A 72,089-nucleotide genomic window follows, 5' to 3' on the forward strand; every position below is an offset into this window, starting at 1 on the left:
TCTCAATATATTTTATAAAAATAAAAACATCTTATATTTGATTAGTCTTGTTTTAGCAAGGATACTCCTCCCGAATTATGTGTCGGCCTCACGTCAATCCCAGTATGCCTGATAGCTTGAACCGAACCGAGAATATCCTCGTGAACTCGGACCCGAGTGTGGTACCTGCAAAAAGGACTCCGACGTTCAAGTCAATAAAGGAATCACTTAAATAAAAGCGTGCGTATAATCGGGATGTTGTTTGATAGTATGTTACTTGTGGGAATGAATTTGCTCTCCCCTCTATCGTCGATACCGTGCCCGATTTATAGCCTAGTTAATGTGGAATTAGTCGTTGGTTTCATTCGAGATCTTCGTGGTCGATCTCGTGGCGAGATTGTAGTCTGTTATGATGGAGCCGGTTTTATGATAAGTCGTGCCGAGGTATAACTCAGTTTTGTCCGAGATCACAGGGGTATAGTACAAGTCTCTATTTATTAAAAACATCTAATATTATAAGTTTTTAATCTGCAAAATAAAATAATAAATAATAAATTAACACTAATTCAGTAATTATAGATATTATATGTTTAAAATTATAAATGTTATATATATAAAATTATATATGCTAAATTAAAAAATTTTAAAAACTTCTACCATACAACTTATATTTTACATAAAACTATTAGAACATAAAAAATAGAAAATAAAATATAAACAAAAATTAAGAAATAAATTTTTAAAAGTGACTATTAACTTATTATATTAAAATCAATAAATAAGCATACATATGAGATAATAATTTGAAATATATAATAAGAGAAGAAGAAGATTACGATTTGGTGTTTTGTTGATGGTTGAATGATGATGTGTTTGGCATGAAATTGAGACTGAGATTATGCAGAAAACCAAGATTTTGGCCTGGTGTGCGTGCGCAAAAGGTGGTGGGTACGCCCCACTTAAAACGAGTGTTGCAGCTCATGCGTATACACAAGGGGTGATGCATATGCACAAGAGAGAATGTGCAAGTTGTTCGTGCGCACGGGGGTAATGCGTATGCACGAGTGGGAAATGTTTTCTGATTGGTGCGTATGATACGGAATTTACAAACAATATTTGTAGAACTACCGGCAAGTGCACCAGGTCGTATCAAGTAATAGACTCACGATGAATGAGGTCGATCCCACGAGGATTAAAGGATTAAGCAAACAATAACTAATTGATTATTCTAGTTAGATGATCATAATTGAGTGATAAGCAAACAAGAAATGTAAATGACTTAAAGAAAAAGTAAATGGAAGCAATAAGATGACAAGAAAGTAAATGACGAAAAAGTAAAGTACTAGAAATTAAAGTGCAAGAAAGTAAATAACAAGAATGAAAAATAAAAAGAACATTGGGATCAAGAGATATTGCATTCTCAGGATCAATAGTTCTCATCTCCACTTCAATCATACAATCATTGATCTCTTGGCAAATCATAAGTGATTGAATTTCAATTTCTTGGAAATTCAATCTCTCGTAACTTGAGCAATTGCCAATTTCTTGATCTAATTATTCATGAGAAGAGATGAAGATTGGTCTCTGATTTAGAGTCACACAATTTCATAAATCAAGTTTTGGGATGATTATATGTCACGTATCAATCCCAAACCCAATTTTATAACCATTATGAGAAAGAACTTCAAGCATAATTCTATTATTCCTTTTCCAAAGTTCACATAGAATTTATTAGATTCAATTCCTCTTCTGATAGAATTTGAATCATTAAAATGAAGGTCGAAGATCTTTCTAAAGAAACAAAAAAAGAAGAAGAATGAAAACAAATTAATCCATTAAATTGCAACAGAGCTCTCTTTTCCAATTGAAGAGAATTAGACATTCATAACTACAAAGAAACTACAAAATGTATAAAAAAAGAAGGTGAAAGAGAGTAAGAGAGAATGAGAGTGGAAGGAATGTCTGAAGACTCCCCTCCCAGGGGTGTGTCTAACAAAATGAATCTAAGGTCCTATTTATAGCTATCCGAAATTACAAATGCAAATGAAATTTAATTCAAATTACATCAAATATAAATTTTATAACTACTTCTAGATGATTATTTTGGACTTGATTGCTTGTTAATAGGTCTTTGAACTTTGATTTATTGTGAATTGTGGCTTGTAAGTAGGCTGGAGTGGACTTGGTTGAAGGTTAGAGGCTGCAGGGGAAAGCTGGCGTGTGGTTCAAGTGCCACTTGATTGGCACGCCCATTCTGGATAAAAATTGCTTCCTGTAATTGTGGCCCAGTGTGCTACTTCTCTCCCATGCCACTCTACATGCCAGCACCAAAATGGTGCCCCTGGGAGTACAAATTCGAAGTCGTGTAAAATCTTCACACTGGTTACGCGCTGCTAAACACACACATTTTGCAATGCTGAAAGATGGGATCATTCGCGGTCCCAAACTGAATACCCAATATAAACTATTATATATTGTTGAAAAAATCTCTATAAGTCACCTTTCTAACGCCACTAGAAGCGTGTCATTTGGATCTCTATAGCTCAAGTTATGCTCTTTCGAAGGTGAAGAGGTTAGTCTGTCAAAATGGTCCGATATGCCACTTCCCAGACACGCCACTCCATACACCCAGATTGCAAGAAATTAAGGCACGAGGGAGTGTGGAATGAGACACGCTGGCCACACGCCAGTACACACTCCCATTTTGGCCGTTTGGGATAGTGGCCCAGCGTGCCACTTCGCAGGCACGTCATAGTACATGCCAGGTTTACAATGCTGAAAGAATAATGATTTTCACCCTCAGCTTCAGCTTCTACTATAAAGTGTTATATATAGTTAGAAATTCTGGATGTATACTTTTCAATGCCGCTAGAGGCGCATCATTTTGACCTTTATATCTCAAGTTATATTCCTTTGAAAGTAAAGAGGTCAGGCTGGCATGTGACATGCTGATGCTATTCTCATGTTGCCGTTTCGGGGTTAATCGCAACCTCAAATCCGGTGTCCACTATGAAGTGTTATATATGATTGTAAATCTCTGAAATTTTACTTTCTAATAACACTAGAATCATCTCATTTGGAGTTTTGTAGCTTAAATTATCCTTATTAGAGTGGGGAGAGGTCAATCTGTCCAACAAAGTGTGGCCCAGTGTGCCACTTCCCTTGCAGTCCATAGTGCATGCACAAGCGCACACACACACACACGCCACATACACGCCACTCCACACGCCCTTGGCACGCTTTAGGGCCACGCTTTCAAAAGCGTGGCCTAAGGCTCTAAAGTGTATCCTAAGCTTTAAAGCGTGCCCAAAACTTTCTCTTTTTTTCTTTTGAGCTTGTTTTGTATTTTTTGCTTCTTTTTGTCTTATTTTCTATAAAATTTATCAAATCAAAAGGATCAAAGCAATTTCCAACTTAAGCACCAAAAATACTCCATAATTAAGCATTACGAATTGATTTCTTATGAAAAAGCATAGAAAACACAACATGATGCGCATGCATCACAACACCAAACTTAAGCTTTGCTTGTCCTCAAGAAAATAAAGAATCATGCAATACAATTTGACAATCCAAGGTGACAAGAGTAGCAATTTAATGTTCATGGTTGGCTAGTTTACTATGTATTCAACAATCACAAAAGAAATTCAAATGATTGATGTTTTTATCTAACTCACTTTATGAAATATTTTCTTTATATTCCTTCGCTGAAACAAGCTTTTCATCTTTTTCTTAGCTTAGCTTCTTGGGTGCCTTGCACCATTTGTTTTTAGCTTTGACTTAAAATTCTTTATTTTTCAAGTATTACCACTTGATACATAAGCACCACATGCATTTAACTAGAGAAATCTTTAAGCTCATATGTTTCTTTACTTTAATCTCTAATCATTGATGCACAGAGCTTTGAGCTTTGAGAGAGTGATTTGTACTTGAGCCTAGCCTTGACTCTAAGTATTTATTTTCAAGCTTTTTGCTTGATACATAAACACCACAAGTACTTGACTAATGATTTGTCATTGGTACTCAGAGCCTTCAGCTTTATCATTATTTCCCTTTTTCTTACTTGATCATTACTTGGTTTCTTCTTCAAGGTTTTTCAAAATTTCAAAAATTTCACAAAATATTCCAGATGAAAACTTCAATTATTCATGCTATCCTTCCAATACTCATATGCACATGCTAGCTTCTTCTTTAATTACCTTGTTTGTTTATAATCATAATTGTAAACCCCGAGAAATTAATAAATAATTATCCAATAAATTAATTATTATTAATAAAATTAGTAAAATCAATTGTTATAATTTAGAGGAGTAGAAATATTAAAAATACGAATTTTGACACTAATTTTAAATATTTTGACCTAAAAATAGACTAATACTGAACCGGTTAAACCGGGCCCAAACCGAACCCAAGGCTCAACCTGTTCACTCCTTTATAAGTGGCTTCAACTACTTCTCCCTCAATGAAAGGGAAATTCACGTCGTTGAAGGGAGAAGAGAGAAATCGATGTAAAAGAAAAACCTAATGCCTCCGAAAATTCAATCGCCCATAACATTCAATCTGGAGCTCCGATTGACGAGCCGTCAGCACCACGTGTTTATCTCAGAATTTTCTTTAATTCTATTAAAAAAATGGTAAAAAAATTAGCATTTCTCTCCCAGTTCTCCCTCTCCTCAATTTCGTGATTTTAAGGTTTGGGTATTGAGGAATTGAATGATATTGATGGTTTAGGCAAACTATAGAAGCAAGAATCACTGGGTTTTGTCTAATAGATTTGTGGGTAAGGTAAGAAACTATTGAACCCTTGTGAAATATTGAATTAGTGAATCCTATGATGATTATAGTGATATTGTGTGAAATGGATTGTGTTTTGGTTGATTTGAAGTTCAATTGGGCAGTTTGGAAAGAAATCCTGATAATTAGGCTTGAGGAATTGATGTTTAGAAGCATGGAGCTTGTGAAAGGAGAGGTTTTTGTGGTGTTCCAAGTTTAGGGAGGAATCGGCCAACGTATGATTTTGGTTTCTCGTAGTTAATGTTTAATGTCACGTGAAAACTTAGGCTAGAAGACATTCGGATAGGAATGAACTAAACGAATTATTTATGGATTATGTATATGGTATAAGATGTGTGGTCTGGTTGTATTAATGATTTGCTATTAGAGTTGGTTGGTTATGGAAAAAGATTTAATATTAGTATTTGTTTGATTTTAAAATAAGTTGATACTGGAAATGATTTGAATGACTGAGAGGTGTTTGGTTTGGTGGTTGGGACACTTGAAGGGTGGCAGAAATTTGAGTTTTAGAGGAGATACTACCGAAATTTCTATAAGAATTGAAGTTTTGGTTTGAAATGTTATTTTAAAAAGAAAAATATTATTATGTGGCTTGTATATTTGAGACTATTTGTAGACCCTCTGTCACAAGATTTGACTGGATACTTTAACTCCCTGGGTTCCCCCATGGGCATGCATACATATATAAATTTTAAATATTATATTGAGCTTGGAGTTTGACTCTATGGATATTATTTTTGAGCTTGGGAATGCGCACACAGAGGGACTATCCAATGGTTAACTACCAGGACATGTCGGCTTGGAAATATAACCAACAGATGAGACTCATCAGCCACAAGACAGGCATACATCATATGTATTTGTATGTTTTGCTTGAGTATGCATTGTTTTGGTTTGCTTAATTGCTTAATTCTGCTTATCTGTTACTTGTTCTACTTGCTGTAATTGTACCTCTATTTATGTTTTCTTTATTTGAATTGTATGTGTATGCTTCTGAGAGACCCTCTCTTGGCGGAAGAGTGAACAGAAGTTGTTCCACCGGTAATTCAGAGGATTGGAGGAGACAAAAAGTGAAGTGCTAAGTTAAAGTTAGATTTAGAACTTGAATACCTTAGATAACTTACTTAATTTCTAGTTTTGTTGGGTCTCTAAGATGAAATCTGAGTGTCGAAGTTCTAGGAATGCCTCTGGCTTGCCTGGGACCTTTTATATTAACTATGTGGGCACCTTTACCATGCTGAGAACCTCCGGTTCTCATTCCATATATATTCTGTTATTTTTCAGATGTAAGTCGAGAGTCAAGTCGCTGAGCATCTGGAGTTTCCTGTGCAAGCGAAATGTGGTTATTTTGGGATGTTGTATTTTGTATTTATGCTATGTATATATGTATATAGATTCTCCTTTGTATATATTTTATGTTTGTCCCTTCTAGAGGTTGACTTGGAGAAACAGGTGTTTATTCTGTAGTTTGAGTTATATTTTGGGTTGTATAAATATATATAATTATATACTCTGGCCGGTCTTAGCTTCGTAGGTCAAGTCTGGAGCTTGATATCTGTGTTTTGGAACTCTGATCTATATATTATGTTTTTAGCCTTCTTTTGATCTTAGCTATCCGTTTTACAATTATCCACGCGAGTGTGAAATAATTTACTATTTTTGCTTTTGTTTAGCTTATTCCTCAAGGTTCCTATATATAATTTCTTTCAACTATATTTATATAAGTCTTTTATTTTAGAGCTTGTAATATTTTGCCACCTCTGCTTTATGATTTAAGCGTAAGGCTCTGTGTGATAGGGTATTACATTATGGTATCAGAGCCGTTCATTCCTGTATAGCCTGAGGGACGGACTGACTATGCTTCTGAGCATACTCTGGGTGTGTGTATATGCTAATTAGGATATCTAATTGATATATGTGGCATATTTGTTTATGAGAATGCATTTGGGACTTTGAAACATTAGACTTGAGATATTGAGACAGATCGCCTTAATATCACTTATTTGGTGTGAACAAGAACCAAATGATGACTCGTGGACGCAGACATGGTTGAGGTAGAGGCCAAAATATTAATGCGGAACCTGAAACCATTATGAATAATCCCGTGAACTTTATGAATGATTTGGAAAACATGGCGGCTACTATGCAGGTAACACCTGAGGCCATTGGTCAGCAAGTTAATAACGAAAACTAGGTAACGGCGGAAATGGGCTAATGACTTTAGCAACTTTTCTAAAGATAAACCCACCAACTTTTAGAGGAACCACAAATCCCACAGAGGCTGATAAGTGGTTTTAGGCAATGAAACGAGCTTTGCGAGTACAACAAGTGCCTGAAGATCAGTGTGTTGAGTTTGCTACTTATCAGCTGATGGGTAAAGCTCAGTATTGGTGGCAGGGGACCCGACGCCTTCTGCAGCGAGATAATGTTGCAATCCATTGGGATGTATTCCAATCCAAATTTTAAAAGAAATATTTCCCAAACTCAGTAAGGACGGCAAAGGAGCTTGAGTTTCTACAGCTGAAGTAGGGTCCTATATCAGTAGCAGAGTAAACCAATTAATTTGAGAAATTTTGTTGGTTCTCTAGGATTTATCAAGGTGCTACGGGGGATTTTAAAGAATGAAAATGCATAAAATATGAAGGTGGTCTGTGGAGTGACATTCTAAGTACAGTGGGTTCGATGGAGATCAGAGTTTTCTCTGAAGTGGTAAACAAAAGCCGAGTTGCTAAGAATTGTGCAAGAAAGGCCATGTCAAACAAGGACGATCACTTAGCTTTTGTTAAGAGAGATCAGAGGAGGAACTTCGCACCTAGAGGACAGAATTTTGAGCGAGGAGGCTATGTTCCATAGCTACATCAAGGCCATAACACCTTCTGGAGATTCAACAGTAACAACTAGGGAAGAGGCAAAGGAAAAGAAGATTCAGAATCCTCCCAATAACTTGACATGTAGGAGATGCAGGATGGTGCACGGAATTGTGATCACACTTTTTCAAACCCCGATACAACTAACTAGCAAGTGCACTGGGTCGTCCAAGTAATAAAACCTTACACGAGTAAGGGCCGATCCCACGGAGATTGCCGGCTTAAAGCAAGCTATAGTCATCCTGTGAATCTTAGTCAGGTGAATTCAATTAGTTATAAGTTTTGATAATTGAAAGATAAATAAAATGCAAATTAAAATAAAGATACTTATGTAATTCATTGGTGGAAATTTCAGATAAGAGTTTGGAGATGCTTTGTTGCTTCTGAACCTCTGCTTTCTGATGCGATAATTTATAGCACACAAACTAACCGGCAAGTGCACCGGGTCGTACCAAGTAATACCTTACGTGAGTAAGGGTCGATCCCACGAGGATTGATGGATTAAGCAACAGTTATTGAGTGATAAGCTTAGTTAGGCAAGCAGAAAAGGGTTTTGAGATATTCAAAAGGTTTAAATTCAAACTCAAAATATAAAAAGGATAGACAAATAAATAAGTTGAGAATAAAATATGGAGAAAATTGTTAAGGCTTCAGAGTTATCTATTTTTCCCGATTAACTTTTCTTACTAACTATTTTAATCATGTAGGATTTAATTCATGGCAAACTATATGTGACTAGACTCTAATTCCTTAGACCTTCCTAGTCTCCTCTAAAATTCATTAACTGCCAATTCCTTGGTCAATTAATTCTAATTAGAAGGTGATGATCAAATTTCAGTTTATATGCCACAAGAATCCTAATTATCCAAAATTAAGGGGATTATATGTCACGTATCCCATTAAATACAAAAAATTAGAAATTCAGGATAATATGATTTCAAGCTATTGTTCAAGTAAAGAGCTTTTTCAAGTTTTACAAGAACTCAATTAGAACATGGGTCATACTTCTGTTCCACCCAAATTCATAAAATAAAAAATGAAAACAATTATTGAAATATAAATCAAAACATGGATTAAATTAGAAAGATCAAATGAATTAATCCATACAAATAGACAGAGCTCCTAACCTTAACAATGGAGGATTAGTTGCTCATGGAATGTGGAATGTAAATTTGTATAGAATTCCGTAATGGAATCCCCCTAATGGAATCTCCTCCATAGAAGAGAAGTCTCCCCTTTTTATAACTAATCCTAATTAACTTAAAATCTAATTTTTAAAATTAAAATAATATCTTTTCCTATTTTAAAATCAAATTTGAATTTAAATCAGAATTAACTAACTACTTCGCGACTTATAACGTGGGGACCATTTGCCTTCACTGGATCTGTGCCATACTTGGGTGCTAAAATGGGGCCCAGAAATCATCCCCCAATGGTTTCTGCGCTATCGCGTACGCGTCGATGATCTTCTTCGCAAGTCACGCGGACGCATCGGTCACGCGCACGCGTCAGGCACGCGTGCGCGTCGCTCCTCGCAGCCATCTCCTTTGATTCTTGTGTTGCAGAAACTCCATCAAATCTAGTTGAATGCTACCTAAAATAAAAAGTGTTGCACAAAACTCAAAATAGCATCCATAATGGCTAAAATATAATTAATTCTTGATTAAACTCAACAAATTAGATGCAAATTCACTAGGAAAAGATAGAAAAGATGCTCACGCATCACAACACCAAACTTAAACTGTTGCTTGTCCTCAAGCAACCAAAGCTAATATACGCTTAGGATGTGAATTTGCATGAGAATGAGAGTTCGATAAAGCTCATGTCTCTTCTTATAGTGGGGTTTACAACTGCAATCCTGAATAGTTTTGGTATTTCACTTTATTCTTTGAAGATCAGAATTGGAATCCATAGGAACTCAAAATTCAGAAGTGTTATTGATTCTCCTAGTTCAGTATGTTGATTCTTGAACATAGATACTTTATGAGTCTTGGCCGTGACCCTAAGCATTTTGTTTTCTAGTATTACCACCGGATACATAAATGCCACAGACACATAACTGGGTGAACCTTTTTAGATTGTGACTCAGCTTTGCTAGAGTCCCCAGTTAGAGGTGCCCAGAGTTCTTAAGCATACTCTTTTTGCTTTGGATCACGACTTTAACCGCTTAGTCTCAAGCTTTTCACTTGACACCTTCACGCCACAAGCACATGATTAAGGACAGCTTGATTTAGCCGCTTAGGCCAGGATTTTATTCCTTTGGGCCCTCCTATCTATTAATGCTCAAAGCCTTGGATCCTTTTTACCCTTTGCCTTTTACTTTAAAGGGTTATTGGCTTTTTCTGTTTGCTTTTTCTTTATTTTTTTCGCAAGCTTTGTGTTTTTCACTGCTTTTTCTTGCTTCAAGAATCAATTTTATGATTTTTCAGATTATCAATAACATTTCTCTTTTTTCATCATTCTTTCAAGAGCCAACAATTTTAACATTCATAAACTTCACTATAAAAAATATGGACTGTTCATGTCATGCATTCAGAATTACAGAAAATACCACCACATTTAAGTAAATAAGACTACTCTTAAATTTAACTCAATTTCTCATGCAATACATCACTTATGTATTTTTTATTTGAATTCTAATTTAGTGAGTAATACATGAGACATCTTTTCAGAATTAAAGCATTTAAGGGAAAACTAAACTAGACCTAGGATTTTCACTAATAAAGGATCATTCAACAGACAAAGCAAAATAGCTGAAAACTGAAACATAACATAGAAAAAGAGGGGAGGAATAAAAAAATTGAAAGGAACTCAACCACCTTAGTTATCCTAGTGGTCGTTTTATTCTTTAGGTTATGCTCATCCGTGAAGATGATTCGCCTCCCTTTTGGTGCCATAGGAATAAACAGAAAAGCTTTAAGCGAAGCGTCAACACTAAACTTAAATGTTTGCTTGTCCTCAAGCAAAGAAAATCTGAAAACAAAAACAGATGATAAGATGAAAGAAGAATAAAAGGATAAAGGAACAAGAGAGAATTAGGATTGGGAAAGAGAGAAAGAAAATTAAAACTGGGCGGCAATAGTGTAATTGTGCGGCGCAGGTGACGCGTACGCGTGCAGCACACGTACGCGTGGGTCGCAAAATTTTCTTAAGGACGTGTAAGCGTCAGGCACGAGTACGCATGCCCTGGGGTTTGTGCAATTCACACGAAACCAGCCGCGCACACGCATAACTCTCTGTTCGCGTGGCTAAGGAACCAATATTGGCATACGATGCGTTTGCGTCATGCACGCGCACGCGTGGATGGTCGTTTAGTCAAATGATGCGCACGCGTCAGGGACGCATACGCGTGGTCAATTTTGTGCGTCTAGCACACTTTCAGCCCCAAACCAGCACAAGTCTCTGTCCAAACACATATTTACGCCGTTTTTCTTGGTCACACGTTTGCGTCAGTGACGCGCACGCGTGGAGTGCCAAAATCACCAATGACGCGCACGCGTGGGCTTATTTGTGCGAAAGGCATTATTCCTGTGCCACTCCTGTGCATCTCTCTGTTATATTTTATTTTTCATGCACATGCATATGACGCGGACGCGTCAGTGACGCTTGCGCATCATGTGCTCCTCTTTTTTTTTATCCGGTTCCTGTTCTAAAATAGCTGCATGATCAGAAAATTAGTAAGAATTCAATAAAAATCAAATAAGTAAGAAAACTACTATTACAAAAAATAACTAAGAATGAAAAGGAATGATCATACCACAGTGTGTTGTCTCCCACCAAGCACTTTTAGTTAAAGTCCTTAAGTTGGACATGTGGTGAGCTCCTTGTCATGGTGGCTTATGCTTGTATTGATCCAGGAATCTCCACCAATGTATGTAATTCCAATGGCTACCGGGATCCCAAACTAGGCGCATAACACCTTTGAGCAAGTTGAAGCAAGTGACAAGGCCCCAAGAGTGTTGATTGTGGGAATGAATTCCAGGGTCCCAAACCTTGCTTTTACACCCGTCTTCTTGTGGATCACCATTGTTCCCACCGAGTGGCAAGTGATCTGAATTCTCACAGAGACATCCGAATAACCTTCTAAACCCATTCAAGTGAGCTCTACACCAATCCTTGCACTTCAATTTGGAGCATGCAACCATATTGAATCTTGCTTGACATCTCTTGCCACTAACCATCTTGCTCTTACTCTTAATGCCACAAAGAGCTCTAAGTTGATCATCCGTCTCTAGTAGCCCATATTCAAGTGGGAAAGCAAAGGTTAAGGATAGGAATTTTACCCACTTAAATGTTGTATTGGATGATGATGGATTTGGAAGAGGTCTTGCAAGCTCCACTCCCTTGTGCTCTCCATTGAATTCTTCTACCTCTTTGCAAGCTTCCTTAATTTCAACCTCTTCCTCTTGGTAGCTTTCTTCTAATTCAATCTCTTCTTCATTGCTTACCAAGGGAATTGGAGGTTGTGCATCTTCCTCTTCTTTCATATGTGAGGGTGGAAAGTTCTCTAATTCACTGGAGTATAAATTCCTTTGATTGGTTTCCTCACTTTCTTCTATAGGATCTTGCATTGTATCTCTTGGAAAGGAATTTGCTTGTTCCCCTTCCTAGTTCTTGATCATCGTCTGCACATAATTCTCTACATTTTTTACACTCGTCTTTATATCATGTAAGAATTCTTTCATGAGGAGCTCAAGATCTGATGGTATTTAAGATGAATAAGGAGATTGTGGCTCTTGATATGAATAAGAAGGAGATGATGGTTCTTGATATGAATAGGGAGATGGTGGCTCTTGGTATGGGTAGAAAGATGATGGTTCTTGATATGAATATTGAGATGGTGGTTCTTGATATGAATATGGAGGTGGTGGCTCTTGATAGTTGGAACATGGAGCATTGAAGTCTCTTTGGTTTTAACCTTGCCAACCAAAATTTGGATAGCTCCTCCATCCACCATAATATGAATCACTACTCGGGTGTGAGTAGTAATCCATGTGATCTCTCTCCATTATTTTTCCTTAGCACAAAACACAAAACAAAATTAAACGCACCATGTGGTAAACAGGAAAGCAAAGAAGACTGAACATAATTTTTTCTTCTTTTTTTGAAAATATTATTTTTATTTTTATTTTTATTTTTTGTTTTTTTTAGAGAAAAATTACTACGGGGACACCAAACTTAATTTCAAAAATTAAGAGGAAAAAAATGTTAAATAAAATAAATCAATATATATATATTTCAAAATTTTTTTAAAAATAGATTTTAATAAAATTAAAAATAAAACGCCTAATCTAAGCAATCAAACAACTAATAGTTGTTAATCATAGTCAATCCCCAACAACGGCGCCAAAAACTTGATGCGGTATTTTATAGCCCACAAACTAACCGGCAAGTGCACCGGGTCGTACCAAGTAATACCTTACGTGAGTAAAGGTCGATCCCACGAGGATTGATGGATTAAACAACAGTTATTGAGTGATCAGCTTAGTTAGGCAAGCAGAAAAGTGTTTTGAGATATTCAAAAGGTTTAACTTCGAACTCAGAATATAGAAAGGATAGACAAATAAATAAGTTGGGAATAAAATATGGAGAAAACTGTTAAGGCTTTAGAGTTATCTATTTTTCCGTATTAACTTTTCTTACTAACTATTTTAATCATGTAGGATTTAATTTATGGCAAACTATATGTGACTAGACCCAAATTCCTTAGACCTTCCTAGTCTCCTCTAAAATTCATTAACTTCCAATTCCTTGGTCAATTAATTCCAATTAGAAGGTGATGATCAAATTTCAGTTTATATGCCACAAGAATCCTAATTATCAAAATTAAGGGAATTATATGTCACGTATCCCGTTAAATACAAACAATTAGAAATTCAGGATAATATGTTTTCAAGCTATTGTTCAAGTAAAGAGCTTTTCCAAGTTTTACAAGAACTCAATTAGAACATAGGTCATACTTCCGTTCCACCCAAATTCATAAAATAAAGAACGAAAACAATTATTGAAATATAAATCAAAACATGGATTAAATTAGAAAGATCAAACGAATTAATCCATACAAATAGACAGAGCTCCTAACCTTAACAATGGAGGATTAGTTGCTCATGGAACCTGGAATATAAATTTGTATAGAATTCCATAATGGAATCCCCCTAATGGAATCTCCTCCATATAAGAGAAGTCTCCCCTTTTTATAACTAATCCTAATTAATTTAAAATCTAATTTTTAAAATTAAAATAATATCTTTTCCTATTTTAAAATCAAATTTGAATTTAAATCAGAATTAACTAACTACTCCGCCTCTTATAACGTGGGGACCACTTGCCTTCACTGGTTCTGTACCTAACTTGGGTGCTAAAATGGGGCCCAGAAATCATCCCCCTGCGGTTTCTGCATTTTCTGCACGTGGCGCATGTCACGCGTACGCGTCAGTCACGCGTACGCATCGATGATCTTCTTCGCAAGTCACGCGGACGCATGGGTCACGCCCACGCGTCGTTGAGAATATCTTTAAATCACACGTACACGTCAGTCACGCGCACGCGTCGCTGTAGAAAGCTCCAATTCACGCGCACGCGTCAGGCACGCATGCGCGTCGCTCCTCGCAACCATCTCCTTTGATTCTTGTGCTGCAAAAACTCCATCAAATCTAGCCGAATGCTACCTAAAATAAACAGTATTGCACAAAACTCAAAATAGCATCCATAGTGGCTAAAATATAATTAATTCTTAATTTAACTCAACAAATTAGATGCAAATTCACTAGGAAAAGATAGAAAAGATGCTCACGCATCACAACACCAAACTTAAACTGTTGCTTGTCCTCAAGCAACTAAAACTAATATAAGCTTAGGATGTGAATTTGCATGAGAATGAGAGTTTGATTAAGCTCATGTCTCTTCTTATAGTGGGGTTTACAACTGCAATCCTGAATAGTTTTGGCATTTCACTTTATCCTTTAAAGTTCAGAATGATTGGAATCCATAGGAACTCAAAATTCAGAAGTGTTATTGATTCTCCTAGTTCAGTATGTTGATCCTTGAACATAGATACTTTATGAGTCTTGGCCGTGACCCTAAGCATTTTGTTTTCTAGTATTACCACCGGATACATAAATGCCACAGACACATAACTGGGTGAACCTTTTTAGATTGTGACTCAGCTTTGCTAGAGTCCCCAGTTAGAGGTGCCCAGAGTTCTTAAGCATACTCTTTTTGCTTTGGATCACGACTTTAACCGCTTAGTCTCAAGCTTTTCACTTGACACCTTCACGCCACAAGCACATGGTTAAGGACAGCTTGATTTAGCCGCTTAGGCCAGGATTTTATTTTTTTGGGCCCTCCTATCCATTAATGCTCAAAGCCTTGGATCCTTTTTACCCTTTGCCTTTTACTTTAAAGGGTTATTAGCTTTTTCTGCTTGCTTTTTCTTTCTTTTTTTGCAAGCTTTGTGTTTTTCACTGCTTTTTCTTGCTTCAAGAATCATTTTTATGATTTTACAGATTATCAATAACATTTCTCTTTTTTCATCATTCTTTCAAGAGCCAACAATTTTAACATTCATAAACTTCACTATAAAATATATGCACTGTTCATGTCATGCATTCAGAATTACAGAAAATACCACCACATTTAAGTAAACAAGATTACTCTTTAATTTAACTCAATTTCTCATGCAATACATCATTTCTGTACTTTTTTATTTGAATTCCAGTTTAGTGAGTAATACATGAGACATCTTTTCAGAAATAAAGCATTTAAGGGAAAACTAAACTAGACCTAGGATTCTCACTAATAAAGGATCTTGCAACAGACAAAGCGAAATAGCCGAAACCAGAACATAACATAGAAAAAGAAGGGAGGAATAAAAAAAATGAAAGGAACTCAACCACCTTAGTTATCCTAGTGGTCATTTTATTCTTCAGGTTGTGCTCCTCCGTGAAGATGATTCGCCTCCTTTTTGGTGCCACAGGAATAAACAGAAAAGCTTTAAGCGAAGCGTCAACACCAAACTTAAATGTTTGCTTGTCCTCAAGCAAAGAAAATCTGAAAACAAAAACAAATGATAAGATGAAAGAAGAATAAAAGGATAAAGGAACAAGAGAGAATTAGGATTGGGAGAGAGAAAAAGAAAATTAAAACTGGGCGGCAAACTAGTGTAATTGTGCGGTGCTGGCGACGCGTACGCGTGCAGCACGCGTACGCGTGGGTCGCGAAATTTTCTTAAGGACGCGTAAGTGTTAGGCACGCGTACGCGTGCCCTGGGTTTTGTGCAATTCGCGCGAAACCAGCCGCGCGCACGCAATTGGTTATGCGTTTTGGTAATTGAAAGATAAATTAAACGCAAATTAAAATAAAGATTCTTATGTAATTCATTGGTGGGAATTTCAGATAAGCGTTTGGAGATGCTTTGTTGCTTCTGAACATCTGCTTTCCTATTGTCTTCATCCAATCATGCGTGCTCCCTTCCATGGCAAGCTGTATGTTGGTGGATCACCATTTTCAATGGCTACCATCCATCCTCTCAGTGAAAATGTTCCAGCTACGGTTTCTGTATAGCTAATCAACTATCAGATTTCTCGTCTCGGATGAAAAATACAAGGCACAGCTACCACACGGCTAATCATCTGTCGGTTCTCACTTGTGTCAGAATAGGATCTCTATCCTTTTGCATACTGTCATTGTGCCCAACATTTGTGAGTTTGAAGCTCATCACAGTCATCCCATCCCAGATCCTACTCGAAATATCACAGACAAGGTTTAGACTTTTCGGATCTCAGAAATGCTGCCAATTGCTTCTAGCCTATACCATGAAGGTTCTAATCTCACGGATTCGAATACTCTGTTGTCAGGAGAGGCAAGTCAAATCCGTGGATCAGAGACCCAAGAGACTATACTTCGGCTGTCGTCCAATGACTATGTTGAACACCATGTAGACTGCTTGTGGTTGTCAGGCATGCAGATCTTGGCTAAGCGAGTAACGAAGATAGTGGGTGATTGTCACGGGTCACCCCCTTCATTCTGACTAACTGAATTAAGTGCGAGAGTATATCTTGGAAAAGAAGTAAGTGTGAATTGAAAGAGAAACAATAGTACTTGCATTAATTCATGATGAACAGCAGAGCTCCGCACCTTAATCTATGAGGTGTAGAAACTCCACCGTTGGAAAATACATAAGAGAAAAAGGTCTAAGCACGGCCGAATGGCCAGCCTCGCCAAATGTGCAAAATTTCCTAAAATTCTCAAAAAAGGATTCTGAATACAATAGGAAAAAGTGCTATTTATACTAAACTAGTCACTAGGGATTATAGAAAATAAGTAACTAAGTGCAGATAGTGCAGAAATCCACTTCTATGGCCCACTTGGTGTGTGATTGGGTTGAGCATTGAGCTTTACACGTGCATAGGCTTTTTCTGGAGTTAAACATCAGCTTGGATGCCAGTTTGGGCGTTTAACTCCCGTTCTGGTGCCAGTTCCGGCGTTTTACGCTAGAAAAGGGTCACTGGTGGACGTTTTAATGCCAGTTTAGGCCATCAAATCTCGGGCAAAGTATTAACTATTATACATTGCTGGAAATCCCAAGATCTTAGCTTTCCATCCCAATTGAGAACGCACCAATTGGACTTTTGTAGCTCCAGAAAAACGCGTTTGCGTGTAGGGAGGTCAGAATCCAACAGCATCTGCAGTCCTTTCTCAACCTCTGAATCAGATTTTTGCTCAGGTCCCTCAATTTCAACCAGAAAATACCTGAAATTATAGAAAAATACACAAACTCATAGTAAAGTCCAGAATTGTGATTTTTGCATAAAAACTAATAAAAATATAATAAAAAATGAATAAAACATGCTAAAAACTATGTAAAAACAATGCCAAAAAGCGTATAAATTATCCGCTCATCACAACACCAAACTTAAATTGTTGCTTGTTCCCAAGCAACTAAAAACAAAATAGGATAAAAGGAAGAGAAAATACAATAAATTTCAAAATATCAATGAAGCTTAGTTCCAATTAGATGAGCGGGACTAGTAGCTTTTTGCTTCTGAACAGTTTTGGCATCTCACTTTATCCTTTGAAGTTCAAAATGATTGGCATCCATAAGAACTCAAAATTCAGATAGTGTTCTTGATTCTCCTAGTTTAGTATGTTGATTCTTGAACACAGCTACTTTATGAGTCTTGGCCGTGACCCTTAGCATTTTGTTTTCCAGTATTACCACCGGATACATAAATGCTACGGACACATAACTGGGTGAACCTTTTCAGATTGTGACTCAGCTTTGCTAGAGTCCCCAGTTAGAGGTGCCCATAGTTCTTAAGCACACTCTTTTTGCTTTGGATTACGACTTTTACCACTCAGTCTCAAGCTTTTCACTTGGACCTTCATGACACAAGTATATGGTTAGGGACAGCTTGATTTAGCCGCTTAGGCCACGATTTTATTCCCTTGGGCCCTCCTATCCACTAATGCTCAAAGCCTTGAATCCTCTTTACCCTTGCCTTTTAGTTTAAAGGGTTACTGGCTTTTTTCTTGCCTTTTCTTTTTCTTTATTTTTTTGCCATTTTTTTGCAAGCTTTGTGTTTTTCACTGCTTTTTCTTGCTTCAAGAATCAATTTTATGATTTTTTAGATTATCAATAACATTTCTCTTTTTTCATTATTCTTTCAAGAGCCAACAATTTTAACATTCATAAACTTCACTATCAAAAAATATGCACTATTCAAGCATTCATTCAGAAAATAAAAAGTATTGCCACCACATCAAAATAATTAAACTATTTTCAAGATAGAATTTGAAATTCATGTACTTCTTGTTCTTTTGAAAATAGAATCATTTTTCATTTAAGAAAGGTGAAGGATTCATGGAACATTAATAGCTTTAAGACATAGACTCTAAACACTAATGATCATGTAATAAAGACACAAAAATAGACAAAACATAAAGCAAATGAAATAAAAAACAGAAAAATAAGAACAAGGAAATTAAAGAACGGGTCCACCTTAGTGACGGCGGCTAGTTCTTCCTCTTTAAGATCCTATGGAGTGCTTTAGCTCCTCAATATCTCTTCCTTACCTTTGTTGCTCCTCCCTCATGGCTCTATGATCTTCTCTGATTTCATGAAGGATGATGGAGTGCTCTTGGTGCTCCACTCTTAGTTGCTCCATGTTGGAACTTAATTCTTCTAAAGAGGTATTGAGTTGCTCCCAATAGTTGTGTGGAGGGAAGTGCATCCCTTGAGACATCTCAGGGATTTCTTGATGAGAGACTTTCTCATGCTCTTGTTGAGGTCCATGAGTGGGCTCTCTTGTTTGCTCCATCTTCTTTCTAGTGATGGGCTTTTGAGATGAATCTCTCCATCTCTCATGACTCAGAGTTGGAAGCAACTGCCTTCCCTTTTCTCTTCCAAGAGGTTTCTCCGGCCTTAGGTGCCATTAATGGTTATGAAAAAAACAAAAAGCAGAGCTTTTTTCCCACACCAAAATTAAAAGGTTTGCTCGTCCTCGAGCAAAAGAAGAAAGAAGGGATTAGAGGAAGAAGAGATGGAGGAGATGGAGGTGTGTGAATGGTTTGGCCAAGGGGGGTTTTAGGTGGTTATGATGTGTGAAAATGAAGGAGTGATGAGGGGCTTATATAGGAGTGGAGTAGAGAGGGAATTCTTGTAATAAGGGTTGGCTTTTAGGTGGGTTTTATAATGGTTTTGGAGGAGAAATAGAGGTGATTGGTGGAGGTTATTTTGGGGAAGAGTGTTATGGAAAGGTGTGAAAAGGAAAGAGAGTGACTTGGGGTAGGTGGGGATCCTGTGGGATCCACAGATCCTGAGATGTCAAGGATTTCTCATCCCTGTACCTTTCTGGCGTTTAAACGCCCTCTGTGTGCCATTTCTGGCGTTTAACGCTAGCTCTGCTACCCATTCTGGCGTTAAACGCTAGGGTGATGCCCCTTTCTGGCGTTTAACGCCAGCCAGACACCAGGCACCCCTTTTTCTGGCGTTAAACGCCAGTCTGTCTGCCAAGTCTGGCATTTAACTCCCAGAATGCTGCCAGATTAGGCGTTAAACGCCCATTTTGCTATCCTTACTAGCGTTTAAACGCTAGTAAGCCTGTCCTCCAGGTGTGCTATTTTTGATTCCGCTTTAATTCTTCAGCTATTTTTGTGACTCCACATGATCATCAACCTAAAGAAAATAAAAACTAACAATGGAAAATAAAATGAAAAAGTAATTAACATAGATAAATGAGATTAGGTTGCCTCCTAATAAGCGCTTCTTTAATGTCAATAGCTTGAAAGTAAGCTCCTACAGAGTTTCACAAGTACTCAGAGCATGATTGTGGCCTCCCAACACCAAACTTAGAGTTTGAATGTGGGGGCTCTGCTTGACTCTGTATGGAGAGAATTGGTTGAAGCTTTTCATGCTTCTTCTCCATGTTTACAGAGGAAGATCCTTGAGCCTTAAATACAAGGTAGTCCTCATTCAATTGAAGGACTAACTCTCCTCTGTCCACATCAATCACAGCCCTTGCTGTGGCTAGGAAGGGTCTTCCAAGGATGATGGATTCATCCTCATCCTTCACAGTTTCTAGGATTATGAAGTCAGTAGGGATGTAAATGCCTTCAACCTTTACTAAGACGCCCTCTACAAGTCCATAAGCCTGTTTCATTGATTTGTCTGCCATCTCTAGTGAGATTCTTACAGCTTGTACCTCAAAGATCCCTAGTTTCTCCATTACAGAGAGTGGCATGAGGTTTATACCTGACCCCAGATCACACAGAGCCTTCTCAAAGGTCATAGTGCCTATGGTACAAGGTATTAAGAATCTTCCGGGATCTGGTTTCTTCTGAGATAATTTCTACTGAACCAAGGCATTCAGTTCACTGATGAGTAATGGAGATTCATCCTCCCAAGTCTCATTACCAAATAACTTGGCATTCAGCTTCATGGTTGCTCCTAGGTATTGAGCAACTTTCTCTTCAATAATATCTTCATCTTTTTCAGAGGAAGAATACTTATCAGAGCTCATGAATGGTAATAGGAAGTTTAGTGGAATCTCTATGGTCTCTATATGAGTCTCAGATTCCTTTGGTTCCCCATTAGGGAACTTCTTAGTGGTCAGTGGACGTCCATTGAGGTCTTCCTCACTGGAAATCATTGCCTCTTCCTCCTCTATAGGTTCGGCCATTTTTGTTATATTGATGGCCTTGAACTCTCTCTTTGGATTCTCTTCTATATTGCTTGGGAGAGTACTAGGAGGAGTTTCAGTAACTCTTTTACTCAGCTGACTCACTTGTGTCTCCAAATTTCTGATGGAGGACCTTGTTTCAGTCATGAAACTGAGAGTGGCCTTAGATAGATCAGAGACTATGGTTGCTAAGCCAGAGAGGCTCTGCTCAGAATTCTCTATCTGTTGCTGATAAGATGATGGAAAAGGCTTGCTATTGCCAAACCTATTTCTCCCACCATTATTGTTATTGAAGCCTTGCTGAGGCTTCTATTGGTCCTTCCATGAGAAATTTGGATGATTTCTCCATGAAGGATTATAGGTATTTCCATAGGATTCTCCTATGTAATTCAACTCTTCCATTGCAGGATTCTTAGGGTCATAAGCTTCTCCTTCAGAGGAGGCATCTTTAGTACTACCGGATGCAGCTTGCAATCCAGTTAGATTCTAAGAAATCATATTGACTTGCTGAGTCATTATTTTGTTCTGAGCCAATATGGCATTCAGAGTATCAATCTCAAGAACTCCTTTCTTCTGAGTCATCCCATTATTCACAGGATTTCTTTCAGAAGTGTACATGAACTGGTTATTTGCAACCACCTCAATGAGTTCCTGAGCTTCTGTAGGGGTTCTCTTCAGATGAAGAGATCCACCAGAAGAGTGGTCCAATGATATCTTGGACAATTCAGACAAACCATCATAGAATATATCCAAGATGCTCCATTCTGAAAGCATGTCAGAAGGACACCTTCTGATCAATTGCTTGTATCTTTCCCAAGCTTCATAGAGGGATTCACCTTCTTTCTGTCTGAAGGTTTGGACGTTCACTCTAAGCTTGCTCAGCTTTTGAGGTGGAAAGAATTTGGCCAAGAAAGCATTGACCAACTTGTCCCAAGAGTTCAGGCTTTCTTTAGGTTGTGAGTCCAACCATATCCTAGCTCTGTCTCTTACAATAAAGGGAAAAGCATAAGTCTGTAGACCTCGGAATCAACCCCATTGGTCTTAACAGTATCACAGATCTGCAAGAATTCAGCTAAGAACGGATGAGGATCTTCCGATGGAAGTCCATGAAACTTGCAATTTTGCTGCATTAGAGAAACTAATTGAGGCTTAAGCTCAAAGTTGTTTGCTCCAATGGCAGGAATTGAGATGCTTCTTCCATAGAAGTTGGATGTTGGTGCAGTATAGTCACCAAGCATCTTCTTTGCATCTCTAGCATTGTTGTTGGGTTCGGCTGCCATTTCTGCTTCTTTTTCAAAATTTTCTGTAAAGTCCTCTCTGGAGTGTTGTGCTTTAGCTTCTCTTAGCTTCCTCTTCAGAGACCTTTCAGGTTCAGGATTAGCTTCAACAAGAATGTCTTTTCAGGTCCTCCCTGGCTAGCATTAAATGCCAGAAATTCTGTTACTGGGCTTTTTTTCTGAATGCCCAGGATGCTGCTGTTTCTGGCATTAAACGCCCAGAATGCTGCACATTCTGGCGTTTAACGCCCAGAATGATACTTTTAATAGCGTTTAACACCCAAAGTGCCTCTTTACTGGCGTTTTAATGCCTAGAATGATACCTTTACTGGCGTTAAACGCCCATAATGATAGCCATTCTGGCGTTTAACGGCCAAAGTGCCTCTTTACTGGCATTTTAATGCCAGTGAGCTCTTTTTATCTGTGATTCCTCTTCTTTATGTTCTGAACCTTCATTTCTCTGTATTATTTATGGAAAAGATATATATATATATATATATACATATATATATATATATAATTTTTGAAATTTTGACTTGACTAACAAGAAACAACTAAATTTTAAAAATTTTTGACCAAGTCAACTCAAAATTTCGAAAATTATGAGAAGAAAAAGGAAAAGATATTTTTTTGACTTTTGAATTTTTAATGAAGAGAGAGAAAAACAACAAAATGAAACAAAACATAAAATTTTAAGATAAAAACAAGTAGTGCATGCAAGAACACTTTGAATGTGAAGATGAACACCAAGAACACTTCGAAGATCATGATGAACATCAAGAACATATTTTTGAAAATTTTTAAGAAAAGAAAGACATGCAAGACACCAAACTTAAAAACTTTGGTACTAGGGACACTAACAATTCAAAAATGCACCAGAAAAACAAGAAAAGACACAAAACAAGAAAAATTAAAGATCAAACAATGAAAATCATCAAGAACAACTTAAAGATCAAAGAAGAACACAATGCATGAATTTTTGAAAATCTAAGAAAAATTAAAATCATGCAGTTGACACCAAACTTAAAATTTGACACTAGACTCAAACAAGAAACACAAAAATTTTTTGGTTTTATGATTTTATTAATTTTTTTGCATTATTTTATTTTATTTTATTTATTTTTTTAAAACCTTTTTGAAAAGAAAATAAAGGTTGAAACAAGAAAGAAGGTTACCTAATCTAAGCAACAAGATGAACCGTCAGTTGTTCAAACTCGAACAATCCCTGGCAACGGCGCCAAAAACTTGGTGCATGGAATTGTGATCACACTTTTCCCAACTCCGGTACAACTAACCAGTAAGTGCACTGGGTCGTCCAAGTAATAAACCTTAGGCGAGTAAGGGTCGATCCCACGGAGATTGCCGGCTTGAAGTAAGCTATAGTCATCCTGTAAATCTTAGTTAGGCGGATTCAATTAGTTATGAGTTTTGATAATTGAAAGAGAAATAAAATGCAAATTAAAATAAAGATTCTTATCTAATTCATTGGTGGGAATTTCAGATAAGCATTTGGAGATGCTCTGTTGTTTCTGAACCTCTGCTTTCCTATTGTCTTCATCCAATCATGCGTGCTCCCTTCCATGGCAAGCTGTATGTTAGTGGATCACTGTTGTCAATGGCTACCATCCGTTCTCTCAGTGAAAATGGTCCAGCTACAGTTTTTGTACGACTAATAAACTGTTAGATTTCTCATCTCGGATGAAAAATACCAGGCACAGCTACCGCACGGCTAATCATCTGTCCGTTCTCACTTGTGTCGGAATAGGATCTTTCTATCCTTTTGCACACTGTCACTGCGCCTAACATTCGAGAGTTTGAAGCTTGTCACAATCATCCTATCCCAGATCCTACTCGGAATACCACAGACAAGGTTTAGACTTTCCAGATCTCAGGAATGCTGCGAATTGCTTCTAGCCTATACCACGAAGGTTCTAATCTCACGGATTCGAATGCTCTGTTTTCAGGAGAGGCAAGTCAAATTCGTGGATCAGAGACCCAAGAGACTATACTTCGGCTGTCATCCAATGACTATGTTGAACATCATGTTGACCGCTTGTGGTTGTCAGGCACGCAAATCTTGGCTAAGCGAGTAACGAAGATAGTGGGTGATTGTCACGGGTCACCCCTTCATTTTGACTTAACTAAATTAAGTGCAAGAGTATATCTTGGAGAAGAAGTAAGCGTGAATTGAAAGAGAAATAATAGTACTTGCATTAATTCATGAAGAACAGCAAAACTCCGCACCTTAATCTATGAGGTGTAGAAACTCCACCGTTGGAAAATACATAAGAGAAAAAGGTCTAGGCATGGCCGAATGGCCAGCCTCCCCAAATGTGCAAAATGGCCTAAAAGTCTCAAAGAGGGATTCCGAATACAATAGGAAAAAGTGCTATTTATACTAAACTAGTTACTAGGAATTACAGAAAATAAGTAACTAAGTGCAGATAGTGCAGAAATCCACTTTCGTGGTACACTTGGTGTGTGCTTGGGCTGAGCATTGATCTTTACACGTGCATAGGCTTTTTTTGGAGTTAAACGCAGGCTTGGATGCCAGCTTGGGTGTTTGACTCCCGTTCTGGTGCCAGTTTCGACGTTTTACGCTAGAAAAGGGTCTCTGGTGGGCGTTTTAACGCCAATTTGGGCCTTCAAATCTTGGGCAAAGTATAGACTATTATACATTTCTGGAAAGCCCAAGATGTTAGCTTTCCATCCCAATTGAGATCGCGCCAATTGGACTTCTGTAGCTCCATAAAAACGTGTTTAAGTGCAGGGAGGTCAGAATCCAACGACATCTGCAGTCCTTTCTCAGCCTCTGAATCAGATTTTTGCTCAGGTCCCTCAATTTCAGCCATAAAATACCTGAAATTATAGAAAAACAAACAAACTCTTAGTAAAGTCTAGAATTGTGATTTTTGCATAAAAACTAATAAAATATAATAAAAAATGAATAAAACATGCTAAAAACTATGTAAAAATAATGCCAAAAAGCGTATAAATTATCCGCTCATCATAGGGTATATCATCCTAACACTCCATGTAGATCTGGACTGGGTGTATGCTACTACTGTGGTGGAGCCAGACATTTGTCTTGGAATTATCCAGAGAGGAAGAGATAGGAAGCTAAGAGAGTTCAACAACAGGGACGTATGTTTACTATGTCAGCGGATTGTGCTAAAAGGTCAGACACACTAATCAGAGGTAAATGTGAAATTGGTGGTAAAATCTTAATTGCTTTATATAATATTGGGCATCACATTCGTTTATATTATTTGAGAAAATCAGTGAGTTAGGATTGAAGATAACCATGCTAACCTATGATTTGCAAGTACATACTCCTGCTTTTAAGGTTGTCGTAACTAGATTAGGCTGTCAACAAGTTTCGTTTCAAATTAAGTGCTGAACTTTTGTCCATGACTTGATTTGCTTGCCGATGACTGAACTTGATTTAATTATAGGTTTGGATTGGCTGTCAAGATATCACATACTACTAAACAATTTTGAACGGCCGGTGCAATTTATGTCAGAAGGGTCTAAAGGACCGGTGGTGGCAAATGGATATTATATGAATTCTATCATGGTGAATTATAATGGAAGTGAGTGTTCGAGATTCATACTATTGGCTGCCAGTGTGTCAGGCGACGAACAAAGTTTGAATCAGATTCCAATTTCAAATGAATTTCCAGAATTATCCCTGAGGATATACCTGAACTTCCTCCTTCTCGAGAAATTGAATTTGCGATTGAGATGGTTCCTAGAGTAGGACCAATTTCAATTGCGCCTTACCAAATGTCACCTTTGGAACTGGCTAAACTTAAGGCTCAGCTGGAGGAGTTAATGAGTAAGAAGTTCATTCATCCGAGCATTTCTCCGTAGGGAGCACCGGTGTTGTTGGTGAGAAAAAAGGATAGAAGTATGCGGCTGTGTGTAGATTACAGATAGCTAAGTAACTGTAAAGAATAAATACCCGTTGCCGATAATTAATGATCTGATGGACCAATTGCAAGGAGTTGGTATCTTTTCTAAGATTGACTTAAGGTCTAGTTATCACCATATAAGAGTGAGAGATGAAGATATCCCAAAAATCGCTTTCAGAACTCGATATGGTCACTATGAATACACTGTGATGTTATTTGGGTTAACCAATGCCCCTGTTGTGTTCATGGACTATATGAATCGGATATTTCGTCCTTTCTTAGGTAGATTCGTCATAGTCTTCATTGATGAGATTCTAATATACTCTAAGACTGAGGAGGAGCACGCGGAACACTTGCGGATCATGTTGCAGATTCTGAAAGAGAGGAAGTTGTACACTAAACTTTCTAAATGTGAATTCTGGAAGAATAAGGTGAAAATTTTGGGTCACGTAGTGAGTAAGCAACGAATAGCTATGGATCTTTCTAAAGTTGAGGCAGTAATAGATTGGGGACAACCTACATTAGTGACATAGATAAAAAGCTTCTTATGTTTAGCAGGATATTATCAAATGTTTATCAAGGACTTTTCACAAATTGCATTGCCTTTGACAAAGTTAACTCGAAAGGATGCGCCATTTGTCTAGACATCAGAATGTGGGGAGAGCTTTCACGCCTTGAAGCAGAAACTAACTTCAACACCTGTGCTTGTATTATCCAAACCTAATGAGCCTTTTGAGGTGTATTCTGATGCTTTTTTGAAAGGTCTGGTTTGTGTGTTAATGCAACACCAGAACGTCGTAGTTTATTCATCGCGTCAGCTGAGACCTCATAAGTTGAACTACCCAACTCATTACTTAGAATTAGCGGTGGTTGTATTTGCATTGAAGATTTGGAGGCATTACTTGTACAGAGTGAATTTTCAAGTCTTCTCTGATAACAAGAGTCTCAAGTATCTCTTTGATCAGAAGGAGCTCAACATGCGGCAAAGGAGGTGGATGGAGTTGCTGGAGGATTATGACTTTGAGTTAAGTTTCCACCTAGGGAAAGGCGAACGTTGTAGCGGATGCATTGAGTAAAAAATTGTTGACAGTCGCTTGGATGATGATTAAAGAAGAGGAGTTGGTGAGCAAGTTTAGGGATTTGAGACTGGGTATCGCAGAATCTAATGGGAGTGTATGCTTGAACCAACTGCAGATCTCTAGTGACTTCAAGTATGATATTTTAAAAGCTCAACAAGACAAAAAGGAATTACAGAAGGTGTTGCCAGCAATTGAGAAAGAAAAGTGATGGGGAGTTTCGTGGAACAGAGACGGAATATGGAGGTACAAGGGTAGGATTTGCGTATCGAATGTTGGGAATTTGCGGCAAGATATCTTGAAGGAAGCGCATAGGTGATGAACGAAAATTGTATATCAGTAAAGAATTTCACAAATGAATTCTCGTTGCAAGTATAGTTCTAAACCAACAAACAATTCCTCAATAAAAAATTTGTTTGTCACATGTACAAACCCCAATAAAATAACTGAGAGTATTAATCATGGGTTGTTCTCCCTAGGAATTGCAATGAAGTGCTCAATTATTGGCTATGAAGGAATGTTTTGGGGCTTTTGTAATAAGGAACGAGAAATGTAAATAGCAAAAGAAATAAGCTAACAACTAAGAAAGCTCTTGGCAAGGAATGAGAACTAGAAGTCCTATCCTCATTATCATCATCAATTGTAACAAGAATTGTCCATTGCTCCACTTAGTTAACCACTAATTATGAAGGAAAGTCAAGTGGATATAATCAACTTGAGTCCGCAAATCCTAGTCAAATCATAGTAAAAGACTAGCTTTAGTGGCATTCAAATAAATTAGCAACTTCCAATTATCAATCAACTAAAGACGTTGACAATTTAAGAGTCTCTAATTACTTAACTCAAGCCAAGAGAAGAAGAATCTACACTAAAATCCAACCAAGCATTTTATCAAACACTTGGAAGGCATAAAAGGAAAGCATGGTAATATGACAAGAAATGTAAATTCTAACAACTACCAAAAGCAAGAAATCAACAATAGCAAAGCAATTAAATAATAAGAACACAAAATATGAAATTGCATTAAAGGGAATTAAAATCCAACATGAGTGTATGAACATAAAAGAGGCATGAAAAGGGAACTAAAACTACAAACTAAGAAAATTAAGATGAAGGAACAAGAAATCATAAAGAAAACAAGAATTAAAACCTAGATCTAAGAAGAGATTTGAATCTAGTCTAATCTAAATTCTAGAGAGAAGAGAGAGCTTATCTCTCTAGAATTCTATCCTAAAACATGATGAAAACTAAACTATGACTCCTTCGTTCATTCCCCATTCAATGCTTGGGTTCAATAACATCAGAAATGAGTTGGATTGGGCTCAAAATGAGCTAGAAATTGCTGGCCACGTTTTCCCCAAAAATGGCCCACGCTGATCTGCAATGCGTGTGCGTGGATCAATGTGTTCGCATCACCAAACGCAAGGAAACTATGGCAAATTTTATATTATTTTGAATCCCCGGATGTTAGCTTTCCAACGCAACTAGAACCACCTCATTTGGACCTCTGTAGCTCAAGTTATGATTGTTTTAGTATGAAGAGGTCAGGATTGACAACTTAGCAATTCCTTCATTTCTTCATGAGTTCTCCATTTTTACATGCTTTTCTCTTCACTTCGTCCATCCAATACTTGCCTTACGATCCTGAAATCACTTAACAAACATATCAAGGCATCGAATGAAATTAAAGTGAATTAAATTTAGCTATTTTAAGGTCCAAAAGCATGTTTTCACACTTAAGCACAAATTTAGGGAGAATTACAAAACCATGCTATTTCATTAAATAAATGTGAGAAAAGTTGATAAAATCCACTCAATTCAGCATAAAATATACCACGAAATAGTGGTGCATCAAATCTCCCCACACTTAAACCAAGAATGTCCTCATGCTAAGAATAAAGAAGGACAAGAAAAGAGGGTATGAACATTTATTCAATGCAGAGAAACTATATAAACCTATCTACATGCATGCAACTAAATACAAAGTGATTCTACCTACTTGGTTAAAAATGAATCAATCTCCAAGAACATATATAAGCAAGTAGGGCAAAGATAGTATGATGATTCATGAATCCCACCAATTCAAATATCAAAATGAAGTTCAAATAGACTTGCAAGAAGAAAGCTCATGAAAGCTGGGAACAAGGAATTGAGCACTGAACCCTCACCGGAAGTGTATCCGCTCTAGTCGCTCAAGTGTATAGGGTCGATCCATTCAATTATCCTCTAATCGTGCTTTCTAAGATTTGTTTTTCATCTAACAAAAAACAATTATTCAATGCATGCATACATTTGTCATGAGGACTTGTTCATAGGTTGTAATGGGGTTAGGGTAAAGGTAAAGATGCATATGGTCAAGTGAGCTTGAAATTTGAATCTTTGATTAACCTAAGCTTCCCACTAAACACATATAACAACCTATACAATTCTAATACAATGCCTAGATACCCATGATTCCCACTTTTTTTTCCACATACTCATGCATTCTCTTTAATTCACATTCCATATGCATTGTTATTAATACTTTACTTTGGGCCATTTTGTCCCCTTTTTATTGCATTTTTATATATATTTTTCTTTTTCTATTTTTTTCTTTTTATTTTTCTTTTGATATATATTTTTCTTTATTTTGTATATTTTTTTCTTTTTTGCAATAAAGTATATACAAACATATCAATGCATATGGTTTAAACATAATTAATACATGAGTACGTACCCAATTCTCATGATTTTCAATGAAAATACAAAACACCCTTTTACCTCAACCAATGTCCCAACTTTTCCCACACTTGAATGATACACACATTCACTAGCCTAAGCTGATCAAAGATCCAAATTAAGGATCTTGTAATGTGCTAATATTAAGAACAAAGTGGGTTAATCGTAGGCTCAAAGTTGGCTAACAATGGTTGGTAAAAGGTAGGCTATTTAGGTAAATGAGCTGAATGAAATGATGGCCTCAATCATATAAATACATGTATACATGGAATAATGGACATAAAGAATCAAACAATTCAAAGATTACACTCATAGAAAGAGAATAATGCACACAAGAATGGAAATAAGTAGTTATAAGATGTAACCACACAATTGGGCTCAAAACTCACATGCTTGTGTTCTTAGCTCAAAAACCATGTTCCAAAATAAATTCTTCAAGCAATTTCAACAAAAGTATTTTTCAAATTGGTAGGGTGCCTTAAAACAATTTTCTTGGAAAAGAAATCATCACCCTAACTAAGTAGTCCTAACCTAAAAAGGAAGTGGTAAAAATATGTACAAACTCTAACTATCATGCAACCTATCATGCAACGCAACAACTAATCTAACAAAGAAAATCAAGAATTGGTGTTGAAAAAGGAAATTGTTACCCATGGAGATCGGTCGGACGACTTCCCCACACTTGAAGATTGCATCGTCCTCGGTGCATGCAAAGAAGCAAGGTGGACGGGTTGCTACAATTGATGAGCTTCCTCAAAAGATTGTGCGGATGACTTGTTTGTTGCCCCCTTTAGAAGCTTTTCCTTTTCCTCTTTTGGTGGCTATTCCGGGGGTTACCTGAAACTGTAGGTCGATCTCTGACGAGATCTTCTGTACTGATCGGCGCGGTTGTGTCCGACTTGATGATGGTGGCCGGAGCTGCCGTGTACGACTTGTTGGACTTGGTGGCGGTGCTGATCCTTCGTCACTGGAGGGTGGTGGTACCTGCAAGGGACTCTGATGCTTAAGTTAGCAAGGGTATTAAGCAGGTTTTTAGTAGAATCAGACTATGAGTTATACCTGGGTGCTCCAGTGTATTTATAATGGCGTAGAATGATCTTTCTTTGGGATAAGATTGTTATCTTATCTTATCTTTGAGTGAAGTTATCTTATCCTTAAGGGAACCTCCTTTATCTTTCTAGGCTTCGGACTGCCTTTAGATTTGGGTCATGTTTCTCTTTTTTGGGCCTTCTTAGGCCTCTGTAGCGATTTGGCCGACCTCTTTCATAAAGAGGTCGGGTAGTCCTGGTCTGAATAGGTCGGTCAATTTGTCGTTGATCAGCCCGGGTCGTATAGTTCGACCCAGGGCATGAATAGTGCCCCTGCTTGAGTTTGATCTTTTTTAAAGGACGAGTCCTTTAGACCTTGATCTTTTTCGGAGAAGTCGAGCTCGAGAATTTGGATTTTGTTTTTGTAGAACTTCGATCTGGTAGCTTTAAATGCAGAACATTTTCTCCTTGTAGTGCGTGTTTTCACACTACCTTGGGAACGTGTGGGAGGTTTTAAATGCTCATTAACCTCCCTCCTTGCCGTTTCCTTTGCTTCCCTCTTTGCTTTTATTTTGAATTTTTCCAAAAGACTTTCGCCCTTCAGTTTTTTCTTTTTCTTGCTCACCGTGACTCCACTTTTAACCTTTTGTACTTGCGTTCTCTGGCTTGTCTGTGACTTCCCAGGTTCTACATCTTCGCGATCGTTAGGTGTGGGTTCGTTCGTTTGCTTCTGTCTTCCCTACTTCCTCACTTTTACAGGTTGGTCTTTCTTTCTCTCTTTTCCGTGCTCATCCCATGTTTGAAAAGTTTTGATCTTGGTGTTGTATATGGAAAGCTTGAATCTTTTCTGTATTTGTCGCGTATTTTGATCAGATGTGCATTTTGGGGGCTTCTATGTCTTTTCGTGTTTCCTGCTAGTTAGGGTTTTGCTTGTTGATCTTATCTCTGATTTGCGCCTTTTGATGATTTCCCTATTTTATTCTGAGAAAGGTTGCACCTTTTGATGATTTCTTGCATGGTCTGTTTGATAGTTTGCTTTGTCTTGTGCCTCTTATCTGTTGTCAATGTTGATGGTTTCTTTGAGTCTTGAAAGAACCATTTGCTGATCCATTTGTGAAAAAGCTTGTAGTTTTTGATGGTTTTGCTGTGACTTTGTAACTTTTCTTTGTGGAGTGACACTGTCAAAGGAGAGTTATTTTCCAGTTTGAGGGGTGCTGAGACATAAATTTCAGTCCTTACTTCATTGCTGCCTCCAAAAGGTGCCCCTGGACTTTTTTGGTGTGAGTCCTGGGGTTTCCCTTTTACCGCTGAGTCTGCTACTTGTTGTTTAATTTTGTTGTCCAATTTGTTACCTTATTTACCTGAGTTGTGTTGGTAGTAATCTAGTTTTTTCTTTTTCTTGTTGTAGGACTAGTTGATCTCATGTCTTCTCGCAAAAATATTGTCGAGACATCCTCCCAGGTCCCTGATGGCATGGCCGACTGGGTGGATTCTATGGTTCTTATGTGTGTTTCCCTGGTTGATTCTGAATTTTATGAGCAGCTTAGGAAGTTTCATAGGATTTGTAGTAATGGCAGTGATGAAAAGAATTATGAGCTTGTATCCCCTACTTCTGAAGAGAGAGTTTGTTTTTCTACTCGGGTTGTTAGAGACCGTCCTTTTTTTATGCGTACGACTTCTTTTTTAGTCAAATGAATATCACTCTTCTTTTCATTCCTTTCGAGACCAACCTTTTGTGGTCTTGTAACGTAGCCCTATCCCAACTACACCCCAATTCTTGGGATTTTATAAAGATTTTTCAATTATTGTGTTGTGAATTAGGTGTCCAGCCTTCTCAAACTCTTTTTCTTTACCTTTTTGTTTTGACCAAACCTGGGATTTCTGCAAAAAGAAAGCTTCCTGGGTTTCTTTTCGGTATACCCAAGGAAAGAAGGTGTTTTCAATGTATGATGAGTCTTTCCGAGACTTCAAAAATTATTTCTTTAAGGGCCGAGCTGTTGAAGGAGCTCGGCCTTTTTTTTTGGATGAGAATGATGAGCCAGCCTTTCCTTTAGAGTGGCAAAATAATGTTGTACTGTCAAGGTATTCATGGGAGATGTTGGACGAGGTTGAACAGGCCTTTGTTAGTGTGTTGGAGGAGAACTGGGGATAGCCTCCTTATCTTGATACTAAAAAGTTTTTAGGGGATCCCTCACTGCTCCGGGCTGAGCTTGGTAGTGACCGATTTCTTTCCTTTGTTGCTTTGTTTGTTTCTTGTTGATTTCTTTTCCCGTTCATAACTTGGTTTTCGTTGTGTATTTTCAGAGATGATTAAAAAAAATGACTCCATGAAGGCCTTCAAGAAGGCGAGAAAAGCTACAGTTACTCTGAGCATCTCGGCAAAGGCCGGGGAGAGTGGATCATCTCAGGTTCCTCCTAAAAAGCTCATCTCAGACACGTCTGGGCCAAGAAGGGTTGTTCTTACTCCTCCAGTTCATTTGGTTGTTCCTCCTCGAAGTGCTGCTGCTACCTCTTCTACTGGGCCATCGCTGAAAAAATAGAAGACCGTTGAACTTTTTAACCTTGATGCCCCTGATTTTGATGCTGTGGGGTTTGTCGATCACCAAATTGCTCCTTATGGTATTGTGCCTACGGATGATGTATCCATCCTTTATCATCTGGAATTCATTACCCGAAATAGTGTTAAAATGGTGCACATGGGAGCGGCCTTGTTCCGGACTACTCAAGATGTTTTAGTGCATGCAACAAAGGCTTTCATGGAGGAGGCTAAGTTAGGATATGATAAGATTAAAGGTTTGAAAGAGGAACTTGAGGTAAAGGTGGCAAAGTTGGAGAAAGAGTTGGAGGGTGAAAAGACTCGGGCTATAGTGGCTAAGGCTCTGGCGGATCTGTCTGAGGAGATGGCTCAGAAGCACAAGGATAGCTATGTTTGTACTTATAGGGAGATGGTGGCGTTCCGGGAGAGTTTAGAGTCTGCCCGATTTGACTATGCAGAGCTCCAGAGTCATCTAGTGAGCAGTGTGACTGCTGCTTATGAGAATCTGAAGTCTCAAGTCTGAGTTCTTGCTCCCGAGCTCGACCTGACTCTATTTAGTTTGGATAATATTGTAGTAGATGGGAAGACCGTTCCTACCCCGGATGATGATGATGATGATGTAGATCCTCCTCCTGTGCCATCAGCCAAAGCACCTGCTGCCCTGACTTCTTCTACTCCAGCTACTGAGGCCGGCCACCCCGAGTCAGATCCTGATGTTCAGATTCTAACTCGGCCAGATGGAACAGTTGATGCTGTCCCTCTTGCGACTCGTCCTCCTTCACCTCGGGATGCTGCTATTGGGGAGTCTTTGAACCCCTTGTAATTTTTTGATTTAGTATCTTTTATGGCCCGATTTGTGGGTCTTTAAACTCTTCTTTTTTGTATCTTGTGGTCTGGACTTGGATATTTTGGTTACTTTTCCTAGCAACCTTTATTTAGAAAAATAAAGTAACTTCTTTGAGCTTTTTAAGGTCGACTCTTGAGTGGCCTTTTGAGCTTTTTATGGTAACGACTTTGTTTCTTTATGATATGCTTGCCTGCAGCTTTCTTTAGCAATTTCTAGGAATATTCAAAGTGTTGAAGTCTTATTGTCCGACCTCTTTTGATTGCCTTTGTGCTTTGTTTATTTCCTGCCGTAGTTGAAGTGTCCTTTTTAGGGCTAGTTCTTTGTTTGAGTATTCTTTGATAGAATACTTTGTAAATTGATTTTGGCGAGGTCGTGGTCTTTCGGGTCAAGTTGTCTCCTTTTTGACGCATGCCTTCTGTTGGTTGATTTTCTTAGTTGATCTTTTCTTGAGTTATTTCTAGTAATCCCTTGGGTTTACTTTTTATAACTCTGTCGCTTTTAGTCGCCTCGGGCTGACTTCTTCATGTCGGTCTGCCCCAAGTTATTTTGAGTAATCCATTTGATTTAGACCTTGTTCGGTCTATTTTTTATGGATTACTTTGTATAACTTTTGTAGCTTTCTGGGCCGACTTCATCGTATCAGTCCATTTGGAAGTTATTTCTAGTAATCCATTTTATTTCGACCTTGTCAGGTCTCTTTTTTACGGATTACTTTTTATAACTTTTTGTGGCTTTAGTCCGACTTCTGCATGTCGGTCCCTTTGGAAGTTATTTCTAGTAATCCACTTTTTAAGGCTGGCTATGCCTCTTTTTAGGGATTACTTTTTATAAATTTTTGTCGCTTTGATCTGGTCCGACTTCTTTTGCATTGGTCCATTCCAAGTTATTTCTCAGCAATCCATTTTTGTTTCAGACCTCGTCAGGCCTCTATTCATGGATTGCTTTTTATAACTTCTTGCATTATTATGCTTTTATCGCTTTTCATCTTTGCCGATTTTGTAGAGTTTGATCCTCGCTTGGTCGATCTTTGATGAATTCGGTTTTCATTCTTTGTCGATCACATCGGACAGTGAATTTGGTTTTCACTTTTGCCGATCTGTAGCTTTATAATCGGGTGATGAATTTTGCGTTTTCAGATTAATGCGTCTTGATAAAGAGATTTTGTAGGAAATCTTTGTCCTATGATCTTTTATTACCTTTTAGCTATAATACCTTCTTAGGTTGCAGGCGTGCCATGAACTCGATAGCTCTCGGCCCTCGAGTTCAGACACTTTGTAGTAACCTTTTTCCAGTACCTCTGTGATTCGGTAGGGTCCTTTCCAATTAGCTGCTAGCTTTCCCTCTCTGGGTCGACTTGTTCCGATATCATTTCGAATTAGGATGAGGTCATTGTTGGTGAAACTTCGCTGCACTACCTTTTGATTGTATCTTAAGACCATACGTCATTTTAGTGCTTCTTCTCTGATCTGAGCTTTTTCTCAGACTTCTGAGAGTAGGTCAAGCTCTTCCCTTTGAAGTCGGGAGTTAGCTTCTTCGCTGTAGAAGATCGTTCTGGGAGATCCATCTTCAACTTCTACCGGTATCATTGCCTCCATTCCATAAGCAAATCGGAAGGGTGATTCCTTTGTGGTGGAGTGTGGAGTTGTCCGATACATCCATAGGACTTGTGGAAGCTCTTCGGCCCAGGCTCCTTTTATGTCCAACAGCCTCCATTTTAAACTGGCTAGTATGACTTTATTGGCAGCTTCTGCTTGTCCATTAGCCTGCGGGTGTTCCACGGATGTGAATTGGTGTTTTATCTTCAAGTCAGCTACCAATTTTCTAAAGCATGTGTCTGTGAACTGAGTGCCATTGTCTGTGGTGATGGAGTAAGAAACCCCAAACCTCGTGATAATGTTCCTATATAGGAATTTTTGAATTCTTTGGGTAGTGGCATTGGCTAGGGGCTCTGCCTCTATCCATTTTGTGAAATAATCTACCCCTACAATGAGAAACTTAACCTGTCCTGACCCTTAGGGGAAGGGGCCGAGAAGGTCGAGTCCCCACTTTGCAAATGGCCAAGGTGATGTTACGCTGATGAGCTCCTCTGGTGGGGCGACATGGAAGTTGGCATGTTCATGACATGGTGGACACGTCTTAACATACTCGGTGGCTTCTTTTTGCGAAGTCGGCCAAAAGAATCCGGCTCGGAGTACTTTTTTGGCAAGGGCTTGTGCCCCGAGATGGTTCCCACAGGTGCCACTGTGTATTTCTTCCAAGACCTCTTTTGTGTTAGAGGTCGGTACACATTTTAGTAGAGGTGTCAAGATTCCTCTCTTGTATAGAGTGTCGTTTATGATGGTGTAATACTGTGCCTCCCGCTTTAACCTCTTTGCCTCCTTCTTATCTACAGAGAGTATCTCTAATTTGAGGTAGTTGATTATAGGAGTCATCCATCCTTGATCCTGGCCTGATATGACTAGGATTTTTTCTTCTTCCGAGATTGACGGGTTCTAGATGAGGCTCCTATTATTGCCCCCTGGTTTGGTGCTGGCTAATTTTGAGAGTGCGTCAGCTCGAGCATTCTGTTCCCGAGGTATATGTTGCATTTTATATTCCTGGAATTACCCGAATTGTTCTCTGGTTTTGTCCAGGTACTTTTTCATAGTAGGATCTTTGGCTTGGTAGGCCCCTGTTATTTATGAGGTGACAACCTGTGAATCGCTAAAGATGACAAGTTTTTGGGCTCTGACTTTTTTAGCCAGCTTTAAACCAGCCAATAGCGCCTCATACTTAGCCTGGTTATTGGAAGCAGGGAATTCAAACTTTAGTGAGAGTTCGATTTGGGTTCCCTGATTACTTTCTATTATCACACCTGCTCCACTCTCGGTTTTATTTGAGGAACCGTCCACGTAAAGATTCCAATTTGTAGGGGTTTCCGGGGTGTCAATGTACTCTACAATGAAGTCGGCTAAATACTGTGATTTGATTACTGTCTGAGCTTCATATTGGAGGTCGAATTCGGACAACTCGACTGCCCACTGTAGGATTCTTCCCGCTAAATCTGTTTTCTATAGGATGCCTTTTATGGGCTGATTGGTCCGAACTTTAATGGTGTGAGCCTGGAAGTATGGGCAAAGTCGTCGAGAGGTTAATATGAGAGCGTAGGAAAACTTCTCTATCTTTTGATAGTTCAGTTCGGACCCTTGTAGCGCTTTGCTGATGAAGTATATAGGCTGCTGTCCGCTTTCGTTCTCTCTGACTAGTGCTGAAGCAACTGCTTGGCTTCCTACTGCAAGGTATAATATGAGTGTTTCTCCTTCCCGAGGTTGGGTAAGCCCAGGAATATTTTGAAATCCTGGAAGGCTAACTCGCACTCTGGTATCCATTCAAACTTCTTTCCCTTCCTTAGCGTAGCATAGAAGGGGAGATATCTTATGGTTGATCCGGCTAGAAATCTGGACAAGGCTGCTAGTCGCCCATTGAGTTGTTGCACTTCTTTGACACAGGTCGGGATTTTCATGTCGAGTATGGCCTGTCACTTATCTGGGTTTGCTTCGATTCCTCTTTGTGTGAGCATGAATCCCAAGAATTTGCCAGCTTCTACTGCGAAGGTGCATTTTGCAGGGTTAAGTCGTATGCCATGCTTTCTTATGGTATTGAACACTTGGGCGAGGTCAGACAATAATGATTCCTCGTTTTGTGTTTTTACTAACATATCGTCCACGTATACCTCCATTAGTTTCCCAATGTGATCTGCAAAGACTTTGTTCATTAACCTTTGGTAGGTAGCTCCTGCGTTTTTGAGTCCGAATGGCATGACGACGTAGCAGTAGTTTGCCTTGGGTGTTAAGAATGAGGTTTTTTCTTGATTAGGTGGGTACATCGGGATTTGTTTGTCTCCTGAATAAGCGTCCATAAATGAGAGATACTTGTATCCAGAGGAGGTGTCCACTAGAATGTCGATACTTGGGAGTGGATAAGGATCTTTTGGGCAAGCTTTGTTGAGGTTGGTGTAATCAATGCATATCTGCCACTTCCCATTTGACTTTTTCACCAAGATGACATTGGCTAGCCATAGTGGATACTTGATTTCTCTAATGAATCCTGCCTCTAGTAGAGCTTGTACCTGTTCTTCCACAGCTTGGGATCTTTTTGGTCCGAGCTTTCTATGCCTCTACTGTACTGGCCGAGATCCTGAATATACTGCCAGCTTGTGGCACATTAGCTTGGGGTCTATGCCCGGCATGTCTGCAGCCTTTCATGCGAAGAGGTCGTCATTATCTTTTAAGAACTGTATGAGGGACTTTTTTATTTCTCCCTTTAGGATTGTGCCAATATTGGTTGTTTTATCTGGGACATCTTCGATCTGGACTTTTTCTATCTCACCTTCAGGTTGTGGACGGAGTTCTTCTCGACCTCGAATTCCCCCGAGTTCGATGGTGTGGATTTCTTCTCCTTTGCCTCAAAGGTTTAGACTTTCGTTGTAACAGCGGCGTACTATTTTCTGGTCTCCTTTTATCGTAGCAATCCCTTCTGTAGTTGGGAATTTCATGCATATATGTGGAGTCGAGACTACTGTCCCGAGCTGATTTAGCGTTATTCGATGTATTAAGGCATTGTAGGCTGAGCTCACATCGACCACGATGTAGTCTATGTTGAGTGTTCTTGACCGGTTTCCCTTTTCAAAGGTTGTGTGTAGCAAGAAGTATCCAAGTGATTGGATTGGAGTGTCTCCTAATCCGAATAAGCTGTTCGGATATGCTCTGAACTCTTTTTCTCCCAGGCTGAGTTTGTCGAAGGCGGTTTTGAATAAGATGTCAGCCGAGCTTCCCTGGTCCACCAGTGTGCGGTGGAGGTTAGCGTTGGCCAATATGATAGTGATGACCATGGGATCATCATGTCCCGAGATGACGCCAGCCGCGTCCTCTTTAGTGAAAGTAATAGTAGGGAGGTCGGGTGCTTCTTCTCTTCCTTCGACGTGATACACTTCTTTGAGGTTTCTTTTTTGAGATGATTTGGAGATTTCTCCTCTTGCAAATCCTCCATGTATCATGTGAACATGCCTTTCCGGGATACGAGGTGGTCGTTCTGTTCGCCCACCCTCTTCGTCTCTTCTTCTTTTTCTGGGCTCATCTATTTTACTGGCTAGGTACCGATCTAGTCTTCCTTCTCTTACCAATTTCTCTATGACATTCTTCAAGTTGAAGCACTCGTTGGTGGGATGTCCATAGATTCGATAGTATTCGCAGTATTCCGTCCCATTTCCTCCTCCCTTTTTGCTTTTAAGTGGGCGAGGTGGTGGGATCTTTTCAGTGTGGCATACTTCTCGGTATACTTCCACGAGGGACACCCGGAGAGGGGTGTAATTGTGGTATTTCTTAATCTTCTCTCCATGCCGATCTTCTTTTTTCTTTGGACTCTTTATCCTTATCTCGGGAGAAGTAAAAGGATCCGGTTTTCTTGGTCTCTCCTAGTCGAAAGTTCTCCTCCATGTTGATGTATTTTTCTGCTTGTTCTTAGACTTTATTCAAAGATGTAGGGTACTTATTTGATATGGATTGACTAAAAGGTCCCTCTCGTAGGCCATTGATGAGGCCCATAATAGCTGCTTCAGTAGGCAGACTTTGTATGTCCAGACATGCTTTGTTGAATCTTTCCATGTAGTTGCGAAGACTTTTCCAATTTCCTTGCTTGATCCCTAACAAACTTGGGGCGTGCTTGGTTTTGTCCTTATGGATGGAGAATCTAGCAAGGAACTTTCCCGCTAAGTCGTCAAAGCTTGAGATGGACCTTGGGGGCAGGCTATCGAACCACTTAATTGTCGTTTTGGTTAAGGTAGTTGGGAAGGCTTTGCACCGAATTGCATTCGAGGCATCGGTGAGATACATTCTGCTTCTGTAATTACTGAGATGATGGCTTGGATCTGATGTGCCGTCGTACGGGGTCATGTCGGGAGCTTTGAAGTCCTTTGGGACTTTGGCTTTCATAATCTCTTTGGTGAATGGGTCTTGATCCTTGTGGGGATTATCCTCGTGATTGGATCGAGTAGTCTTTTTTAGTTTTGCTTCAAGCTGTAATAGTTTATCTTCCAGCTCTTTACGTCACCTAGTTTCCCTTCTGAGGTCCTTCTCGGCTTTTCGTTGATACTTGGCCTCTTTTTCGAGTTGTTTGAGATGTTCTTGTTGAGCCTGAAGTGCCTTTAGGATTTCTGCATTTGGTGGACTCTTATCTTTGTTTGGTTGAGGAGTATCTTTTGATGTGGCGTCCGTGTTTTTGTGCGGCGTCTTGTCCTCTAGATCAGAGTCGTGGTCGTTGTCAAGGTTGTCCGCCATGATGATGGGATGACTTCCAGGTCCCCGGCAACGGCGCCAATGTTCTGGGGTTATCTGAAACTGTAGGTCGATCTCAGACAAGATCTTCTGTACTAGTCGGTGCGGTTGTGTCCGACTTGATGATGGTGGCCGGAGCCGCCGTGTCCGACTTGTTGGACTTGGTGGCGGTGCTGATCCTTTGTCACCGGAGGGTGGTGGTACCTGCAAGGGACTCCGATGCTTAAGTTAGCAAGGGTATTAAGCAGGTTTTTAGTAGAATCAGAGTATGAGTTATACCTAGGTGCTCCAGTGTATTTATAATGGCGTAAAATGATCTTTCTTTGGGATAAGTTGTTATCTTATCTTATCTTTGACTGAAGTTATCTTATCCTTAAGGGAACCGCCTTTATCTTTCTAGTCTTCGGGCTGCCTTTAGATTTCGGTCGTGTTCCTCTTTTTTAGGCCTTCTTGGGCCTCTGTAGCGATTTGGCTGACCTCTTTCATAAAGAGGTCGGGTAGTTCTGGTCTGAACAGGTCGGTCGATTTGTCGTTGATCAGCCCGGGTCGTATAGCCCGACCCAGGACATGAACAATGGCCAACCTAAAAGGAAAGAAAAAGAAATAAAATTAAGCCTACAACAAAGATATTAAAGCAGATAGAACATTGGCGGGGGCTAATACCAAATAAGAGTAAGGTTTTCAACTATATGGTAGCTACGACATATGAGTGAGAAAACAATATAAGTTAAGGCATATTAACTAATACTTGATGCAAGAGTAAAGTCAAAGCATGAAGAGCATGTTGAGCATCAAGTTCAAACAAGAATTGACACGAACAAGATTAGTGATAAGCATGATTACATTTGGTCCCATCCTAACGCAATGATAATGAAGTACAAAAACAAAGAATAATGAATTAGGAAGGACTAAAGCACTAATCTTGTGTGTGGAACAAATATGACCATTAATGCTAAACAAGTCACGAAGTACCAAAATAATGCAAGAAATTCTCAACAATTGAGTAAGAGAATTCAACACCATTATTAAAATGAGAAACTTAGAAAATAAAATAAGAACAAGCTATAAAAACAAAATTAAAATCCAATGAATGAAAATAAGCAAATGCAATAAAAGAAAATGGAAGAAAAGAAATTTTTTTGTATTTTATTTTATTTATTTATTTTTTATTTTTTATTTTTATTTATTTATTTATTTTTTGAAGAGAGGAAGAAGAAGAAAGTAAGAAAGGAAGAAGAGAGAAAAACAAAGGTGGAAAGAAAGAAGAAGAAAAGAAGAATGAAGAAGAAAGGAGAAAGGAGCAAAACAGGGTGCAATCCATGCATAAGCCTCGCCCACGCTTAAGCATGGATTGCAATAGGGACAATCCACGCGTAAGCATCGCTCAGGCTTATGCGTGGATTGCAGCAGGGGCAATCGACGCGTAAGCGTAAGCGTGGCATCGGCCACGCTTACGCGTGGGTACACTGGCACAAAGTAGGCATAAAGTGGGCACAACTCTCTGGTTTTTGTACCAGAGATCCCCATATGGCAATCCATGCATAAGCATGGCCCACGCTTAAGAGTGGATTGACACTTTTTTTTTAAAAAAAAAGAAGCCTAAAACATAATTTAACACTCTCCTAACCTATAAACATTCTAAATCACCCGAAATTCAAATTTAACAACAAATCTTTTGGTTTTTGAAAAATTTTCAAATACAAAACAAACAAAACTTAAACTTCAAGCAAAATACAATCTAACAAACAACTAACCTACAACTTACGGTACAAATCTAATCAAACAAACTAATAACCAAACACTAAAACAAGAATATGCAAACAAGAAAACTACCTAACAATGGCAACCCAATGCATTCATCGATTATATATACAAGAGAATGGAAAGAGTTTACCATGATGGGGTGTCTCCCACCTAGCACTTTTATTTAAAGTCCTTAAGTTGGACATTTGGTGGGGTCCTTGCTAGGGTGGCTTATGCTTGAACTCTTCCTTGAATCCCTACCAATGCTTGCATTTCCAATAGCCTCCGGGATTCCAAACTAAAGCGCGTCAAGCTACCAAGAGATCTCAAGCGAGTACCAAGGCCCCAAAGTTTTTGATGATTATCTATGTATATTCCAGGGCCCCATACCTTGTTTGTCAACCCCCTTTCTTCTTGATCTCATGCTTCCAATTGTGTAACTTGGGTGAAAAACTTCTTGAATTCTCCTTAGAACTCCTAATCCTCATCCTCCTAGATCCCGTGAATTGAGCTTCACTCCAACCATGAATCCTAAAATTTGAGCTTCCTTCCACTATGCACCTTGATTCTTGTTTCCAACCAACACCCAACGCTTTTCTACTTTCTAACCCACACATAGCTCTAAGTTGACCATCTGTTTGTAACAATACATATTGATATGGGCCAAGGAAATTAAAGGATGAAATGATTAACCATTTAACTTGTGATTTAGATGGTGACTTAGCAAGGAAGATATCCAATGGTCTTGACATTGTAGGCTCCACTTCCTTTGACTCCTCCTTAATGATTTCCATCTTTTGACAACATTCTTCAATCTCTTCTTATTTGCTAACTTCTTCCAACTCTTTCTCATTAATCAAGTCATGTGTTGGAGGTTGCGCACCCTCCTCAACATCGGTTTTACATGCAATGGAAGAAGCTTCAACAAGGTCCTTAGTGTCACTTGGTCTAGAGTTGTCACTTGGTCTAGAGTTGTCTTCAATGATGGAGTTCCCCTCTTGTTCAACCTCCCCTAGATCTACTTCAACTTCTTCTTCATCTTCAAGGGTCTCTATTACCTCCATCTTTTGGGCCTCCTCTTGCTTCTCTTGAAGTATGGATGCGTGAATCTGATACATTAAGTCCCTAAGACGATCCCTTCTCTCTTGTTCCATATCAATCGCATAATTAGGATCATGTTGCTCTTGGATTGATGGATATGGATGTTCTTTTATGGAGGGTGGTGGTGGGATGGAGAGATCATTATGTGATTGGAAAGGAAGTTCATCAAAGTTTGGAGGTTGGAAAGTGTTTTGGTTGTTGGTAGAAGATAGAGGTATACAGGATATAAGCTCTTGGAAGGTGGAGGTCAAATCGGCAAGTGTGGTTTGAAACTCTTCTTGATCTTGAGAAATGATACCAAGTGTATCATCCATAGAGGCTTGGCTGGAGGAAAAAGAAGGATTGTGAGGGTAGTGATGTTGAAGCGGTGGTGGTTCCATAGGTGCTTGTTTATAATGGTTATAAGTGTGTGCATATGGAGGATATGGATTAGGATCGTGTGGAGGTGGTTGATGGAAATAGGATGTGGATTGAGAATATAGTGGTTGGAATGATGGTGTTTGAGGGCTATGTTGAGAGTATAGTGCATGGAATGATGATGGTTGAGTGGTATAATCATGATAAGAACCATCATATCCATTGGAATGATATGCATTATAGGAAGGATTGCAATCATAGTAGCATGGTTGAGGAGGTTGCCATGAGGATTGCTCATATGGATGTGGCTACCTTCTCAAGAATACACAATATAGTCATCATTCATGTTTCCATTACCTACAACATAGTCATAACCATATCCAAAACCACAAGGATGAGAATTCATATGGAAAAGGGAAAATCAAAACAAAAATATCAAAAACAAATAAAGAAAGAAATAAAATCCTAAGTATTAGAAAAACCTAGAAGTAAGCAAAATGCAAGATATTCACAATATTAACATATTCACAATAGCCAATAACATAACACCATTGCAATCCCCCGGCAATGGCGCCATTGTGATGAACGGAAATTATCTATCGGTAAAGAATTTCACAAATGAATTATCGTTGCAAGTATAGTTCTAAACCAACAAACAATTCCTCAATCAAAAATTTGGTTGTCACATGTACAAACCCCAAAAAAATAACCGAGAGTATTAATCCCGAGTCGTTCTCCCTAGGAATTGCAATGAAGTGCTCAATTATTGGCTATGAAGGAATGTTTTGGGGTTTTTGTAATAAGGAACAAGAAATGTAAATAGCAAAAGAAATAAGCTAACAACTAAGAAAGCTCTTGGCAATGAATGAGAACTAGAAGTCCTATCCTTATTATCATCATCAATTGTAACAAGAATTGTCCATTGCTCCAGTTAGTTAACCTCTAACTATGAAGGAAAGTCAAGTGGATATAATCAACTTGAGTCCACAATTCCTAGTCAAATCATAGTAAAAGACTAGCTTTAATGGCATTCAAATCAATTAGCAACTTCCAATTGTTAATCAACAAAAGACTTTGACAATTCAAGAGTCTCTAATTACTCAACTCAAGACAAGAGAAGAAGAATCTACACTAAAATCCAACCAAGTATTTTATCAAACACTTGGAAGGCATAAAAGGAAATCATGGTAAAATGACAAGAAATGTAAATTCTAACAACTACCAAAAGCAAGAAATCAACAATAGCAAAGCAATTAAACAATAAGAACACAAAACATGAAATTGCATTAAAGAAAATTAAAATCCAACATGAGTGCATGAACATAAAAGAGGCATGAAAAGGGAATTAACAGTACAAACTAAGAAAATTAAGATGAAGGAATAAGAAGTCATAAAGAAAACAAGATGAAAAAAAGAATTAAAACCTAGATCTAAGAAGAGATTTGAATCTAATCTAATCCTAATTCTAAAGAGAATAGAGAGCTTCTTTCTAGAATTCTATCCTAAAACATGATGAAAACTAAACTATGACTCCTTCATTCATTCCCCTTTCATTCTCGGGTTCAATAGTATCAGAAATGAGTTAGATTGAGCCCAAAATGAGCTAGAAATAGCTGGCCACGTTTTCCCCTAAAATGGCCCACGCTGATCTGCGACATGTGTGCATGGATCGATGTGTACACATCACCAAACGCAAGGAAACTATGGTAAATTTTATATCTATTTTGAAGCCCCAAATGTTAGCTTTCCAACGCAACTAAAACCGCTTCATTTGAACCTTTGTAGCTCATGTTATGATTGGTTTAGTATGAAGAGGTCAGGATTGACAGTTTAGCAATTCCTTCATTTCTTCATGAGTTCTCCATTTTTACATGCTTTTCTCTTCACTTTTTCCATCCAATACTTGCCTTACGATCCTGAAATCACTTAAAAAATATATCAAGGCATCGAATGGAATTAAAGTGAATTAAATTTAGATATTTTAAGGCCCAAAAAGCATGTTTTCACACTTAAGCACAAATTTAGGGAGAATTATAAAACCATGCTATTTCATTGAATAAATGTGAAAAAAGTTGATAAAATCCACTCAATTCAGCATAAAATGTACCACGAAATAGTGGTGCATCAATAGGAGCAGATTCTCTATCCATCCGGGAAGTACCAAGATGTACCATGATCTAAAGGCGATGTTCTAATGGTTGGGAATGAAGAATGATGTGGCGTTGCATGTTTCAAAATATTTGACTTGTCAAAAAGTAATGATTAAACACCAGAGACCGTTCAGAACATTACAACCTTTAGAAATTCCACAATGGTAGTTGAAAAGCATCGATATGGATTTTATGTCGGGTTTGCCAAGAACTCGAGTTGGATTTGATGCGGTTTGGGTGATTGTGGATCGGTGGACGAAGTCAGCTCACATTTTATCTGTTCAAATGAATTATACCTTAGAGGAGATAGCACGTTTGTATATCAAGGAAATTATATGGTTGCATGGCGAGCCTACCACCTTAATCTCCAACAGAGATCCTCTTTTCACTTCTTGATCCTGGGGAGCATTTCAGAATGCATTTAGAACTCAATTTAGCTTAATTACCACGTACCATTCACAAACTGATGGCCAATCAGAGAGGACAATTCAAACCCTAGAGGATATGTTGAGGGCTTGTATTTTGGACCAACCGGCAAGTTGGGATCGGTATATGATGATAGTGGAGTTAGTTACCATGCGAGCATTGGAATAGCTCCGTATGAGGCTCTATATGGGAGAAAGTGCCAATCTCTACTATGCTGGTGTGAAGCTGGGGAAACAAGTTTGTTAGGGCCTGAGTTAATAGATGAAACCTCTGAACAGATTAAGAAAATCTGAAGCCAAATGCTTACCACTCAGAGTCGCTAAAAAGCTACGCCGATCAGAGATGAAAGCCGTTAAAATTTGATGAAGGAGATCATGTATTCCTAAGAGTTACTCCAACAACAGGAGTAGGTAGAGCGATCAAGGCAAAGAAATTAAATCCTCGTTATATCAGTCTGTTTTAGATCTTGAAGAGAATCGGGCTGGTGGTGTATCGGATAGCTCTACCATCGCATTTTTTAAACTTGCACGATGTGTTTCATGTGTCACAGCTTCAGAAATACACTTCTGATGCTAGCCACATTTTTGAACCTAAATCATTTCAATTGAAAGAGGATATGACATTTCAAGTGACTTCGATTCAAATTGAAGACACTAGTATTAAGCGATTACGCAGAAAGGAAGTCTCATTAGTAAAAATTGCTTGGAGTCAAGCTGGAATTGAGGAACACACTTGGGAACTTGAGTCAGAAATGAGAAAAGACTACCCACACCTATTTTCAGGTAACTGAATATGAATTTTGGGGGAAAAATTCTTAATTAGGTGGATAGGATATAAACCCTGCGAAATTAAAAAAATCAATTTTTATAATTTAGAGGAGTAGAAATATTAAAAATACGAATTTTGACATTAATTTAAGGATTTTGGCGCAAAACTGGACCAACGAGCCGAACTGGTTGAACCGGACCCAAATCGGACCCAAGGCCCAAACCGTTCACTCTCTTATAAGTTGCTTCAGCCACTTCTCCCTCAATGAAAGAGAAATTCACGCCGTTGAAGGGAGAAGGGAGAAATCGACGTAAAAGAAAAACTTAACGTCTCCGAAAATTCAATCGCCCATAACTTTCAATCCGGAGCTCCGATTGATGAGCCGTTAGTGGCCACATGTTCATCTCAGAATTCTCTTCAATTTTATCTAAAAAATGTGGCAAGAAATTGATGCGTGAGTATCTTTCCTAACTTTTTCTAGTGAATTTGCATTCAAATTTGTAAGTTTAATCAAGATTTGAGTATTTTTGAGCCACTATGAATGTTACTTTGAGTCATGTGTAATTTGGTTTATTTCTTGTAATATTCGGATGGATTTGACAGGGTTTGTGTAGAAGAAAAGGAAGAAAGTGGATGATGCTGTCAACCCTGACCTCCTTGGACTCCAACAGGAATAACTTAAGCTAAAGAGGTTCAATTGATGCGGTTCTAGTGGCATTGGAAAGCTAACTTTCAGTGCTTTCCAACAATATATAATAGTATACCCTTTTTTTCTTAGAACCATGGCCTTGATGGCGCCTAACTTGGGATTATCCAAGTTAGGCGCTAGATGAAGCACAGTCACTCCAAACCACGCTGCCATAGTGGCGCCTTAGGCGCCAATCCTAAAGAATGCAATAGTCCCTACTCCTAACAGGAGTATTCAAAGATTTTATTTCATTTTGATTAAAACTTTATTTTATTTAAAAATAGGAAAATATATTATTTTGTTTTAGAAAATATATTTTACATTAATTAGGATTAGATATAAAAGGAAAAAGATTCAGCCCTTGGGGCTCTCTTTTCTCTTACACTCTTCACTCCGCACTTTATAGTTTTACTAAATCCTAGTTTTTTCTCTGAGTCATGAGCAACTAAACCTCCACTGTTAAGGTTAGGAGCTCTATTTATTCTATGGATTAATACTATTACTCTTCTATTTTAATTAATGTATTGATTTTAATTTCAAGAATTTGTTTTTGTTCTTTATCTTATGGATTTGGGTAGATCAAAAGAATAACCCTTATTCTATTTGAGTTCTTGTGAGCCTTGGAAAAGAAATTTACTTGAACAATAGCTTGAAAACAATTTCTCCGAAATCACTAATTATTTGACCTTAACGGAATACGTGACATATAATCCTTTTATCTTTGGGTAATTAGAATTTTTGTGGTTTATAAACTAGAATTGAACTTAACCCTCTAATTGAACTTAAGTGACCAAGGAATTGGTGGTTAACTAGATTAGAGGAGACTAAATTACTAAGGAATTAGGGTTTAGTCACATATAGTTTGCCATTGAATCTTGCATGATTAAAATAGTTGGTATGAAAAGTTAATCCAGAAGATAAATAACTCTGAAACCTTAACTGTTCTCTCAAATAATCTTCACAACACGTTTACTACTTGCTTTCTAATTCTTTGATTTTTCTGTTTAATGCTATTGGATCCTCAAACATCATTTTCTGCTTAATCTATCAATCCTCGTGGGATCGACCCTCACTCACCTGGGACATTACTTGGTACGACCCGGTAAATTACCATTTCTCTCCCAATTCCCCCTCTCCGCAATTTTGTGATTTTAGGGTTTAGGTATTGAGGAATTGAATGATTTTGATGGTTTAGGTGAACTCTAGCAGCGGAGAATCACTGGGTTTTGTCCAATAGATCTGTGGGTAAGGTGATGAGCGGATAATTTGTACGCTTTTTGGCATTGTTTTTAGTATGTTTTTAGTATGTTCTAGTTAGTTTTTAGTATATTTTTATTAGTTTTTAGCTAAAATTTACTTTTCTGGACTTTACTATGAGTTTGTGTATTTTTCTGTGATTTCAGGTATTTTCTGGCTGAAATTGAGGGACCTGAGCAAAAATCTGATTCAGAGACTAAAAAGGACTGCAGATGCTGTTGGATTCTGACCTCCCTGCACTCGAAGTGGATTTTCTGGAGCTACAAAAGCCCAATTGGCGCGCTCTCCATGGCGTTGGAAATTAGACATCCTGGGCTTTCCAGCAATATATAATAGTCCATACTTTTCCTGAGATTTGATGGCCCAAACCGGCGTTCCAAATCAGCTCAAAACTGCCCGGCGTTAAACGCCGGAACTGGCACAAGAATGGGAGTTAAACGCCCAAACTGGCACAAAAGCTGGCGTTTAACTCCAAGAAGAGTCTCTACACGAAAATGCTTCAATGCTCAGCCCAAGCACATACCAAGTGGGCCCGGAAGTGGATTTTTATGTCATTTACTCATCTCTGTAAACCCTAGGCTACTAGTTCTCTATATATAGGACCTTTTACTATTGTATTATCATCTTTAGATCTTTGAATCTTTGGATCATTTTAGATCTTTTGATCACGTTTGGAGGCTGGCCTCACGGCCATGCCTAGACCTTGTTCTTATGTATTTTCAACGGTGGCGTTTCTACACACCATAGATTAAGGTGTGGAGCTCTGCTGTAGCTCGAGTATTAATGCAATTACTATTATTCTTCTATTCAATTCAGCTTGTTCTTGTTCTAAGATATCACTTGTTCTTCAACTTGATGAATGTGATGATCCGTGACACTCATCACCATTCTCACCTATGAACATGTGCTTGACAACCACCTCCGTTCTACCTTAGATTGGGTGGATATCTCTTGGATTCTTTAACGGGAATCTTCGTGGTATAAGCTAGAATTGATGGCGGCATTCAAGAGAATCCGGAAGGTCTAAACCTTGTCTGTGGTATTCTGAGTAGGATTCAATGATTGAATGACTGTGACGAGCTTCAAACTCCTAAGGGCTGGGCGTTAGTGACAGACGCAAAAGAATCACTGGATTCTATTCCAACCTGATTGAGAACCGACAGATGATTAGCCGTGCCGTGACAGGGTGCGTTGAACATTTTCACTGAGAGGATGGGAGGTAGCCACTGACAACGGTGAAACCCTACATACAGCTTGCCATGGAAAGGAGTAAGAAGGATTGGATGAAGACAGTAAGAAAACAGAGAGACGGAAGGGACAAAGCATCTCCATTCGCTTATCTGAAGTTCTCACCAATGAATTACATAAGTATCTCTATCTTTATCTTTATGTTTTATTCATCATCCATAACCATTTGAGTTTGCCTGACTAAGATTTACTAGGTGACCATAGCTTGCTTCATACCAACAATCTCTGTGGGATCGACCTTTACTCGCGTAAGGTTTATTACTTGGACGACCCAGTACACTTGCTGGTTAGTTGTGCGAAGTTGTGATAAAGAGTTGAAATTAGAATTGTGCGTACCATGTTGATGGCGCCATTGATGATCACAATTTCGTGCACCAAGTTTTTGGCGCCATTGCCGGGGATTGTTTGAGTATGGACAACTGACGGTTCATCTTGTTGCTTAGATTAGGTATTTTTCTTCAGAGTTCTTAAGAATGAATTCTAGTGTTTCAAGGTGATGTTCTTATCATCACCAAAGCTGATTGATTTTCATCAATTTAGCTCTTGAATGCAATGCCCTGGTGAAGCTCGTTCAGCCATGTCTAATTTCTTTAGACTGAAGCTTTAGACTAACATTGCATGATTCCTGGAATTCTCACTAAGAATTTTGATACCTTTATTTTCTTTTCCACTTAATTTTCAAAAAATCCAAAAAAATTTACAAAATCAGAAAAACCAAAAATATGTTATGTTTCTTGTTGAGTCTAGAGTCTCATGTTAAGTTTGGTGTCAATTGCATGTTTCTGTTCTCCTTGCATTCATGCATGTGTCTTCATTAATCTTCAAGTTGTTCTTGATGATTTCATTGCTCTGATTTTTAAATTCTCTTGACTTGAGTGTTTTGTTGTTTTTCATATGCATTCTCATTTTGTTAGTGTCAGTAGTATACAAACTGCTAAGTTTGGTGTCTGCATGCATTGTTTATTTGATTTCAGTTGTATTTTAATTATTCCTCATTATTAAAAATCCAAAAATATTTTAATTTGTGTCTTTTCAAGTCAATAATATAGAGGATTGAAGATTCAGAACATTTAGCAGATGAATTACACAGAAAAAGCTGGGCGTTCAAAAACGCCCAGTAAGGAAGGCAAACTGGCGTTTAAACGCCAGCCAGGGTGCCTGGCTGGGCGTTTAACGCCCAAAAGGGTAGTGGTTTGGGCGTTAAACGCCAGAATGTGCACCATTCTGGGCGTTTAACGCCAGAATGGCACAAGAGGGAAGATTTTGTTTTCAAATCAATTTTTTTTTAGTTTTCAAAATCTTTTCAAAATCAAATCTTTTTCAAATCAAATCTTTTCAATCAAATCTTTTTCAAAATCAATTTCTTTCCATTTTCAAAAATACTTGCTATCAATTAATGATTTGATTCAACATTTCAAGTATGTTGCCTTTTTTGTTGAGAAAGGTTTAATGTTTGAATCATATCTTTTCTTGTTAGCCAAGTCATTAATTTTCAAAATCAAATCTTTTTAAATTGCTTTTCAAATCATATCTTCTCAATCACATCTTTTTAAAACCATAACTTCTCAATCATATCTTCTTAATCATATCTTTTTCAAAATAATTTTCAATCAAATCTTTTTGATTTCTAATTTCAAAATCTTTTTCAAAAATCACTTGATTTCTTTTCCACCCTTGGTTTTCGAAAATCAATTAGTGTTTTTCAAAATGTTTTCAAAATCTTTTACTTAATTTTCGAAAATTTCTTCCCCTCTTCTCACATCCTTCTATTTATGGACTAACACTATTCCTTAATGCACAATTCGAACTCCATCTTCTTTAATAAGTTCGAATTTTTTACTTCTGCCTTCTATTTTTCTTTTCCTCTGACACCTCAAGGAATCTCTATACTGTGACATAGAGGATTCCATATTTTCTTGTTCTCTTCTCTTTCATATGAGCAGGAGCAAAGACAAAAGCATTCTTGTTGAGGCTGATCCTGAACCTGAAAGGACCTTGAAGCGAAAGCTAAGAGAAGCTAAGGCACAACTCTCTGTAGAGGACCTAACAGAAATCTTCAAAGGAGAAGAAGAAATGGCAGCCGAAAACAACAACAATGCCAACAATGCAAGGAAGGTGCTGGGTGACTTTACTGCACCTACTCCCGACTTTTATGGGAGAAGCATCTCTATCCCTGCCATTGGAGCAAACAACTTTGAGCTTAAGCCTCAATTAGTTTCTCTGATGCAACAGAATAGCAAGTTCCATGGACTTCCATTGGAAGATCCTCATCAGTTTTTAGTTGAATTCTTGCAAATCTGTGACACTGTCAAGACCAATGGGGTTGACCCTGAGGTCTACAGACTTATGCTATTCCCTTTTGCTGTAAGAGACAGAGCTAGGACATGGTTGGACTCACAACCTAAAGAAATCCTGAACTCTTGGGAAAAGCTAGTCAATGCCTTCTTGGCAAAGTTCTTTTCACCTCAAAAATTGAGTAAGCTTAGAGTGGAAGTCCAAACCTTCAGACAGAAGGAAGGAGAATCCCTCTATGAAGCTTGTGAAAGATACAAACAATTAATCAGAAAGTGTCCCTCTGACATGCTTTCTGAATGGAGCATCATAGGTATTTTCTATGATGGTCTGTTTGAACTGTCCAAGATGTCTTTGGATAGCTCTGCTGGAGGATCTCTTCATCTGAAGAAGACGCCTATAGAAGCTCAAGAACTAATTGAAATGGTTGCAAATAACCAATTCATGTACACTTCTGAAAGGAATCCTGTGAACAATGGGACAAATCAGAAGAAAGGAGTTCTTGAGATTGATACTCTGAATGCCATATTGGCTCAGAACAAAATATTGACCCAGCAAGTCAATATGATTTCTCAAAGTCTGTCTGGAATGCAAAATGCACCAGGCAGTACTAAGGAAGCTTCATCTGAAGAAGCTTATGATCCTGAGAACCCTTCAATGGAAGAGGTGAATTCATGGGAGAACCCTATGGAAACACCTATAATCCTTCATGGAGAAATCATCTAAATCTCTCATGGAAGGATCAACAGAGACCTCAACAAGGTTTCAACAACAATAATGGTGGAAGAAACAGGTTTAGCAATGGCAAGCCTTTTCCATCATCTTCTCAGCAACAGACAGAGAATTCTAAGCAGAGTAACTCTGACTTAACATCCATGGTCTCTGATCTAATCAAAACTACTCAAAGTTTCATGACTGAAACAAGGTCCTCCATTAGAAATTTGGAGGCACAAGTGGGTCAGCTGAGCAAGAAAATTACTGAACTCCCTCCTAGTACTCTTCCAAGCAATACAGAAGATAATCCAAAAGGAGAGTGCAAGGCCATCAACATGGCCGAATTTGGAGAGGAGGGAGAGGCAGTGAACGCCACCGAGGAAGACCTCAGTGGATGTCCACTGGCCTCCAATGAGTTCCCTAATGAGGAACCATGGGAATCTGAGGCTCCCACTGAGACCATAGAGATTCCATTGGATTTACTTCTGCCATTCATGAGCTCTGATGAGTGTTCTTCCTCTGAAGAGGACGAGTATGTCACTGAAGAGCAAGTTGCTAAATACCTTGGAGCAATCATGAAGCTAAATGACAAGTTGTTTGGTAATGAAACTTGGGAGGATGAACCCCCTTTGCTCACTAAAGAACTGGATGACTTGTCTAGGCAGAAACTACCTCAAAAGAGACAAGATCCTGGGAAGTTCTCAATACCTTGTGCCATAGGCACCATAACCTTCAAGAAGGCCTTGTGTGACCTAGGGTCAAGTGTAAACCTCATGCCTCTCTCTGTAATGGAGAAGCTAGGAATCTTTGAGGTGCAAGCTGCAAGAATTTCACTAGAGATGGCAGACAATTCAAGAAAACAAGCTTATGGGCTTATAGAATATGTTCTGGTAAAAGTTAAAGACCATTATATCCCTACTGATTTCATAGTCCTAGAGACTGGGAAGTGCATGGATGAATCCATCATCCTTGGCAGACCCTTCCTAGCCACAGCAAAGGCTGTGATTGATGTTGATAGAGGAGAATTGATCATTCAAGTGAATGAAGAATCCTTTGTGTTTAAGACTCAAGGATATCCCTCTGTCACAATGGAGAGGAAGCATGAAGAGCTTCTCTCAAAACAGAGTCAAACAGAGCCCCCACAGTCAAACTCTAAGTTTGGTGTTGGGAGGCCACAACCAAATTCTAGGTTTGGTGTTGAACCCCCACATTCAAACTCTAAGTTTGGTGTTGAGAGGTTCCAACATGGCTCTGAGCATCTGTGAGGCTCCATGAGAGCCCTCTGTCAAGCTACTGACATTAAAGAAGCGCTTGTTGGGAGGCAACCCAATGTTATATTTTATCTATTTTCCTTTGTTATTTTTATGTTTTCTGTAGGTTGATGATCATGAGAAGTCACAAAATTAATTGAAAAAGCAAAAACAGAAAGAAAAATAGAAAGAAAAACAGCACACCCTGGAGGAGAATTTGCTAGCGTTTAAACGCCAGTAAGGCTAGCAGATGGGTGTTTAACGCCCTGTCTGGCACCATTCTGGGCGTTTACCGCCAGAAAGGGGCACCAGACTTTACCGCCAGAAAGGGGCACCAGACTGGCGTTAAACGCCAGGAAAGGGCAAGAAGTTGGCGTTAAACGCCAGAAATGGGCACCAGCCCGGCGTTTAACGCCAGAATTGGCACAGAGAGCAATTTTGCTCGCCACTTGGTGCAGGGATGACTTTTCCTTGACACCTCAGGATCTGTGGACCCCACAGGATCCCCACCTACCCCACCACTCTCTCTCTTCTTCACCCATTCACCAATCACCTCAACACCTCTTCCCCAAAAATCCTTCACCTATCAAATCCCATCTTTCTCTTCACCACTTACATCCATCCTTCATAAAACCCACCTACCTCACCATTCAAATTCAAACCACTTTCCCACCCAAACCCACCCTCCCATAGCCGAACCCTACCCCTCTCTTCACCCCTATATAAACCCCTCTTCACTCCTTCATTTTCACACAACCTAAACACCCCTTCTCCCCCTTTGGCCGAACAACATAGCATTTCCATCTCCTTCATTTCTTCTTCTTCTACTCTCTTCTTTCTTCTTTTGCTCGAGGACGAGCAAACCTTTTAAGTTTGGTGTGGTAAAAGCATTGCTTTTTGTTTTTCCATAACCATTTATGGCATCCAAGGCCGGAGAAACCTCTAGAAAGAGGAAAGGGAAGGCAAAAGCTTCCACCTCCGAGTCATGGGAGATGGAGAGATTCATCTCAAGGGTGCATCAAGACCACTTCTATGAAGTTGTGGCCTTGAAGAAGGTGATCTCCGAGGTCCCTTTCAAACTCAAAAAGAGTGAATATCCGGAGATCTGACATGAGATCCGAAGAAGAGGTTGGGAAGTTCTTACCAACCCCATTCAACAAGTCGGAATCTTAATGGTTCAAGAGTTCTATGCCAATGCATGGATCACCAAGAACCATGATCAAAGTGTGAACCCGGACCCAAAAAATTGGCTTACTATGGTTCGGGGAAAATACTTGGATTTTAGTTCGGAAAATGTAAGGTTGGCATTCAACTTGCCCATGATGCAAGGAGATGAACATCCTTACACTAGAAGGGTCAACTTTGATCAAAGGTTGGACCAAGTCCTCACAGTCATTTGTGAAGAGGGCTCCCAATGGAAGAGAGATTCAAGAGGAAAGCCGGTTCAACTGAGAAGGCATGACCTCAAACCCGTGGCTAGGGGATGGTTGGACTTTATCCAACGCTCAATCATTCCCACTAGCAACCGGTCTGAAGTTACTATAGACCGAGCTATCATGATTCATAGCATCATGATTGGAGAAGAAATAGAAGTTCACGAGGTTATATCCCAAGAACTTTATAAGGTGGCGGACAAGTCCTCTACCTTGGCAAGGTTAGCCTTTCCTCATCTCATTTGTCACCTCTGTTATTCAGTTGGAGTTGACATAGAGGGAGACATCCCCATTGATGAGGACAAGCCCATTACTAAGAAGAGGATGGAGCAAACAAGAGACCCCTCTCATCATCAAATCCCTGAGATGCCTCAAGGGATGCACTTTCCTCCACAAAACTATTGGGAGCAACTAAACACCTCCCTAGGAGAATTAAGTTCCAACATGGGACAACTAAGGGTGGAGCACCAAGAACACTCCATCCTCCTCCATGAAATTAGAGAAGATCAAAGAATCATGAGGGAGGAGCAACAAAGACAAGGAAGAGACATTGAGGAGCTCAAGCACTCCATAAGATCTTCAAGAGGAAGAACAAGCCGCCATCACTAAGGTGGACCCGTTCTTTAATCTCCTTGTTCCTTATTTTCCTGTTTTTCGAAAAATCATGCTTATGTTTATCTATGTTTGTGTCTTGTGATCATTAGTGTCTTAGTGTCTATGCCTTAAAGTTATGAATGTCCTATGAATCCATCACCTTTCTTGAACGAAAAATGTTCTTAATTGAAAAAGAGAAGAATTCTATGAATTTTGAATTTTATAACAGTTTAATTATTTTGATTTGGTGGCAATACTTTTGTTTTCTGAATGTATGCTTAAACAGTGCATATGTCTTTTGAATTTGTGGTTCATGAATGTTGGCTCTTGAAAGAATGATGAAAAAGGAGACATGTTACTGAGGATCTGAAAAATCATAAAAATGATTCTTGAAGCAAGAAAAAGCAGTGAATACAAAAAAAAAAAAGAAAAAAGATAAGGAGAAAAACGAAAAAAAAGGGAGAAAAGAAAACGAAAAAAAAGGAGAGAAAAAGAAAGAAATAAAGTTGTGATCCAAGGCAAAAAGAGTGTGCTTAAGACCCCTGGACACCTCTAATTGGGGACTCTAGCAAAGCTGAGTCACAATTTGAAAAGGTTCACCTAATTATGTGTCTGTGGCATGTATGTATCCGGTGGTAATACTGGAAGACAGAGTGCTTTGGGCCACGGCCAAGACTCAATAAGTAGCTGTGTTCAAGAATCATCATACTTAACTAGGAGAATCAATGACACTATCTGGATTCTGAGTTCCTAAAGAAGTCAATCATTCTGAATTTCAAAGGATAGAGTGAGATGCCAAAACTGTTCAGAGGCAAAAAGCTAAAAGCCCCGCTCATCTAATTAATGCTGATCTTCATAGATGTTTTTGGAATTCATTGTATATTCTCTTCTTTTTATCTTATTTGATTTTAAGTTGCTTGAGGACAAGCAACAATTTAAGTTTGGTGTTGTGATGAGCGGATAATTTGTATGCTTTTTGGCATTATTTTTAGTATGTTTTTAGTATGTTCTAGTTAGTTTTTAGTATATTTTTATTATTTTTTAGCTAAAATTCACTTTTATGGACTTTACTATGAGTTTGTGTGTTTTTCTATGATTTCAGGTATTTTCTGGCTGAAATTGAGGGACCTGAGCAAAAATCTGATTCAGAGACTAAAAAGAACTGCAGATGCTGTTGGATTCTGACCTCCCTGCACTCGAAGTGGATTTTCTGGAGCTACAGAAGCCCAATTGGCGCGCTCTCAACGGCGTTGGAAAGTAGACATCCTGGGCTTTGCAGCAATATATAATAGTCTATACTTTGCCCGAGATTTGATGGCTCAAACCGGCGTTCCAAATCAGCTCAAAACTGCCCGGCGTTAAACGCCGGAACTGGCACAAGAATGGGAGTTAAACGCCCAAACTGGCACAAAAGCTGGCGTTTAACTCCAAGAAGAGTCTCTACACGAAAATGCTTCAATGATCAGTCCAAGCACATACCAAGTGGGTCCGGAAGTGGATTTTTATGTCATTTACTCATCTCTGTAAATCCTAGGCTACTAGTTCTCTATATATAGGACTTTTACTATTGTATTATCATCTTTAGATCTTTGAATCTTTGGATCATTTTAGATCTTTTGATCACGTTTGGAGGCTGGCCTCATGGCCATGCCTAGACCTTGTTCTTATGTATTTTCAACGGTGGAGTTTCTACACACCATAGATTAAGGTGTGGAGCTCTGCTGTACCTCGAGTATTAATGCAATTACTATTGTTCTTCTATTCAATTCAGCTTGTTCTTGTTCTAAGATATCACTTGTTCTTCAATTTGATGAATGTGATGATCCGTGACACTCATCATCATTCTCACCTATGAACGTGTGCTTGACAACCACCTCCGTTCTACCTTAGATTGGGTGGATATCTCTTGGATTCTTTAACTGGAATCTTCGTGGTATAAGCTAGAATTGATGGTGGCATTCAAGAGAATCCGGAAGGTCTAAACCTTGTCTGTGGTATTCTGAGTAGGATTCAATGATTGAATGACTGTGACGAGCTTCAAACTCCTGAGGGCTAGGCGTTAGTGACAGACGCAAAAGAATCACTGGATTCTATTCCAACCTGATTGAGAACCGACAGATGATTAGCCATGCCGTGACAGGGTGCGTTGAACATTTTCACTGAGAGGATGGGAGGTAGCCACTGACAACGGTGAAACCCTACATACAGCTTGCCATGGAAAGGAGTAAGAAGGATTGGATGAAGACAGTAGGAAAGCAGAGAGACGGAAGGGACAAAGCATCTCCATTCGCTTATCTGAAGTTCTCACCAATGAATTACATAGGTATCTCTATCTTTATCTTTATGTTTTATTCGTCATCCATAACCATTTGAGTTTGCCTGACTAAGATTTACAAGGTGACCATAGCTTGCTTCATACCAACAATCTCTGTGGGATCGACCCTTACTCGCGTAAGGTTTATTACTTGGACGACCCAGTACACTTGCTGGTTAGTTGTGCGAAGTTGTGATAAAGAGTTGAAATTAGAATTGTGCGTACCATGTTGATGGCGCCATTGATGATCACAATTTCGTGCACCATAAGGTAAAGAACTACTGAACCCTTATGAAATATTGAATTAGTGAACCCTATGCTGATTATAGTGATATTGTGTGAAATAGATTGTGTTCTGGTTGATTTGGAGTTCAATTGGGCAGTTTGGAACAAAATCTGGATAATTAGACTTGGGGAATTGACATTTGAAGGCTTGGAGCTTGTGAAAGGAGAGGTTTTTGAGGTGTTTCGGGCTTAGGAAGGAGTTGGCCAAGGTATGGTTTTGGTTTCTCATAGTTAATGTTTAATATCACGTCAAAACTTAGGCTAGAAGACCTTATGATAGGAATGAACTGAACAAATTATTGATGGATTGCGTATATGGTATATGATGTGTGGTTTGGTTGTTGTTAATGATTTGCTATTGGAGTTGGTTAGTTATGAAAAAAGATTTAATATTGGTATTTGTTTGATTTTGAAATAATTTGAATTGGAAATGATTTGAATGACTAAGAGGTGTTTGGTTGAAGGTGGCAAAAATTCGAGTTTTAGAGAAGATATTGCCAAAATTTCTATAAGAAATGGAGTTTTGATTTGAAGTGTTATTTTAAAAAGAAAAAGAATATTACGTGGCTTGTATATTTGAGACTATTTGTTGACCCTCTGTCGTAAGATGTGACCAGGCATTTTAATTCCCCAGGTTCCCCCATGGGCATTGTAACACCCTAATTAGCCTAAGCTTTACCTCACGTCGTAAAGCAAAGATTAATTAAGGATTACAACAGTTTTAAGCTCATACATATGATATATAGGAGGAATAATATTATGTAGAAACCTGATGAAGGATATAGTTTCAAATCAGGATTTAAAAGCGCAAAATAAACTAAAGAAGTGTCTAACTTAACACACAAGAAACAGATGTGATATAAGCAAGGATAATACTATAATAGTGTAATATTATAAGAAACTAGCCACGCCTCGCAGAGTTTAAGGTGGCTAGCCAAATATACTAACAAAAGGAAACTGAAGTTTAAAATGGCTTATACAAGTTTTATTCTCTCTCAAATACAAGCCTCTAGGCCAAAATAAAAATGCAAAAGTGAGAGATATATACAAATAAACAAAAGAGACTTAAAAGGAAGTATCCAGATCCTCCGCTTCTATCACCACCCAAACAACTCACCGAGGTGGGTTACGACTTACATCTGAAAAACACAACAGAAATATGGTATGAGAACTGGAGGTTCTCAGTATGGTAACAGTGCCCAATGATATAGGATATAAGACCCTGGGATGCCAAAGGCAATCCTAGACTCCATATCCATCACAAGAATTCAAGCTTAAAGAATTCTAAACCAAATAAGCATAATTATAGAAAACTTTAATGAAACTTAAACCATAGCACCATAAAAGGGCAATCTATCTTAGAAAATTTGTACTCTAATTAAACACCGCTGTCCCACAGCCTTCACCACCCGATCCGCCATGCGATCCCATCGCCACTGCCTTCCAAACCTCCTCAATCCCAGTAAAAGCATAAGTATATACAATACAAGTAAAACACAAGTAGAAACATATATAGCAATTAATACAAATAGCAATTAGACATGTTATACAGATATGGAAAACAATATTAAGTCGACAAAGCATACAAACAGGTAGAAAATGCATATGATGAATGCCTGCCCTACTGGCTGTGATATCACATTGTCGGTTCAACTGCCAACCCGACACATCTCAATGGATATGTTGCCCTTCGGATTCATGGTGTGGGAATACTTGAGATATAGTTCTCGGATCACTATCCAGGGTTTTGCGCCAGTATGCTCTGATGATCCGAAGGGATGCGAGCGGGATCTATTGCCACCGACCTCACATCTAAGCACAAGCGGGACAAACCAGTGTCCTTACGCCGCCGCCGCTACCTCGACAGGTGGGATCTAACCTCAGCCCCTGCCGAGTGCAAAGCGTCTCATAATCTCAATGAAAAAGTAGTGCAGTTGTTTTCAAAAAACTTTTTTAGCACAAGATGGATCCATCACTTCATTCAGAGTCCACGACTCTTTTCAACCACTGTTCATTCACATTACAATTCCGAACTCAACAGTTCCTTAATCCTCACCTCATTCATCAACCATTCATCACACAATATTGAACCACTTTCAGTACGTTAGAAGCCTAGTCCTCTGTTTTCTAAATTTCCAAATAATAGCATCTAAAAGTCGTAAATCTTTTCCCATGTTTGAGTATCTAAAAATATGTCCAAAAGTCTTTAAAAAGGTGTTATAGAAGCTTACAACCTTATTGGGGAGGTAGAATAGTTGAAAACAAAGCAAAATTTGAGAAACAGGGCGTGTGCGTCCGCACAGGGGTGTGTGTGCGCACGCCTAGGAAAATTTTTAAAAGTGAGCGTACGCACAGGGGTGTGTACGCACAGCTACCAAAACTTTCAAAATCAGTTCACTCGCACAACCTATGCCAGCGCCCCCAATAGACTGGCCTCCCCAACGTCTGCGTGCACACAGGTCTGTGCGTACACACAGGTTGCAATTTTCCATTGGTGTGTGCGCGCACAAGCTGTGCTAGCGCTGCAAGCAGATCGAATGCCTCTGCATGTGTGGACGCACAGGTCTGTCCGTGCGCACAGGTCTGTCCGTGCGCACAGGTCTGTCCGTGCGCACAGGTCTGTCCGTGCGCACAGGTCTGTCCGTGCGCACAGGTCTGTCCGTGCGCACAGGTCTGTCCGTGCGCACAGGTCTGTCCGTGCGCACAGGTCTGTCCGTGCGCACAGGTCTGTGCATGTGCACAGGTCACAATTTTTGCAGAGTGTGCGTACTCATATACTAGAAAATACGGAATTCTGTAACTTTGCAGAATTTTTGTTTTTCAACACCAAGTTTGAATGATCATAACTTCCTCTACAAAATCTTAATTTTCACAAACTTTATATCGATTTAAAGGGTTTTCAAAGATCTTTAATTCTAGATAAGTTCATCAAATTTTAAAAAACAAGGCAAAAGTTATGATCAGACAAAGTTCACCAAAATCAATTTTTACCCCAAATTACAATTTCCTCAATTCCTTTATGAAACAACCAAAAGCAAACCAACCAAATCCAAACTCCACTTTCCATCAAAATCAACCCTCTATATCATATTACACCAAACTTACCACATTTTTCCTTCATCTTTCCTCATTCACAACATCACATCAATATATTACACATATCTAACCTTGTTAACAATTTCCAACTACATTACCAATGAATCAACATCAATATCACATTTATCAACACAATTCACTCCTCAACTTCACAATCCTTCATCCTTATCATATCCACATCAAGCATTACAATTAAACTCAACATTCATCAAATCATCAAAAATCATCATATACCATCATTCAACAACTTAACAACCATTCAAATCCAAACCTATCCTATGGGTCACTAGCCTACGTGTCCATGAAAATTATATACTACATAGAGTAAACCAAAACCATACCTTGGCCGATTCCCTTTTTATAAATCAAATGAGCTTTCAACCAAAATCCAACCACCAATGTAACTCCAACAAGCACCAACAAGCTCCAAACTCACAATAATCAAACTATATATGCACAAACCATCATAAATCAACCTAGGGCTCAAAATAAATCAAAACTTCACAAGAGTTCAAGGCCTTTTATCTTTTCCAATAGCTTTGGAAGCCAAAACCCAATGCTAGGCAAGGATTAGGGTGAACCTAAACATCCAAAATCACAAAAATCCACTTACCCAAAAACCTTAAATACCTAAAATTTTGAAGAGGGGAACTAGGAAGATTTAGTGATTAACTCAAAAGTTTCTTGGATGGGTTTTGTAGAGCTCTTCACAAGAAACGCGTAGCCGCAAACGGTGCGGCGATCGGAGCTTTGTAGCTTAAGATATTAGCTTGGGAAGAAGATGATGAATAGTAACCATGGGGGTTTCTTCTCCATTCCTTTCTCAGCTGGGGGTGTGTGTGTTTGAGTGTGTTATGAGTGTTTGGGTTTGATGAGCGGATAATTTATACGCTTTTTGGCATTGTTTTTAGTATGTTTTTAGTATGTTTTAGTTAATTTTTATTATATTTTTATTAGTTTTTATTTAAAATTCACTTTTCTGAACTTTACTATGAGTTTGTGTATTTTTCTGTGATTTCAGGTATTTTCTGGCTGAAATTGAGGGACCTGAGCAAAAATCTGATTCAGAGGCTGAAAAGGACTGCAGATGCTGTTGGATTCTGACCTCCCTGCACTCGAAGTGGATTTTCTGGAGCTACAAAAGCCCAATTTTCGCGCTCTCAATTTCGTTGGAAAGTAGACATCCTGGGCTTTCCAGCAATATATAATAGTCCATACTTTTCCTGAGATTTGATGGCCCAAACCGGCATTCGAAATCAGCTCAAGACTGCCCAGCGTTAAACGCCGGAACTGGCACAAGAATGGGAGTTAAACGCCCAAACTGGCACAAAAGCTGGCGTTTAACTCCAAGAAAAGTCTCTACACATGAAAGCTTCAATGCTCAGTTATCTACTAGTTATCTACAAATAGGACCTTTTACTATTGTATTTTCATCTTGGTTCTTCTGGTTCCCTCTCTGGGGCCGAAGCCAATGATCACCATTATCACTTATGTATTTTCAACGGTGGAGTTTCTACACACCATAGATTAAGGTGTGGAGCTCTGCTGTACCTCGAGTATTAATGCAATTACTATTGTTCTTCTATTCAATTCAGCTTATTCTTGTTCTAAGATATCACTTGTTCCTCAACTTGATGAATGTGATGATCCGTGACACTCATCATCATTCTCACATATGCACGCGTGCCTGATAACCACCTCCGTTCTACCTTAGATTGAGTGGATATCTCTTGGATTCCTTAATCAGAATCTTCGTGGTATAAGCTAGAATTGATGGCGGCATTCAAGAGAATCCGGAAGGTCTAAACGTTGTCTGTGGTATTCTGAATAGGATTCGAGGATTGAATGACTGTGACAAGCTTTAAACTCTTGAAGGCTGGGCGTTAGTGACAGACGCAAAAGAATCACTAGATTCTATTCCAACCTGATTGAGAACCGACAGATGATTAGCCGTGCTGTGACAGAGCGCGTTGAACATTTTCACTGAGAGGACGGGACTGTAGCCATTGACAACGGTGATTCCCAACATACAGCTTGCCATGGAAAGGAGTAAGAAGGATTGGATGAAGACAGTAGGAAAGCAGAGAGACGGAAGGGACAAAGCATCTCCATACGCTTATCTGAAATTCTCACCAATGAATTACATAAGTATCTCTATCTTTATTTTATGTCTTATTCATCTTTTAATTATCAATCCTCCATAACCATTTGAATCCGCATGACTGAGATTTACAAGATGACCATAGCTTGCTTCATACCAATAATCTCCGTGGGATCGACCCTTACTCGCGTAAGGTTTATTACTTGGACGACCCAGTGCACTTGCTGGTTAGTTGTGCGAAGTTGTGATAAAGAGTTGAGATTGCAATTGAGCGTACCATGTTGATGGCGCCATTGATGATCACAATTTCGTGCACCAGGGTTCATTAATGAACCCTTATATATGTTGGGCTGGGCCCAACATGGAGCCGGTCCAACCCGTTAGCATTTTTAGCACGTTCGACCCAACTTTGGGCTAAACCTTTAACACTACCATCTCAAATATTTTTCTAAGGTTTTTGGCTGTTTTCACTTCTTCTCGCGCCCCAAATTCTCATCCTAACTTTCCGAAATTTAATTTGGGCATTTAAATGATTTTATTCATGAAAAACTCGGGTTCTTATATCATTCCCTCCTTAAAAAGATTTTCGCCCTCGAAAATCCGAATCACGCGATGAGATATATATACATATATATATATATATATATATATATATATATATATATATATATATATATATTCTCCATGAAGCATCCTACTCTCAACATTGCTAATCAAACAAGTTGCCAAGGCATCTCATTCTCCATCATCCTACCGTGTCGATATTTTCTCTCGCCAACTCCTCCACAGAACAGTTCACTCAGATAGGCCGAAAATGAGCGGACTTGGTTAAGTGAACAACGATCACCCAAACCGCATCAAATCCCAGCCTAGTTGTAAGGTCCCACATCGGCTGGGGAGGGAAACGAAGCATGCCTTATAAGGATGTGGATACCTCTCCCTAGCATGACGCGTTTTGACGAGTGAGTGTGGGGGGCTTTGGCTATCATCCCTATCGTCAAAGGCAAAACCGTGAGGCCTTGTGTGCCAAAGCGGATAATATCGTGCTAGCGGGTGGTCTGGGCTCTTACAGATGGTATCAGAGCCCGAGTCCAGATCAATGTGCCAGCGAGGGCACTGGGCTCCCTTAGGGGGATGGATTGTAAGGTCCCACATCGGTTTGGGAGGGAAATGAAGCATGCCTTATAACGATGTGGATGCCTCTCCCTAGCATGACGCATTTTGACGAGTGAGTGTGGGGGGCTTCGGCTATCATCCCTATCGTCAAAGGCAAAACCGTGAGGCCTTGTGTGCCAAAGCGGACAATATCGTGCTAGCAGGTGGTCTGGGTTGTTACACTAGTCTTCGGAAAACCGGTCACAAGATCCATCGCGATTCCTTTCCACTTTAACTGAGGAATCTCAAGAGGCTGTAACATTCCTGACAGCCTCTGATGCTCTATCTTCGCCTTCTGACATGTCAAACACTTGGATACCGCTGTAGCTACATCACCTTTCAACTCAGGCCACCAGAACATCTTCTTTAAGTCATACTATATCTTCGCCCTTCCGGGATGAATAGGAAATCCACTGTAGTGAGCTGCCGACAACAAGTCTTGCCTCAACCTCCCGACATCCGGTATGCAAATTCTTCCCTTATATCTCCACAATCCTTCACCATCCTTAGCAAAATCCTCATACCTCTTATCACCAACTGGTTGGGACAATTTCTGAAGCTTCTGCTTATCTTGCTGAGCCTTCTGAATTTCCGTCTTAAACGTGCTTGAAATCAGCAACTAGTCCAAACAAGTTCTTCTAGCACACTCACCAATGTCCAGCTTAAGATCCACGACTTATCCACTAGCTCCTCTTCCTTGATTTTTATCCAAGCAATTGTTAAAGATCTCAGACTCAATGCATCTACTACCATATTCGCCCTTCCAGGATGATAACTTAGTTCAAAGTCGTAGGCCTTAAGCAACTCCATCCATCTTCTCTAACGTATATTAAGCTCTTTCTGATCAGAAAAGACACTAAACCTCACTCCATACAAGTGGTGCTTCCAAATCTTCAGTGCAAACACAAACGCCGTTAATTCCAAGTTATGAGTTGGGTAGTTTATCTCATGCGGCCTCAGTTGATGCGATGCATAAGCCACCACATTCCGGTGTTGCATCAACACGCAACCCAAACCCTTCAGAAAAGCATCATAGTATACCTCGAATGGCTCATGCGATTCCGGCAAGATCAAAATAGCTGCTGAAGTTAACTTTTGTTTCAAAGTCTGAAAACTCTCTTCACACTCCGACGTCCAAACAAAGGCACTTCCTTCCTTGTCAACTTCGTCATAGGTAGTGCAATCCGGGAAAATCCTTCAATAAATCTCTGGTAATATCTGGCTAAGCCCAAAAAGCTTCTGACTTCCGTCACAGTCGTCGGTCTTTCCCATTCCATCACTGCTTCTACCTTAGAAGGATCCACGGTTATTCCTCCTTTGCTCACCACGTGACCTAAGAACTTCACTTCCCTCTTCTCGAACTCACACGTCGACAACTTAGCATACAACTTCTGTTGCGTCACTCTGATTATCATCATTAAGAAACCGAAATTTTTCGTTAAACCAAATATCGATTTTGTAATATTTGTCAAAACCTTTAAATCAACTTCAATCTAAATAAGTCTATTGTTAAAACCATATCAAAAGAGTCAAAAACTTTTTATTTGTAACCCAAACGTTTTAACGCATGATTTGCCTAAATTCATCAAAACCTTTAAATCAAAACCTTTCCATTTGAATCCCTTTTGTTAAATTAGATCTTAAAAACCAAAATACAAGTGAACAAAATCTTAGGACTCACTTTTCCTCTTTAAATCGTATTATTTGATCAAAGTTCCAATCTTAGTTTCAAAACCAAATCATTCAAAATAGTTCATTCAAGACCAGATCACTGTTGAGTTTTCTGATAGGAGTCAAAATAGTTTACTCGGAAGTTGCCTACTTCAAATCATGATTTTCTTAAATTAAAAATTTACAAACTAAATCCGTTTCGACATGAGAAATTTGGAAACCATTTTCACAATTGAACAAAATCAGAGAACTCGCCTTTCGTTTAAACCATATCTTTTAAATCAAGAATTCTGACTAACTTTCAAAACCGAATCATTTAAGCCAAAGTCCCAACCCAAATTAGAAATTATTCTAAACCTTAAAATCGCAGAAATCATAGTTAAAAACCGCAAAAATGTCAGTCGATACTTCCATTACTACTAGTGATGAATCACCCCCATCACCCATGCAGGGAGTCGCCAAGACGTCTAGTCATACCTATAAACCATTCCGGCATGTCCACTCTGATCGTTCGTTATCACAGGCCTGACATCCTTGGCTACTGGTGGACGAAATTGTGATCATCAATATTGGCTCTTTGGTATATACACAAAAACTATTGTGGCTCTTGGTTAAATTCACAACTCCGTTCAACTAACTAGCAAGTGTACTGGGTCGTCTAAGTAATAAACCTTACGTGAGTAAGGGTCGATCCCACAGAGATTGTTGGTATGAAGCAAGCTATGGTCACCTTGCAAATCTCAGTCAGGCAGATTAAAATGGTTTATGGGTTTTCAAAAATATAAATAAGAAAATAGAAATAATAAATGAGATAGAAGACTTATGCAGATTCATTGATGAGAATTTCAGATAAGCGAATGGAGATGCTGTATGGCCCAAGGACGCCTGCTCTTCTACTGTTTCTACTCAATCCTTCTTACTCCTTTCCATGGCAAGCTTTGTATAGGGGTTCACCATCAGCTGTGGCTACTTTCAATCCTCTCGGGAAAATGATCCTATGCGGCTGTCACTCGCACGGCTAATCGTCTGGAGGCATCACCCATGGTTGATGGCTACATCCCATCCTCGCAGTGAAAACTAATGCTCACGCACTCTGTCACAGTACGGCTAATCACTGGTTGGTTCCCGCTCCTACTGGAATAGAATCTCTTGATTCTTTTGCGTCTGTCACTAACGCCCAGCACTTGCAAGTTTGAAGCACGTCACAGTCATTCATTACCGGAATCCTACTCGGAATACCACAGACAAGGTTAGACTTTCCGGATTCCCAGGATCCTACTCGGAATACCACAGACAAGGTGAGACTTTCCGGATCCTCATAAATGCCGCCATCTATCTAGCTTATACCACGAAGATTCTGTTGGGGAATCTAAGAGATACGCATTCAAGCTCTGTTGCATGTAGAACGGAAGTGGTTGTCAATCACGCGCGTTCATAAGTGAGAATGATAATGAGGGTTACTTATCATCACATTCATCATGTTCTTGGGTACGAATGAATATCTTGGAATAAGAATAAGAGAGATTTGAATAAAAGATAATAGAATTGCATTAATACTTGAGGTACAGCAGAGCTCCACACCCTTAATCTATGGTGTGCAGAAACTCCACTGTTGAAAATACATAAGTAAAAGAGGTTCAGGCATGGCCGAATGGCCAGCCCCCTAACGTGATCAATGATCTCTTAGGATGAAGGATAAAACAAAACTGAGACCAAAGATGAAACGTGGTCAAAAGACGTCTAATACAATAGATAAATGTTCTATTTATAATAAACTAGCTCCTAGGGTTTACATGAGTAAGTAATTGATGCATAAATTCACTTCCGGGGCCCACTTGGTGTATGTTTGGGCTGAGCTTGATCAATCCACGAGCTAAGCCTTCTCTTGGAGTTGAACTTCGAGTTATGACATGTTTTGGGCGTTCAACTCCGGATCATGACGTTTTTCTGGCGTTTAACTCCAGACAGCAGCATGAACTTGGCGTTCAACGCCAAGTTACGTCGTCAATCTTCGAATAAAGCATGGACTATTATATATTGCTGGAAATCTCTGGATGTCTACTTTCCAACGCATTTGAGAGCGCGCCATTTGGAGTTCTGTAGCTCCAGAAAATCCATTTCGAGTACAGGGAGGTCAGATTCCAACAGCATCAGCAGTCCTTTTGTCAGCCTTCTTCAGAGTTTTGCTCAAGTCCTTCAATTTCAGCCAGAATTTACCTGAAATCACAGAAAAACACACAAACTCATAGTAAAGTCCAGAAATGTGAATTTAACATAAAAACTAATGAAAACATCCCTAAAAGTAGCTCAAACTTACTAAAAACTATATAAAAACAATGCCAAAAAGCGTATAAATTATCCGCTCATCACAACACCAAACTTAAATTGTTGCTTGTCCCCAAGCAACTGAAAATCAAATAGGATAAAAGAAGAGAATATACTATAAATTCCAGAATATCAATGAATATTAATTTAATTAGATGAGCGGGACTTGTAGCTTTTTGCTTCTGAACAGTTTTGGCATCTCACTTTCTCCTTTGTAGTTTAGAGTGATTGGCTTCTCTAGGAACTTGGAATTTCGGATAGTGTTATTGACTTTCCTAGTTAAGCATGTTGATTCTTGAACACAGCTACTTATGAGTCTTGGCCGTGGCCCTAAGCACTTTGTTTTCCAGTATTACCACCGGATACATCAAATGCCACAGACACATAACTGGGTGAACCTTTTCAGATTGTGACTCAGCTTTGCTAGAGTCCCCAGTTAGTGGTGTCCAGAGCTCTTAAGCACACTCTTCTGCCTTGGATCACGACTTTAACCACTCAGTCTCAAGCTTTTCACTTGGACCTTCATGACACAAGCACATGGTTAGGGACAGCTTGATTTAGCCGCTTAGGCCTGGATTTAATTTCCTTGGGCCCTCCTATCCATTGATGCTCAAAGCCTTGGATCCTTTTTACCCTTGCCTTTTGGTTTTAAGGGCTATTGGCTTTTTCTACTGCTCCTTCTTTTTCTATATACTCTTTTTAGCTCCCATTTTTTTTCGAATGCTTCTTCTTTTTCACTGCTTTTTCTTGCTTCAAGAATCAATTTCATGATTTTTCAGATCATCAATAACATTTCTCCTTGTTCATCATTCTTTCAAGAGCCAACAATTTTAACACTCATAAACAACAATATCAAAAAAACATATGCACTGTTCAATCATTCATTCAGAAAACAAAAAGTATTGTCACCACATCAATATAATTAAATTAAATTCAATGATAAATTCGAAATTTATGTACTTCTTGTTCTTTTGAATTAAAACATTTTTCATTTAAGAGAGGTGAAAGACTAATGGATTTTATTCATAGCTTTAAGGCATGGTTACATACTAATGATCATGAAGTAGAGACACAAAACATAGATAAACACAATAATTAAAAACCGAAAACACAAAGAACAAGGAATGAATCCACCTTTAGTGGCGTCTTCTTCTTGAAGGTCCAACAATGTCCTTAAGCTCTTCTATGTCCCTTCCTTGCCTTTGTTGCTCCTCCCTCATTGCTCTTTGATCTTCTCTTATTTCTTGGAGAATGATGGAGTGTTCATGATGTTCCACCCTTAATTGTTCAACATTATGACTCAAATCTTCTAAAGAGGTATTAAGTTGCTCCCAATAGTTGTTGGGAGGAAAGTGCATTCCTTGAGGCATTTGTTGATGATGAACTTCCTCATGTTCTTCTTGAGGGCCGTGAGGAACTTCTCTTGTTTGCTCCATCCTCTTTTTGGTGATGGGCTTGTCTTCTTCAATGGAGACATCTCCATCTATGATAACTCCAGCTGAGTAGCATAGATGGCATATAAGGTGGGGGAAAGCTAGCCGTGCCATGGGTGAGGACTTGTCGGCTATTTTGTAGAGTTCATTGGAGATGACCTCATGAACCTCTACTTCCTCTCCAATCATGATGCTATGGATCATGATGGCCCGATCCACAGTAACTTCAGATCGGTTGCTAGTAGGAATGATGGATCTTTGGATGAATTCCAACCATCCTCTAGCCACAGGCTTGAGATCCAGTCTTCTTAGTTGGACTGGCTTGCCTTTGGAGTCTATTCTCCACTGAGCTCCTTCCACACATATGTCCATAAGGACTTGGTCCAACCTTTGATTAAAGTTGACCCTTCTTGTGTAGGGGCGTTCATCACCTTGCATCATGGGTAAGTGAAACGCCAACCTCACATTTTCCGGACTAAAATCTAAGTATTTCCCCCGAACCATTGTGAGATAGTTCTTTGGATTCGGGTTCATACTTTGATCATGGTTCCTAGTGATCCATGCATTGGCATAGAACTCTTGAACCATCAATATTCCGACTTGTTGCATGGGGTTGGTTATGACTTCCCACCCTCTTCTTTGGATTTCATGTCAGATTTCCGGATACTCATTCTTTTTGAGCTTGAAGGGGACCTCGGGGATCACCTTCTTCTTTGCCACAACATTATAGAAGTGGTCTTGATGGCTCTTGGAGATGAATCTCTCCTTCTCCCATGACTCGGAGGTGGAAGCTTTTGTCTTCCCTTTTCCTTTTCTAGAGGATACTCCGGCCTTAGGTGCCATTGATGGTGATGGAAAAACAAAAAGCTTAGGCTTTTACCACACCAAACTTAAAATTTTGCTCGCCCTCGAGCAAGAAAGAAAAGAAAAGTAGAAGAAGAAGAAGAAGAAGAGAATATGGAAGAGAGGGAGAAGAGGTGGTTCGGCTATGTGGGAGAATGTGGGTTTGTGATGTGTGAAAATGAAAAAGAGTGGAAGGGTATTTATAGGGAGAGGGGAGGGTATAGGTTCGGCCAATTTGGGTGGGAATGGGTGGGAAAATGGATTTGAATTTTATGAGGGTAGGTGGGGTTTATGGGGAAGAGGAGGTTGATGTGAATGGTGAA

This window comes from Arachis hypogaea, chromosome 2 (genome assembly GCF_003086295.3).
Source record: "Arachis hypogaea cultivar Tifrunner chromosome 2, arahy.Tifrunner.gnm2.J5K5, whole genome shotgun sequence".
In the NCBI taxonomy this organism is placed as follows: domain Eukaryota; kingdom Viridiplantae; phylum Streptophyta; class Magnoliopsida; order Fabales; family Fabaceae; genus Arachis; species Arachis hypogaea.